The following is a 72089-nucleotide window of genomic DNA, read 5'->3' on the forward strand; positions in this document are numbered from 1 at the left end:
TACGGTGTGCTTGGGGCTGGTTCTCCATTCTTTTTCGCTCTTCTCTCACGCATGGCGAAGAGGGGCCTGTTGGGGTGGTCTTTGACCTCCTCTGGTGACCCTGTGCTTCCCGTATCGCCAGGCCCGGTCCGAAGTAATGTTTCGTCGACCCGTAGGCCTGGGTTAACCCTTTTTGAAAACTGAAACACTTGTACTGCGGTATAGCCGGTGTATACTCGCAGGTGTGTTTTGGAGTTTTTTCTTGAGGGGTTATAGGAACAACCGCCGCATTGGGTAACACCAAGGTGGTTGATTCCCTGGTGTGTTGGAGCAGTGTCAACTCCGGGGTTCACCGGTTTGAGGGTGCCCCTGCACGTTCATGACGTCTGCCAATCGTGTCAGCCTTCTCTGCCTCAACCCCTCTGGGTGGGTTTTTTTTAAATGGAGGCTTGGTCATGCAACAACGCCAGCATACGCCCCTTCCGCCGGGGGGGCTGTGTTCAGCTGTCCCCTCTGGCGCCTGTCTCGTCCGCAGTCTCCAGGCTAGGGTTAACAGCCTGTTGCCTGGTTTTTCCCCGGTGCGCTGCCTGCTTCCGTTGGTTAACCTTTTTTGTGTGCTTACGGCCATGCTGACTGCCTGTTCTGCAGGGTCAGTGTGCCAGGCGGTGTACTATTGGGGGGACAGGGCCCGCTCGGCTGAGGGGCCTTTGTCCGAATACGCTGGCGATGTGGGGGGCGGGGTCACTAAGTGCCCACCTGGTGGGGTCTTGATGCTGGCATCATGGACTTCTCCGGGCCCCCGTTCCAGGGGGTCCAGTCCCTTTGGTGGGTCTGGGTCTTCCTTCGCGCTCCGCTGCTACGGCCTTGCCACGGGGTTGGGTTTGCCCTTGACCCCGTGATTCTGGGGGCAGTAACGAGGTTGTTTCCTCCGTTCGTTCCCGGGTGGCATGCGGGTTGTGCGTCTGTGTAGTCGTGGGGTCAAGCCACGGTCTGCTCACCCTGTGCGTTGAGTTGCTTGAGTGCCTCTTCGCACGGTCGGGTCCGTCGCCCTCCCGTGAAGCCCCAATAGGGGGGGTGCCCTCCATTAGGGTGGGTCGGGGGGGCTCGGCCCTCCCTGTTCTGATGGTTGTGGGGGGCTTTCAGCGGGGTGTATTTGTCGGCCGATGGCTCTCGCTTGGCCTCCCTTGTGCAGAGAGTGACGCAGAGCGAGAGCTAATACGATACAGAACGTTAGGTTATGACTATAACCAAGTTCTGTTAGTATAGCGACGCTCGGCGTCCGACGCCGCTGCAGCCCTTGATCTCGCCTTGTGGTGAAAGCTTGGGAAGGAGGCGAGTGGGTGGCCCCACCCCTGCTTATATGGGTAAGCTGATAGGGGTGTGGTCAGACAAATATTGGGATTAAAGGTACATTGTGGTCTTTATTCAGTGCGTGTGCACGTGTGCGAGGACAGTGCAGAGAGTGACACCGAGCGTCGCTATACTAACAGAACTTGGTTATAGTCATAACCTAACGTTCTTGCCCCACAATGGTGGAACGAACGTCCCACCACAGTTAGGACAGCCGAAACCCGTCCAATCTTTGATGAACATTGTTACTCAGCTGATAGAGTTGTACCCTTCCTGCTGACTTGTTGTACAAAACGTGTAAGTCGCTTTGGATAAAAGCGTCAGCTAAATGACTAAATGTAAAATGTAATGCCTGACATCATGCTGTATGTAATGTACCCTCTGCCTGACATCGTCCTGTATTTGACTGCTTATCTCGGCTTGCTTAGACAGTAGGCTACTATCAACTGTTTTCTTTCCCCCAGCTCTGACTGCAGTTGAAACTGCACTGCATCGAGCATCTTTATAATTCTGACTAGCATACTCTCACACCCTAGCCCACACCAAGGACTATTTACAAATAATTTGGTTAATAGTCCTCGGTTCTGTTAGACTATTGCAGGTTTTATGCTAATATAAGACTATTCATAAAAGTATCTATAATCTACCATACCCATCTATCTATCGTCTATAATTTCATATTGTAAATTACTTTGTAAATTACTAATAATAAATAATAATAATTGAATAATCAACTGTTATTTACTGTGTTGGCCCAGTATTCTGATGTGTGCACACAGGGATTGTCAAATCCATAGGCCTACATTCTTGTCAGGAGATGAGAGCCGTGTTCTTGATTGATTGATTGAACATTTTATTAACAGATTGCAGAATGGGTACGATACAGTATGGGTATCCGTTTGTGAGGAAAGATCTAGTCCCGACTTCAAAATTATGATTGCGCAAAACGGGCAGGATTGTAAATGGATAACTTTTTATTCCACTCTTTCAGTGCCAGCAGGGGGCGCACGATTTAGTGCTTGAATGCCCACCATCCACTTCAATGTTAGCGTTAAACACGCCTAATCTATATTTTAAATTATGGCTATGTGTCTAATCTGCCCGTCGCTTATCAATGACTCGTTTTCCAGTCAACATTGTCGAAGCGGATTGTTTTTTTATTGGTTCATTCTCGTTTTATAGCATCTTGAAAAGCCCTCGTTTTCAAGGAAAATTTTAAGATTCCATAATAAACGGAATATTCTAGAATACACAAAAACTTTCAAATTTTTCGGCCTATTAATGAATCGTTTTCAAATAAACGCTAGATTATCGATAGTATATGTGTACGTATGCACGCTATATAGGCGATCTGATCATATATATTTCCTGATCGCTCGCACAGCCAAACAGCCACATCACACATAGAGGAAAAGCTTATATCTCCGTGAAAACAGGTCTGATTATCCTAAGTAGGGATGCACCGAATGGGAAATTCTTGGCCGAAACCGATACCGAAAATAGGAAACAGTTGGCCGAATGCCGAATGCCGAAAGGCTGAAAATGATTAATATAAATATATATGTATTTTTTTTTAGCTACCTAATTATGACAAAAGACATGATTATGGCAAAACTTAACTTAAATAATATTAATAATCACTATTATGGGTCCATAAAACATTTATTCAGCACTTGTGAATGCATACATTAATTCCAGACTGACTGCTGAAAGATTGTACAATTTAAACATTTTCTCTTTGCATACAACAAAATGTGCATTAAAGTCAAGTGCATTTTCTTTTCTCTGTAGGATAACTACAACAAAGTGCATTCAGAACAAAGCCAAGGTGCTTTAAAACTGCATAAAGATCTGCACACACCAGAGGGAGAATAGCTTATATATAGCAGACTTAACCCATTCTCCGCCAATCACGTGTTAAGGCGGGTTTCTCCGCCATGCGTTGTCTGCCAATCACGCCGTAAGGCGTGTTTGAGATCAATATTTCATATTTTCGTCATGGTATTCATATTTCACCCATGGAGTCTTGGCTGATGCTGTCTGAGCCATCACAACTCTGCAACGCTTCAATACCGCCACCTGGTGGCCGATCGGCGAGTTGCCAAACCGGAAGTGCCCATTGGAGCTCGGTCCGTTCCCTATTTTCGTCCGGCCACTCGTTTATCGTCCCGGGGCTGAATACAGACACCGTGGATATGGATCTTTGCCATAACTCAATAATCAACATGATTTGGACGTGTATTAGTAATATACAAACCGGAAATGGATCGCATCGATCAACATCCCATAATTGGGATCTGTTTGCTCCACTCTCATCGCCCAACGCTACGAGGAGACTGACGTGAGTTTCAGCGTTTTTCTTTATCATTTTCGATACAAACTGCTCTGATCAATATATCACCCATACTACATAAATCATTTAACGTCGGTCATTGAATTATAAACGACCCCCCCCCCCCCCCCCTCCATTCACCCGCAGATGATCAGTCATGACGTTTAGGACCATGTACAGTTGACATTTTTAATATAGCATGGATCGGTATCAAACTGCATTTGATAATCTAATATATGCATTTATGCCTATATCTCACGTTATATGAAATACTGCAGAAAACGATAAAAACATATTTATACTCTAGACGGTATTTTAGTATGAATGTGTGAATGAAAAAGTAAAACGTTCCTACATCCTGAACGATAGATAATTGATGTTGAATGGGCCATAGTAATGTCAATTTAGCAATACAATTTAAAAAGTTATAGCCCTGCAAAGAAGGTGAACATCTCCATAGACAAATAGCGCTGGCAGAGGATGGTTTAGGATGATCAAAGTGGTGGCAGAGAATGGGTTAATGACGTTACTGTAGTGGCTACAGTAAGCATTTTATATAAAAGTACTCTGTATTTTTGTATGACAACTAATAAAGAAACTTGAACTACTGTCATAATTCACGGCGTTCTAGCCTACACGGAAGGACTGTTGTATTTACTACATCTCCTGTGACTCTTAGCGGGTGATGACGTAGCTTAGGAGAGACGAGTGAAAGAGGAAACGGAAGCGTTGTTAGCTAGTTTAACGCTAACGTTAGTACAACAGGTTTTTAACTGCGACGGGCATATACTGTAGTAATGGAGAGGATATAAAGCATGTTAAAGATGCATTTATTGGACGCTATTGCTCGCGGAGTTTACTAAACAGCGCTACTCCCGAGTCCCAAGAGGAGTTATCACAGGCTGCAGAACGCAGGACTGAAGAGCTCACGTTGCCGCGTTTTGATTACGTCATCACAACAACACGTTAGGTAGGTTACGAACGTCCCTGTTCTTTGACATTCTGTCATATATTTTCGGTGCTAAAACCCTTTCGGCCGAAAGCCGAAAGTGACTTTTTAACCATTATCGGCCGATAATTTTCGGTGGCCGAATATTCTGTGCATCCCTAATCCTAAGACTGGTAAAATAGATTCCTTACCTGAGATCAGATGTTATCCAATAAGATTATTCCAATTCCTGATCGCCATTCCAAAAATCGATACATTTTATTGATCCAACACTACATACTGTAAACACATATTCCACGCTGTTCTGATGGTCCACAATGACTGGGATCATCTCCGGTTACATGCGTGAGAAGTAAAATGTGGATTCCGGATTTTTCTTTTCTCATCCATTTTCATTGAGTCCATTCTAAAAGGGTGCATTACCATCTGGGAGACGATAGGGGGCGCTTTTTTCACACCTGAGCTCCTGATGGGGCTGGTTTCCCAACGGTAGACTCGGTTGATGAAATATGAATTCAGATCGCTAATAAAAAAAAGATCACGCTAATTGTCGTGGTGGGCATTCAAAGAGTTAATCTACACCAATATATCTTTCACCAAGAGTGAAAATTGCGTAGTCCGCCGACGTGGGAACGGGATGAAACGATACAGCCTTCACCTTACGGCCTAGAAGGTAGCGACCCTACAACGAAACATGGGGTATATCTCCCGCTGCAAACTACCACCCCAAATAGTCACTTGTATTCCTGCTTCTGAAATATACATGAACTAATATTTGCATTCCTTCGCACTAGTGTCTCTGTGCGTGGACATGTGTGTGTTTGTGTGTGCAGTTGTGTGTTCTGCAGTTCTCATAAGGGCCGACTCATCCCTCCCCTCTCCTGCCCTCCAACTCTCAACCCGACCTACACTCACTCTCACACGCACACAATCGCAGTCGTTAAAACCTCCAACCAGGCCCCACACGAGACCACTTGATTGGATTGAAACAGTGATGTCAGTTTGGGTTTCAGGGGAGGATGTCTTGACTTTGTGGGGGCCAAATTGATCTGGGGTGGAAGGGGGCATGCGGAGGGGGGGGGGTTGTGGAGTGGGAGAGGGAGGGGGAGGGGAGAGTGGTGGGGGCCTGGTGATGCATGCTAAAGTGCCAGTGAGTGGACTGGCATCAATTATTTATCTCCCCCTACCCACCATTAAGCCTGCAATGAGCTGGTTTAATTCACTGGGCAAACAGGCTTACAGCAGTCATGTATCAATAAATGTTAATTATCCCGGCTCCTTGGTGGCCTCTCGGAGCGCTCCGGCACCGCTGCAGTCATAGATATATAGCACTAGATGGCTCAAGGCGGAGTCTCCCGCGTAGTTCACCGGCGGCCATCTTGCTTGAGTGGACTACTGCTTTTACTCTCTGCCATACCCGAGATTTCTCGAGTTATCTCGCCATGCGTTGAACGCCAAAACCAGAGATTTATTTTGGTCCTTTGATATTTTCCTTTGATCCCCGTTCTATACTGTCAGCTGGAGCCATCTAGGTGTCTCTGATTCATATGCCTACGTTGGAATTGCAATGACGATCGAATATCACCAGGTGGCTGTATCGCCTACCTTTGAACTGGAATGGCTTGGTGTGGATACACGTTACACGTTTTCCCTTTTTTTTTTACAAGGGCTCCTCCTCCTGCCTAAACAGAGACACAGCGATCGCCTCGAAATGTTGTTGCCTGAAGCGTATTTCCCATATAAACGTGTATAGACATATACACTGGTAATCACGATGGGAATGCGATCACTTGGAATTATTCTTTTTGGAATATCTTCTGGCTAAGGTAAGGGATATTCTCTGTCTATTTTACAGAAACCTGTTTCTGTAACGATCACAGTTTTGTGTTTTACCGGATGTAAAACATGCTTGACGAACACGATCACAGTTTTGAGTTAAACCCCCCCCCCCCCCATGATTTTGTGAATGCACATATGTACATGGTATATACCTTTGATTTGGGAGTATTTGGAGCTTCAGGTGATCAACCAGAACGATTTGGGCTTATTACATAATGTCATATCTCGCAATCTATGAAAAAAGACTGGATTATTCTGGAAATGGGGCAATGTTTAGTGTGTAGCGTGTAACAAACTACAGTGTGTAGAAATGAACTAATTAGTCAGTAATGGACTATGAACAATGCCTGTCAAATGAGCCATACTATTGTCTTCATAGCTATAATACAGAACACACGATGGGTCTACTAACATCGCTAAAATTGTAAATAACACTGGCGCCATTTAGTAAAGTTGACGAAAGCTTATTGCAGTCAATGAGTTAAGGTGATGATCTGCACAAACAAAAATACTCTTAACTCGCTGAAATCATGACGGATTTGCAAACGGTTTGGTTTATTACAAACGTTATTAACGTGGCTATGATTCTTGCTTGGAAGAATATGAAAGTCCATTATAAGTAGGCAGTATGATCTACATCTCTGACTTTTTTTTAACAAACCAAACGGTTGAATATTTAGCAAGCTATGGTTATTTCAATAGTACATGCACCATAGACATGCATGTTATGAGTGGGGGTGCTCCACCCACGCAAGATGGCCACCATGTGGCAACGTCGGTCTCCGTTGGCCAGCAGTGCGGGTGAGTCATCTAGTGATATATATCTATGGCTGCAGTTCCCAGCCTGATGGCTCTCGGATGGAATCCAATATGGTGGACGTCAATGGTGGAATCAAGTGAGGAATGTGGCGTGTGGTGTTTAGTCAATTAGAGGGGGGGGGTGGGGGGGGGGGGGGGGGGGGCTTCCCTCCCAGGTCTTTGGTGTAGCGTAACCGAGGGAGAGTGTTGGCTGGATTGCCGGGGGCACCGCATGGGCTCATCTCAATTCCCTATCAACAAGGCTATTGATCTGGGGACGAATCGCTGTCAGATCGCTGTCTTATTGCGTTGGATCACGGCCCGGGGGGGCCACATATAATATATATAATAGTCTCCCATACCAATAATCTACCAGGACGAGAAGTGGCCATCGTATGTGAATTATAACGATGATGTTGAAATTAAAGTCGTCTGTGTTACTAAAATGAGAACGTTTATTTGCAGATAAAAATGGTGTCTTCTATCTGAGGATGTGTGGTGGAGGTTGTTTATTCCAAATTCAATCTGCCTACTAAATCCCAGATGAATTATTTTAATGTTTCAACAGTTCAAAGTCTGTTTCCTATGTGTTTTTATGTGGCCATAGATAAATGTCCTCCATGGTGAACCATAAAGGTGTGTGAATTTAATTAAATCCACGTCAGTATGAGGCAGCCGTGGCTGTTAATATGATAGAACACCTATCACAACACGGTGTAGTCGTCAGTTACAGTGGATCCCTCCTATGATGACAGAGGAGTTAAAGGTAGAATCTGTGATGCTGTACAAATGGCAAAAAAGCGTCATTGCACTTTGTTTACATGTTTTGTTTTTGGTCTAACTTGTGGGTGGGTTGGAGTTGAGTTACTGAACTCCAACCCACACATCAGACCAAAACAAAGATTGTAAACAAAGTGCAATACCAAGAGGGTCTCTTTTACGCTGTTACAGATTCCGTCTTTATTCATCCTGAATTCATCCTCTCGTTTCTCAAGTGAAAATCAAGTCACTCAATTAAACATGGCATATTTCCGTTGCTTCAGTTGAGTGAGGGGGAGGAGCGCTATAATAATGTATACCAACGCTAGAGCTCTGAAACAGAGTTTATTCAACACTTGAGACCCAATGAACTCACCTTACGGTAGTTTTGTGAGTTCAAATGAAGGAAAAAAATAAAAACTCAATGAGAAACTCAACTATCTTTTGAGGCGCTTGAGATCTTGGAGGCGCACGCAGAGTGCACCGCTTCAAACTCGCTCGGTTATATGTAATTCGGCTTAAAAAAGAAGAACAAAGTCTTCTGGCATTTTCCATCTCGTCGTCAACAAAGACCAGCAAACAGTCCTTTTTAGAATAAGCACCCTGATACATCTGGGACCTACCTTTCCCTCTTGTCACACAGAATCACCAGGAAAGACTGTAGAAAAAAATAAAAACAATGTTTGGGATTAGGAATACATTTCAGATGGAATAACATTACCAAAAGGCGAGGATATCCTTTTAGACAGTATTGCTAGTGAGCCAGCGGCACTTCTTTTCACTCTCAAATCTCTCTCTCGCCCTCCTCCCTCTCATAAGATTTTCTTAAGATGTGCTTTGGTTCAGCAGATTCTAGTACATTCTTTCCAGTTCACGTACAGTTCAGTCCTCTGATCCCCTCGGGCCTCGGCATCCCCCGGGGTTTGTCCAATGAGAGACGCCTGACATGATTAATGGACAGAGGTGGTGGGCTGACGGGGGCAAAGGAAGGATGAGGCACCTGAATGCCATTAAAGCACCTATAGAAGAAGAAAATATGAATGAGTGTGTGATGTACTGTAAAGGAAGCAGCCGGTACATGAATCTCATGATTATTTTATGTGTATGTAATTGTGACTTTTATTTAACCAGGAAGTCCACTACCTCTTTTTGGCTGTGACTGTCGGTTGGTTGGTTAGAGTAGACCACAAAAATGTCCCCACCCTCTAGCAGCCACAGATTTTCCGATAGGAGGCTGACATTGGGCAATGGGAGTGGCCTATCGCAAAAAAGGTGGCAGCTATTGCGAATTTGCACTTTGCATTGTCCATTCCACCCCGAGTGCAAATATCATTGTTGGCTATACGGACCATAGCTGTCAACGTTGGGATTTGAAAATAAGGGACATTTCCCAGTGCCCCGTCCCACCATGTCTTCACATACCCCTTACATATAGGCAAGGGTACACATAGTGAATCCTAAATCTCCAATAGGCAACCAGTTTTTTTTTTATATATATATCAGTGTAACAAGGATTGGATGAACTAGTTGCTAGATTAAGTGAATCAGATACCTGGTTGAAAGTGAAATGCTGTGAACATCCCTGCATTAAATGAATGGAAACGTAAGACATAAATTCAGAACTTGATGTAGTAGTATTATCATGTACAGTAGCATTAACATGTTCATCTACACACATGGCATACTTTACAAAAAGCATACGTTTTTACCAACGTTGCTCTTCATCAGGTACGGGAACGCCTCCTCCCATTTGGTGAGATATTTGCACAAATGTTTTGCCTTTTTTGCAGGTCCCCAACATCCTCACTTACGTCCATCTTTGATTCTCTTTTTCGCGCTGTCGTCCTTCTTCCAGTCTTCCTGTCAAGTTACAGCTAACGTTCTAATCTACACTGCTGCCACCTGTCTTCACGGCAGGTAATGTAGCCTTTTTTGTAAGAAGGGCAAAATGCAGGAAATAAATGGAAAAATATTTAAAAGGGAGGGCGGTAGGAAAGAAGGGTAAAATACAGGAGAAACCCAGGAAAAATGGGAGGGTTGACAGGTATGCTACGGACACCTGGGTGATAATGGTATCTGCCTAAAGAAAATGCATGAAAACAACCATTTTCAGTGATTCTGAACTAGTAAGACATTTGTATTAACAAACTATAGAAATTAGTGGTCAATATCCATTGTAGTAGGAATGTTGGGCTACCTATCGCTCACTAAAGAGTGAGCTGGTGCCAAAATCTACAGATTGTCATTTCAAGCACATGTCTGTCCGGTTATCTTAAAAGCACGAGGTTGAGATTAGCTTGTGCCATGATCGGGGCTGGACAGGATATGCAGCTAGTTAGCCCAATGCTGTATATCTGCACAGTCCGCCGTACAGCTATCCAGCTATTGTATCTGTTCCCTGGCTTATTCAAGAATATGTTGTTCCTGGTTTGCGGGCCAGTCCAGTATCATATCAACATCAAAAATGTTGATGTGCTATGCTAGCTTGCACCCTGGTCAGATACGTCTGCCTGCCGGACCGGGCCCCCTCTGAACGCCATGGTCGTACACTCCGTCCTGAGGCCTTCCCCGTGCGCGATGCAATTCCCCCAACATTAGCCAAGGCTCCCGTGCGAATCAACCCCACCTCATCCACCACCAGACCAACAGCCGTTTCCATCTCCTCCCTCTCCGGTTGACGAGGCGCCAAAGAGCCTGGCAAACAGGCCTTCCAATGATGCCGTTAGGATTTTTTCAATGGCCGACAAGCTCATTTCACTCAGCTCAATCCCCGCCGCGCCATATGCGGTCCTTGAAGAGCCAGACAGTGTGTTGTCATTCGCCATATCCACAAAAAAAGTTTATAAAGTAATTAACGGTATTTTTAATAAAAACCAAAAATAAAACAAAGACTGTAGGGTAAAGGAATGTTTTAGTAACCTACATGCCATTACTGCTTTTTATTTATTGACTCATTATACTGATTATAGCTACTTTATTATCTTGAAATATATAACACCCACCAGTTACTATCAAATTGTTTATCATTACATACCTATGCCTGTAGCTAAATGCTGAAAAACAGGGAACAAAATTAACTTTTTTGTTTTAGATTAAAAAAAACTACCAGCAAGAGAGATTTTTTTTCTGGTCATCAGGCTCAGCCCCGGGCTGACATTCTGCAGATGGATGCTATTGGTTGCAGCTGGAGTTGACGTCAAAAATGTAACTGATCAAATGCGAGTGAAACACACACTGTCGAGTCCTGGCTTTAGGCAGAATTAAGAACGGTGGTTAAGAGAAGTCATTTATATTTAGAATATGATTCATTCATTCATGGCGCACTAGTTAGATAACATGTTGCGCATGTTGTGAGTTTTCTCCATTTCCACTGCAGAGACACATACAGTAAGCAACGATACGATGCGTCGGCCATGAATATGCAAATAAACAAAATTTCATGGTGGAAGTCTGTTAAAGTTAGAGGTTATATATATGATTGCTAGTAACTGTCTAACTATGCATAACTGTTTCCACTAGAGGGGGCGCTATAGGCGGAGCCGCTAATGCTACCGCCAGGTGGAGGGTATTTAAGGAGATGTCTCCTCCCCCTCTATCTCTTCCCACCTGCCTCTCACGGAGAGGAGAACTCATGTGCTGCTGTGTGCAATTGTAAATAATAAACCACGCCGATTAAAGGCTGAAGGGAGAAACCATGTCTCATGAACATATTATTGTCGCCCCATAGCCAGACTCTGTCAACAGGTTATGGGCCCAGATCACGCAGGGGCGAAATAATAAGGGTAGCAAGCTTAGCTGAAGTATAGGCTAGTTTAGCGCCGGGAGCACCGCGTGGCTAGACGCTAGGCCAACAAGAGCTAAAGCTACGCCCACCATCAAAAGAGCAACATGGAATCCAACACGACGATCCTGCTGTGACCGAATACGTCATCAGAGCTGAGCAGATCATTACGGCATTGAAGAGTGCAGGAGAAGCACCAAGCGATGGGCTAATGAGGGGTGATGAGGGGACTACCGGAGCTGTACAAACCGGTCACACTCCTGGTAACACACGGTTCAGCGGACATGACGCTGGGAAAGTTCAAGGCCAAGTTAAAAAATTTCGAGATATCCACCCAGCCGCCGCGGAGGCGGGAGAAAGGGTGCTGAAGGCCCGAGCGACGCCGAGGGAGAAGACCAGGCCCTCGACGGAGCTGGCGTGTTGGCGATGTGGAGAAAAAGGCCATCGGAAAGGTAACTGCACAAAGACTGTCTGGTGTAGCTTCTGCAAATCCACGGGGCACACAGACAGAGCGTGCATGAAGAAACGCGACCAGAGCGCGCGATACGCGCATGGACAAGATGACGGCCATGGACGAGACGGCGGCTATGGACAAGATGGCGGCTGTGGACAAGATGGCGGCAGCGGACAAGATGGCGGCGACGGTCGACGTGAGACGAATCGAGGCGACGCCCGGAGAGTAGTGGGACAAGAGGGCTTCATCCTCGGGGCGCAGACAGCGTACGTCACCAGGCCAACGCAGCTGCAGCAGGCCCAAAGGAAGGGACTGATCCCACGTCATCAACGACAGGAGTCGGTTCAAGAACCTTGACAACACTTTCCACCCGGAGAAACACAGCATGGAGCTGGCAGACGGGAAGCGCACCTACGGGTTGGCGCAAGAGAGAGGAGACGCACAGGTATGCCTCATAGACAGTGAGGGGCGCCGGTGTACAGTGACGTTAAAGAACGCTCTCTACGTACCCTCGTTCCCACAAGAACTATTCTCTGTAAGATCTGCTACCGCGAACGGTGCCAAAGTGTTCTTCAATGAAGGTAAACATTTTCTTGTAGAGCCCAACGGTACGCGATTTAACATAGAGGTGTACCAGAGAATGTATTATCTACAAACAGAGTGTAATGACAATGACAAGTGTAATAATAATGATATGTGTAACGTGACTGTCAGTCACGATATTCAGACATGGCATGAGATTATGGGTCATTGTAATTACGAGGATTTACTGAAACTACAAGCAGTGACAGAAGGCATGCACATTGAAGGTGAAAAGCGTAGACCTGACAGAGAATGTGTAGTGTGCATAAAGGGGAAGTTTACTCAATCGAGAAACAGAAATCCCACAGAAAAAGTAAAGAAGGTACCACTTGCGCTAGTTAACACAGATCTAGCCGGTCCAGTAAGAAACGAGTCCATAGGAGGCTTTAGATATGTACAGTCTTTTACAGATGTGTGTACAGGGGCAGTGTTTGTTTACTTTCTCAAAGCAAAGAGTGACACACTCCAGGCCACGGAGAAATTCCTGGCAGACGTAGCCCCTTATGGTAACATAAGATGCTTGAGGTCCGACAACGGAACCGAGTTCACAAATAGAGAGTTCCAATCACTGTAGAGAAGGAACAAGATAAGACACGAGATGTCATGTCCATATTCCCCACACCAGAACGGAGTGGCAGAGAGGGAATGGCGCACTCTTTTTGAAATGGCTAGGTGTAAGCTGGTAGACAGTAACTTACCTAAGAGTCTATGGCATTATGCGGTGCAAGAAGCCGCTTACACCAGAAACAGGTGCTTTAATAAGCACACAGGCACCACCCCGTATACAGCACTGACAGGAAATAAGTGTAATCTAGCTAGAATGCACCAATTTGGATCAGTGTGTTATGCTTACCTGCAGGACAGAGGAAAGCTCGAGTCCAGATGTGAAAAAGGACTCTTTGTAGGGCACGACAAAGGAAGCCTCGCTTTCCTAGTTTATTATCCCGGTAAAGGGAGAGTGCAGAAACACAGGCTAGTCAAGTTTGTCACAAAGACAACATGTGAGAACGAGACACAGACAGAGGAGCCAGAGCTGGACTCCAGAGTAAGGTGTGAAGAAACAGAGACACCTCAGCCTAGTGTACATAGCACGGTCGTGCAGACAGACAGTCAGCAACCCCCAGAGGGCGATGACGAGGAGCACCCGAGGGTGACATCACGTGCCCCAAGCAGTGGGAGGTACCCCCCAAGGGAACACAAACCCCCAAAGTATCTGACAGACTATGCCCAGAGAGGAAGTGACAAGGATGACAGTACACTTACCAGCATTGATTACTGTTACAGAGTAGTCAGTGGGGTACCTCAGACCTTTAAAGAGGCCATAGTGTCGCCTGAATCAAGTAAATGGGAGAGAGCAATGGATGAGGAGATAAGGTCCCTAGAGGACAACCACACCTTTACTCTAACCAAGTTACCAGAGGGCAGACAGACAGTGGGAGGGAAATGGGTGAACTCAATCAAGGAGGGTATTGAAGGCCACGACAAGTACAACGCGAGATTTGTAGCTAAAGGTTACAGTCAGAGGGAGGGGATAGACTACGATGAAACATTCTCCCCCACAGCCAAACTGACCAGTGTAAGTGATGCAGAAAGCAGCTGAGGACAATTTGATTTTACATAAGATGGATGTGAAGACAGCCTATCTGCACGCACCCATAGATAGGGAGATATATATGGAACAACTTGAAGGTTACGAAAAGAAAGGAGAGAAGCTAGTGTGTAAGCTAGAAAAATCCATTTACGGCCTGAAACAGTCTGGGCGAAATTGGAACGAGATGCTTCATACATGTCTCATTGAAGATCACTTCCTACAGAACCCAGTAGACCCCTGTGTTTACTCAAGGGAGTCAAAAGAGTCAGGAAAAGTGATAATCGTCATTTGGGTGGATGATTTGATCATCGCAGCAGAACACACTAGAAACCTAGAACAAGTGAAAGGTATGCTCTCCATCAGATTCTAAATGAAAGACCTTGGAAGGTTAAAACATTTTCTAGACATGGACTTTGAACAGTCTGCCAATTGTGTAAAGATATCCCAAAAGAGATATGTGGAAAAGATCCTGAAACGTTTTGACATGCAAGAATGTAGATCAATGGAAACACCATGTGATCAAAAACTGGACTACCAGGAGGATGCTCAGAAACTGACAGATGTAAAAATGTACAGAGAAGCTGTGGGTAGCCTCATTTATTTGACAACATGTACTCGCCCTGACCTATGTTTTGTAGTGAGTCACAGCATTTTGCTGACCCCACAGAGGAGCACTGGATTACAGCAAAACATGTTTTTCGTTATCTCAAAGGTACAGCAGATAAACAGCTGTGTTTCAGAAAGAGCAGCGAGGGCTTAGGGCTTAAAGCTTACAGTGATGCAGACTGGGCAGCTGACACCACAGATAGAAGAAGTACCACAGGATATTGTGTGAGTTTGAACTCAAACAGCTCACTGGTTTCATGGAAAACAAAGAAGCAGCCCACAGTGGCACTATCAACTTGTGAAGCCGAATATATGGCTCTAGCTATGACAATACAGGAATGTATTTATCTAGAACAACTGCTCGAAGGAATGGATACCTATGTATATAAGAAGACTGTTGTTTATAAGGACAACCAGGGAACCATTGCGATTGCTAGAAACCCTGTGTGCCGACAGAGATGTAAACATGTCGATATAAAATATGATTTAATCAGATCTGTCATCAGAGAAGAAAGAATGACACTGATTTATTGTCCAACAGACGACATGGTAGCAGACGCTATGACGAAACCTGCTTCCAAACTAAAATTGAAAAGATTAGCAGAGGTCATGTTTGGTGTGTAAATATTGCCTGTTATGTAGTATTGACTGCCATATTCTTTTTGATGATTCTGACTATGCATAACTGTTTCCACTAGAGGGCTCTATAGGCGGAGCCGCTAATGCTACCGCCAGGTGGAGGGTATTTAAGGAGATGTCTCCTCCCCTTCTATCTCTTCCCACCTGCCTCTCACGGAGAGGAGAACTCATGTGCTGCTGTGTGCAATTGTAAATAATAAACCACGCCGATTAAAGGCTGAAGGGAGAAACCATGTCTCATGAACATATTATTGTCGCCCCATAGCCAGACTCTGTCAACAAAGTCATCAATGACGTTGACTCATCGTTGCAGCCCTAATCGCCATGGTGCCACTTTTGCACAAAAATAATACCATGGTATAATCCAATTGAAATCACGATACCAATGGTAATATCATGGTATTTCCAATTTATGCCACTTTACCTTTCTTGGTTTCATTGGAGAGATGAGACAGGGTGAGGAAAAAATAGAGGGGATTTTGAGGGGGATAACGGAAATCCACACAGGTATGTATCACAGGTATATCTGAATAGTGGATTTGGTGGATTGGTCCGGCCCGGCTGCATAAGAGGAACCGCAGGAAATAGAGAGTGGGTCGGCCCGGGGTATAGGGGGACAGAGACGTGGTGTGGGGGCGTCCTCCTCTAATTCATATAATACTTCAATTGAACCCTTGCGCTGAAGAAGTTGAACCATATAAGTCTTGAAATAATTTGGACAGCCCATGTATTTGCTGTTTTAAAATCAATCCAAATCACTTGGAGTGTGACTTATATATCACTAGAAAGCCTCAACTGTCTAACTATGAATGAACACAATACTCATATATCATCTTTAAGTTTGAAAACATTGTTCCTCTGAAAACGCCAAACAGAGTTATATGGTCCGTCGTCCGACATACTCAGTTATTGCTCACTACCATCAGGGTAGTAGATTCAAGATTTGTATTTGTCATATGCAAACTGACAGTTACACTGTACAATGAAAATCTTTGCTAGTCCCCCCTTCACACAGGATCACAAAATATAGACTTAATTAGCACTGAAAGTGATTCTTCTTTTTTGCGTTAGCAACTTCAGAATGTTACCTTTCAAAAGAGACCAGCATGTGTTATAAGTATAAAGCTAAGCTTTGCAAAGAAAACAAAAACGGCCCAGTTTTGGGGGTGATGCTTAAGAAAAAGTGTAATGCTAAAATAAAGAATCTTAAAAAAAAAAAAAAAAAGTAAAAAATAAGGCACGAGTGACATAGTAACAATATTGCACATTCACTGTAGTGGTAGAAAGATTATAAAGTGCACTATGCCTTGTTGCAAATATTGCACATAATGATACAGTATTGGAGGTGACCGTGAAGTCACAGCAGCAGTCAGAGTATCTGTGTAGTGTTTTTTGTAAGGGCGGTTCTACAAACACAGGTACGACAGATCTCATCATGCTTGTTATTCTACTCTGTAGCTCATGGTACACTGGTCTAATGCACAACAACACACTCACATGTGCGTCTTGCTGCCCCGGTCATGTGAGATGAGATGAAACAAAGCTTTATTAATCTATGAAGGTGAATTTCACAACAAATAATGCACGCACTCATACACATGGAAGCACAGTCACTATTTCCTAGAAATAACACATCAACAGAAACCAAGGACCCCAATGGAATTGTTTAAAGGTCCCATGCATTATAAATTGCCTTTTCCAGTGTTTAGCATTGTTTCCTAGCAATGGGGGATTATATCAATGTGGTCTGTGTCTCTAATTATCATATTGACTCATCAGTCTAGTCTCGAGTTCACGAGATCTTCCCTCACTCAACTAAGCCATTCTGATTTGACTGTTTTGCTGACATGAATAAGGCACTGATTGAGCTGATTGTGATCTGATTGGCTCTGTGGTTGTAGTCACCGCCCACAATTCGCTCAACAGAGCGAGCGTAATTACTTCCTCAAACAGGGTGCCGAGTCCGACAGACAGCAGAGAACGAGCTAGCGAGAGAGGGAGAGAGAGCGATAGAGAGGGAGAGAGAGAGAGATAGAGAGAGGGACCGCGCGCAGGAGTGTGTGTAAAAATGTGTGTGCGCCGCAGGGATGGGTCTTCTCTCACACATGTCAAGTTAGACCGCGCTCTCAAAATCCGACACTGGGTGCTGAAATCCCGTAAAGTGATATATAAAAAGAAGCAGGGAAGCTGGACTAGCACTCTCAGGTTCAAGTATTTAATAGCAGCCTGAAGTGGAAACAAACATGTTTCGGAATTCTTATTCCTTCGTCAGTGTTTGTTTCCACTTCAGGCTGCTATTAAATACTTGAACCTGAGAGTGCTGGTCCAGCTTCCCTGCTTCTTTTTATATATCTTCTCTCACACACACACGGAGCATTTACACACATGCGTGTGTGAGAGAAGCTCCTGCCCCGCGCGCACGGTCGGGAGGTTGTGTGTAAATGCTCTGTGTGTGTCTCTCTCTCTCTCTCTAGCTCTCTCTCTCCCTCTCTATCTCTCTCTCTCTCTCCCTCGCAGTCGGGAGCACTCGCATATCACTGTAAAAATATCTTTGCGCATGCTCACACGCGCACGCCCGTATTCCGATCCGTGCAATAATATTCACAGAGGTATATATTGTCATTTGAAACAAGTTACCAATGCATTGTCCCGTGGGATTAATTAGTATCCCCCTCAATCTCTCTATATCTCTCTCTATCTGCCAGTCGCAGACTGTGTGGGTGACTGTCACTCAAAGCGCTTATGGGCGGAGCCCATCCAATAACAGCCTGAAATCCTGAGGTAGAAAAATTATGCTTTTGAGTACTTGATTAGAAATATAAAACAATGATTTTTTAGAAAAAAACCTTACAGATGTGTTCCATAGACTCACAGGAATTGTGTAAAGTTGCCCAAATAGTGCAAGGAATAGCAATGCATGTCCGCTTTAAGAAATAAAAATGCAGATTAATTTAAAGTGTGTTTATTTGTGTATGTCCAGTATGTAGTCAAATCACATACTCCTGTTGTCATTGTACTATGTTTGTCATAGTAGTATGGCATTCTGTACGTTGTCGATATATTGTCTCCAATACGAATTCCCATACATTATGTTCATTGTATTCTGTGAATACTGTGTTTCTGATTCAACATCCGGCAACATGTACGATTAAGTGTACTAATTAATGACCGTATTCATAAAAACACGGCATAACATAAGCATGGATACACCTGAAGCTGATTTCTGTGCCTACCTGTGGGTGTTGGGCCGCTCCTCAAACCCACTGACTTGTCACCGTTGCGTTTTGTATGTGTGTGGGCTTTGACAGAGAGAAAAAGAAAGAGAGGGAGAGAGAGAGGAAGGGGGAGAGCCCTCTGGCTTGTGTAATTATCTGCCAATTTTCTCTCCGTCACTAGGCTTTATCGTCCCCCTCAGATCTCACCTAGGGGTCGGACACTGTCAGTCGGTGGCACCTCCATCTGTCGACCCGTGCCGGATGAAATGTAGAAGGCCTCACGTTGACCTCTGCCAGCCAGACACCTCCCTCCCCTGCCTTCCACCCCACCCCTTTGTTTCCTGGTAACAGGAGACAGGGAGAGATAAGAGTAATTATCAATCAGCCATCTCAGCAGCTATTTATAAATGCTATCGAAGAAGAAGAGGAATTAGACGGGTGTCACTTACTGATGCTGCCTAAAGATGCCTTTTTTCTTACATGCAACATACATTGCCTTGTGCATGAGTGTGGGATAAAAACCTGTGGGCCTAAGCCCAATTCTTTATATTCAAATACTCTTGTTTGGATCAAAAATACCCCAAAGTACCAATAATGATGTATATTAAAAATACTCAGACAAAAGTATTGAGAGTCCAATATGGTTTTAAGAAAAATTCTAAAGATCCAATACAGATCCCGAGCTGGTCCAGACCAAAAATGACAAAGAACATGTGAACATACAATCATATTTATACATTTGAACAAGCTGCTCCTCTTTCTATGCGGTGTAACTGTACAGGGGACACGCTTTATCTTACTCTTTTTATTATTGTCTATTTAAAACTGAATCAAACCATAAACAATGTGGCCTGTTGGGATCCTAATGTGAAAAACTGTGATTTTATATGTCTGCACTTTATGTGCTCATTTTATGCGTGTTTTTTTCTGTTGTGAAGCACTTTGAGCTGCAGTTTCTGTATGAAAGGTGCTATACAAATCAAGTTTATTATTATTATTATTATTATTATTATTATTATTATTATTATTATTATTATTATTATTATTATTATTATTATTATTATTATTATTATTATTACAGCGACTGAAATGCCACGTTGGCCCTTGGGCTTTACCATCTGCTACCTTCTCAAGGCACACTATCTTATTTGCTGAAACTTAAAAATATAGACCTGTCTAGACATTTTATGTACACAAACTTTGAAACTGTAGTACCTATGTCTGCAGTACATATGTAGTACCTATGTCCTTTAACCATTAACATAATGTTGGCCTTTAAAATGCTGACTCTATTGAATGGTTGTATTGATGATACCTGAACATGTGCTAATGAATTTGTTTACATTTATAGTGTAGCGACCCTGATTGGGACCAACTGTTCATGTGTGGGTAGGTACTGAGAGGGGTGTTTAGCTGTCAATCATTTATGGCCCACTAAGGTTGGGGCTCCTTGTGTGTTTGATGAAGGTGCCCTGGGGTTGGTGGGTTCATGGGTGAGGGGCGGGGGGGGGCTAAGGGTATAAGAGGGTGGTACAGTGAGAGCACGGCCTCTTGGTGTATGGGAAGCAAGACGTCTCTTGGCGGGAATGGCGTCTCTTGGTGTCGAACAACGAACTGATCAGCATGTACCTGTCAGACTCATGAGTAGCTTAGCATAGCTAACTCTTGGTGTCAAACTGTATAGCGTGGGCGTGGGCTATAGCCAAACAATAGCCTGTGAATAAACCTGACTGTTTCCCCGTGAATACCGTGTGGACAATTCTCACTCCATTCGCTACAATATGTATACTAGTTCAAAAATATATACCACAAGAGCATGCAAAGTTTTGGTAGCTAATAAATCTGTCATTAAAAACACATCCATCTCTTCTGTTTGTTTTCTCTTTTCTCTTGAATAGCCTAGAGCATTGGCGATGACGTATTGGTGTTCAGACACTTGGGTTTGGTTCTGAGTGTTATCAATGACCTTATGCTCACCCAGCACGCAGCTCTTTCACCCCAAACACGCACAAAAACTAATCCCCCAACTGATGTGACATTTGGACAACCCAAAAACCACACAAGGCAGGAATTAAAGAGCCTCATTAGGTCGCTGCTTGGGAAACAATGTTCGTCACACCGGGTGGCTTCGGGTCAAACGGGGAAGCAATCCCACAAGCTTCCCCCTCATTTCAAAATGTCACAACTTTATTGCTCACGTAGCATTTCTGTCAGCCAAAGGGGACACGCTATAATTAGAAAATGTGTTCGAGCTCAGGAAAAACACGACTGAGTTGACATACCTCTCAAGTTTTTCAAACTCACTTGTTTATGAAAACACATTGAAGGGACATTCAATTTTTTGGCCCGGACCCGGAGGGTGCTGTCCTGTACAAGGCAACGTCACTGACTGACTGACTGAGTGGCGTGGCCGGGTCGGGCTTATATAGGCTCGCCTATTCTTGTTTAAACATCTGTTACTTTTGGGAGCATAGTGACGCAGTGGCGGTTCATTGTCGCATTTAGCCATTTCTCTGTGCAAATCCATGGTAACGTTTTCAATCCCAGAGGCTAGGTGAGATAACCAGCGTTTGGTACAGTAAGAGACGTCGGTCGGCATGCCATTCAGATCAGCTCACTCCACGCTCAGCCAACCGGATTCCAACCGTCCCTGTTAGAAAACAGATTTAGTACTACAGAAAAGAAGAAACGATAAACCACTTCACTTTTTATTTTCAGATCTCAAAAGGGGACTTCTCTGTGTCAAACATCAGATCAACTCTATTTTACATGTGAAAGTGTGTTACATCTAACTACTAACTACTACTGTTATTGTAACTATGTACCGTATGTTCTAACACTTAAGCTGTAATATGTTTTGTAAATTTGTAGCCTATAGGCTAATTGATTTAAACCTTGACCTGGTTCATCCCCTAATATGTATATATACCCCACCCCTTTTCACATGTTGGTGACACTTGAAAAAGGCCACAGGCCGAAACGTTGTGTTAAATTATATTAAACTTGGGAACACTGCAGACTTTTTTTCACAACTTTACATATCTATTTGAGTCAAGCACCTGTGACTATACTTTGGATGTGCGTGAGTCTTTTCTACTAACTAAACATCAGATCAACGCCATGGATATTTCCCACATATTAATCCAGAGGTTGGCGTTGTTATGTCCTGTTATGCTACGTATAGGTTGTGACATACTAGCAGTTACACTGTAGGCTACTGTGCCTTTAATAGACGGGCGTGGTTAGCGCTCGAGGTAGGGCTGGTGTTGTAACGTAACGGTCAGTCGAATAAAGTAATGAAACCACACGGTCGTGTGTTCATTGTCTCAACATAATAATTGGCGAACGAGGATGGCTGATTTCGTTTTACCACCGCCACCACCGTTTCTACCTATTCCCGGTGACCCAGTGGTTCCATGGGTTAGATGGCTAACGTCATTGGAGGACTATTTATTGGCGTTGGGACTGGAGGATCTGGAAGAAGCTAGGAAGTGCGCACTTCTGCGACACTGCCTCGGACCGGAGGGGCAACGGATTTATGCTACGCTTACATTAGCCGACGATCAGTACTCTACTGCTACCGAGGCTCTGAAGTCGCATTTTATCTCGGGAAGAAGCCGTCGGATGTATCGGTTTGAGTTCCGCCAGAGAGCACAGAGGTCTGGTGAGTGATAGATTAGTTCATTCTCTCTCTCCCGCTCTCCCCCCTCCCTCTAAATCTCTCTCTCCTCTCTTGATGTTGATTATCCCGTCTGGTATTGGATGTGATGCATGTGATGAGGTGACAATCGACGGATACAGATCAATGAACTGTTGTGTTGACGTTTTAATTTAACGTCAAAAGGGGGAATTGATAGATTAGTTCATTGATGCCTGGTAATATCTTATATCTGTGCTTAGGCTGTAGGCTGCACCCTGCTCTCTCTGTCTCTCCCTTTGTGCATGTGGCGTGACCTGATGACCTCTGGCTCGAGGCTCCTTCTACACAGGGCCCCTGTACATCACATGCACACACATGCACACGCACACACACTCACGTGCACACACACTCACATGCACACGCACACACACGCACAAGCTGTCACGCCTTTGATTGATGGAGATGTTGTTCCGAGAAGGGGTCTTCTACATCTGGAACCAATTAGCCCCCCTTCTTCTGACCAAGCACACACACAGCCTAGCGAGCACACAACACACAAACACCCATGTTACACACACAGAGACATACACACCCACCCCCCTCCCCTTTCTCTCCCCATCCAAGAGTGTATAAAATGACATGTAATATGGATATTCTGCCTCCTTTCTTCCTCTACTGGTGCTGTGAGATGATGTGCCCGTGCGGGGTAACTGTCCTTCTTCTCTGATGAATAAAAGCTCCGTTTGAGAAATACTCTGTCTCCGCCCGTCTTTCGGCCGACTGGTCCACAACTATATCAATTAAGAATTCACGAGGGATAGGAAATCCCTAACAAATGGAGGTTCCAAAGTGAGAATTGATGTGTTCCAGCCGCAACCGAGGACGGAGGAATGGAGACACGGAGGAGGAGAAGACGATGCAGAAGATCCAGACATTCACTACCAGCTGTCTGCAGCGCGTCTGAACCAGGGGTGAGATACCAGCAGCCCCTCAGACGTCCGTGACCAGACCACCAGACGACCGGATGACAGGCAGGAGGAGACGAAGGACAGACGGGCCAGGATGAGAGGCGGACCGGAGGAGATGGCAGCTGTGCGAGAGGCCGGAGATGACCACCGCAGCACCGGAGATCAGCGACAGCAGCCAGGCACCATAGGCACCGCAGATCATAGGCACCGCTGATCGTCGTCTACGACACGCAGTTCATCCACGACGAGAACGGGGGAAACGACAGCGGGAGTGACACTGAGCTGAGTTGGAGTGACGGTGGGCCGGCCGGCGAGAGGTGGAGGGGACAGTCTGAGACACTGGGAAGGCAGCGGACCGGAGGAGGCACGTTTGCCTAGGGGACCGCACCCTGGAACGGGAACCAGCTCAGGAGGAGACCCACATCCCCTAGAAGACGGGACCAGGGGTGCACTGTAAATAGAGGGGGGGTTCCTCTGGGTTAGGTGAATGAGTAAGGGGGGTCCGACGGGGTTACGTGCTATCTTCTGTTAAGTTGCCAGAATCTGTGCTTCTCTCTCTTTCTCTCTCTCTCTCTCCCGCTCTCCCCCCTCCCTCTAAATCTCTCTCTCCTCTCTTGATGTTGATTATCCCGTCTGGTATTGGATGTGATGCATGTGATGAGGTGAGAATCGACGGATACAGATCAATGAACTGTTGTGTTGACGTTTTAATTTAACGTCAAAAGGGGGAATTGATAGATTAGTTCATTGATGCCTGGTAATATCTTATATCTGTGCTTAGGCTGTAGGCTGCACCCTGCTCTCTCTGTCTCTCCCTTTGTGCATGTGGCGTGACCTGATGACCTCTGGCTCGAGGCTCCTTCTACACAGGGCCCCTGTACATCACACGCACACACATGCACACGCACACTCACGTGCACACGCACACACACTCACGTACACACGCGCACAAGCTGTCACGCCTTTGATTGATGGAGATGTTGTTCCGAGAAGGGGTATTCTACATCTGGAACCAATTAGCCCCCCTTCTTCTGACCAAGCACACACACAGCCTAGCGAGCACACAACACACAAACACCCATGTTACACACACAGAGACATACACACACACCCCCCTCCCCTTTCTCTCCCCATCCAAGAGTGTATAAAATGACATGTAATATGGATATTCTGCCTCCTTTCTTCCTCTACTGGTGCTGTGAGATGATGTGCCCGCGCGGGGTAACTGTCCTTCTTCTCTGATGAATAAAAGCTCCGTTTGAGAAATACTCTGTCTCCGCCCGTCTTTCGGCCGACTGGTCCACAACTATATCAATTAAGAATTCACGAGGGATAGGAAATCCCTAACATGAGACTGTTTTGCAATATGTGTCTGCCTTGCGGGAGCTAGCCAGGCATTGTGATTTTAGGAACTTGGAGGATGGACTCATAGTCAACCAGCTGATTGAAAGAACATTGTGTGCTCAACTGAGGGAGAGACTGTTATTAGAGCCGGACGCCATGACACTAGCTGATGCAGTAGTGATTGGAAAACAGTTGGAGACAGCTATCTCTGAGGCGCACAAGTTTTCCCGCGCGGTGCATGAGCCTGTGACGTCACCTCCACCCGGAGTTCAGAACGTGGCCCAGGAGGCAGCTGGCGCAGACTGTGACAGCTTCGATGTGCAGAGAGTGGCAGACAGGGCGCCGAGGGAGAGGGAGAATGGACAAAGGCGTTGTGGTAACTGTGTCTCCCCTAAGCATGCAACCAGGGACCTGTCCTGCCCTGCTCTAGGCAAGCGCTGCCGTAACTGCAACAGGGTTAACCATTTTGCGCGCTGGTGTCGCTCTCCTCCTGATCACGCACAGTCTGGGGCTGTTCCCATCAATACAGTACAAAGCCCACAGGCCTCATTCAGTCATTGCACATGTCGTGTGGGTGGGGCCTCCATACCACTCCTCGTGGACACAGGGGCTAAAGTGTCGCTCCTGAATAAGTCCACTTATGACCGGCTCTTCAGTCACGTGCCGTTGACTACAGCAGCAAGCGACCTGTCGGGGTATGGCCACGCCCCGATCACCACTTTAGGGGTAGCCTGCCTACCTGTGTACAAAAAGAGACACATCCCTGACACCGAGTTCTACATCACACGGAGAGGGGCTAACATCATGGGGCTAGACCTGTTTCATGCTCTGGACTTCACATTGACCGATGCTGGGGGTCTACGCGTCCTGCAGGTCACCGCGTCCTGGCCTGACCATCACCCGACACTGTTTGAAGGCCTGGGCTGTATGACTGGATTTGTGCACCAGCCCTCGGTGGACACGTCTGTCCGACCTGTCATTCAGCCACTGCGGCGCATTCCCTTGGCCCTCCGTGATGCGGTGGAGGAGGAGATTCATCATCTGGTGAAGGAGGACGTCATAGAACCGATCAACGCCTCTCCCTGGGTGTCCAACCTGGTGATAGCCAAGAAACGGGGGGGGCGCGGACTGCGTCTATGCGTCGATCTGACAGACGTAAACAAAGCCATCATCCCTGACAAGTATCCCCTCCCCACAGCGGAGGAGCTGACTAGCCATTTCCATGGCTCCACGATTTTCAGTAAAATGGATTTACGTCACGGCTACCTGCAGGTTCCCCTGGCACCGGGCAGTATGGACCTCACAGCGTTTGTCACACATGTGGGGGTTTTCAGGTACAAGCGCATGGCTTTTGGCCTGTCATCAGCCCCAAGCTGTTTTCAGAAAATAATGTCGCTCATTTTGGCTGGCATCCAGGGGGTCAGCATCTACTTGGATGATGTGGTGGTGCATGCGCCCAACGCTGCACTCCACGACGCTCGCCTGGAGCAGGTCTTCCAGCGCTTCAAGCAACACGGGGTCACACTCAACGCGGAGAAGTGTACATTTGGAGCTACTGAGGTCGAGTTCCTGGGGTTCAGGCTCTCCAGGGAGGGTATCACCCCGATCATGTCCCACACCGAAGCAATCCTGTCCCTGCCGAACCCGCAGTGGCCGTCCAAGCTGTCTTCTTTTCTGGGCATGGCTGCCTACTACCTCCGGTTCATGCCACACTATTCTGACTTGACGGCCCCTCTGCGCCAGCTGTTACGCAAGGATGCGGTATGGGACTGGACCCCGGCCTGCCGGGAGGCTGTTCGCGTCATCAAACGGCAGCTCACGTCCCCGCCAACACTGGCGCATTTCAGCCTGACCGCGCCCACCTTGGTCACCTGTGACGCCTCTGGGGTGGCGCTCGGCGCCGTGCTATCCCAGGTTCATGGAGGGGTAGAGCGTCCAGTGGCTTTTGCCTCTCGGGCCCTCACACCAGCCGAGCAGAAATACTCGGTGGGGGAAAGGGAGGCCCTCGCCTGTCTGTGGGCCTGCGAACGCTGGCATGTCTACCTGTATGGCAGGGCGTTCACCATTCGCACAGATCATCAGTCTCTGACAGCGCTGCTGGCGACCCGAGGGGCGGGGCACAAGCCTATGAAGCTACTGAGGTGGGCTGATAGGCTGAATCAGTACAACTTCGGACTCGAGTTTATGCCGGGGCGCTCTAACACGGTAGCTGACCTTCTTTCGAGAGCCGTCTCTACGACAAAAGAGGCGGGTGAGGCGAGTCCTGAACAGGAGGACGACGTGGACTGGGTCCACATGCTGCATGGACCGCTCAGCGCAGTAGTCACGCTGGCTGAGCTGCAGCAGGCTGCGGCTGAAGATGAGACATTTACAAATCTCCGTGCCTATATCCAGGACGGCTGGCCAGCCACGGTGGAGGACAGACTGCTCCCCTACCGCCGAGTCCGCGACGAGCTCTCCTGCTGGGGGAGGTGTGCCTCGCCCGCGGTCACCGCGCTATTATACCAGAGGCGCTGAGGGCCAGGGTATTGCACATGGCGCACGACGGCCACCTGGGGGTGGTTAAGTTGAAACAACGCTGCAGAGACACAGTGTGGTGGCCTCACATAGACGGCGACGTAGAGGAGCTGGTGCGCAACTGTACCTGCTGCCTGCTGAGGGGGAAAACGGGCCAGCCGGCTACAGCACCCCTCACCCTGACCCCGTGGCCATCCGCGCCGTGGGAGCACATTCAGGTTGACCTATGCGGAGAGCTTCATGGGGCCCCGGTACATGCCCGCTACCTGATGGTCGTGCACGACCTACACTCAAAGTGGCCAGAAGCCATCGAACTCAGCTCCATCACCACACAGAGCATCACCGACAACCTCGTCAAGCTGTTTGGGCGCTGGGGCCTGCCCAGTGTCGTCACCACAGACAATGGGCCTCAATTCATTTCGGCAGAGTTCTCGGAGTTCCTGTCACTAAGGTCCATCAGGCACATCAGGACGTCGGTCTACCATCCTGAAAGTAACGGCGGCGTTGAACGCCTAAACAAATCGCTGAAGAATGGAATCCGAGCCTGCCTGGAGGAGGGGAAAACCTTCAGCGCTGCACTCACCCAAACTCTCCTGACCATCCGGGCATCCAAGCACTCCACCACAGGGGTCTCTCCAGCTCTGCTCATGATTGGGCGAGAAATGAAACAACCACTAGACTGCTTGAGAGCTGAACCGGCCCCTGCATGCGAGAGCCCTGGGCTCGAGAAGGCCAGAGGTCAGGTCCAAAGCTCACAGGCTCAGATGAAACGGAGGTATGATGCCTCTCACAGAGTACAGACCCCCGCTATGTCAGCAGGGGATTGGGTCAGGATTAAACACGCCAACCGCAAGAACAAGCTGAGCTCATACTGGTCAGCACCCCTCCGAGTGACCCGTCAACTGGGTCCGGCCACCTACAGACTAGATGATGGTTCTCGCTGGCACTCAAACCGCCTGCATAAGGTCGGTGCCCCGACACTGCCCGCATCATCCCCGAGCCAAGCTGCAACCCGCAGTTGGCAGCCCCGCTTGGAAGCAACCAGGGTGGGAGGTAACCCACCACAACCACCAGACCCTGCTCCCCAGCCTGCTCGTCCTCAGAGGGTGAGGGTTCCACCCGCTTGGCATGGGGACTATGTTACTGGGTAAATGCCACGGGTTGTGGACTGAAGTGTTCAGTTTCTGTTCATGGACTGGAATGTTCTATTACTGTTGCAAAAGGGAAGGGGGGGGGAAATGTTATGTCCTGTTATGCTACGTATAGGTTGTGACATACTAGCAGTTACACTGTAGGCTACTGTGCCTTTAATAGACGGGCGTGGTTAGCGCTCGAGGTAGGGCTGGTATTGTAACGTAACGGTCAGTCGAATAAAGTAATGAAACCACACGGTCATGTGTTCATTGTCTCAACATAATAGGCGTGAGTATGAAAATTTGATAAGTAAAATCCTGCCAAACCAACGGGTTTGTGCAAATGTGTCAGCGTGAATTCTTCAACCCCCATGGCTTTCTCGTGTCGCTAACCTATCAACTGGCCTGGATGACCTAACATTTCTAATGCTTGAATAGACAGGTTTCATCGGAGGCGCCTATTAGAGCCCGGGTGGCCTTTTGGGTGGAAATGGCCATCTTGACATTGATTGTGGGTGCAATGACTCATAGGGTTTTGACAAGTAGGATTACTGTGGGTGGGTGTAGTCAGTAGAGAGAAGTGGTATTAACGTCATAGTCTGAGTGTGTCCAACTACTGGGTGTCAAACCAGACTGACACAACACTCTCTCGGAAGCCACAAGGACATGGTTTAATTAAAGCTACAACAAAAAAATATATCCTTTTTTTCTCTTTTCTTTTCATACCCAATTCTGGGTGTAATGTTTAAAGGGTAGGACTGAAATGGAAAATAATTTATTTGGAACTTTCACATTCCATAACTCGACGGACATGTCAGCTAGGCAATGTTTGAAAATGTTTCAAAGGTAAATTAACCGTTTTAAGTGTGTAAATAACATCAACACTTTTAGTCTTATCAAGAGCTCAGCCAACTTACTTAAAGGGTCTGAGGGAGGATGAAGAGGATATATAAGTTCAAAATGTTACTCGTATTACAGCAATGTCTGAAGGTATAATCTCTGTGGTGTCTTGGCTTTTGGCCTTTTTCTAATGATATATAAAATGAAATATAAGTTCAAAAGGTCACTCATATTACAGTAATGTCTGAACTGAAGGTATAGTCGCTGTTGTGTCTTGGCTTTTGGCCTTTTTCTAATGCTCTGTTTTTTATTTATTTTTTTTGGTCTCTTTTCTTTTTTTTTATTTCCCAGCAAAACTCTAGCTTATTTAACTATCCTGTTTATATGTATGTATGGACCCGCCAAAAGAAAGAGAATGTTTTATTCTTACTTTGAATATTTTTTGTTATATGCCGCTGGACAATTGTTTTTGAACAAGAAAAAAAATAAGATTGCATGTGTGCATCAATATGGAATGTAACTAAAGTAATGTGCAATAAAAATACTTATAAAAAAAAAAAAAAAAGCTCAGCCAATCCATAAAAAAAAAAAAATATAAAAAAAGACGATCCTGGAGCCACAATGGGACAATATATTCCAATGTCAGGGCCATTAACTACAAAAGCAAGACACCTCTCAAAAGCCAGTGCAGTGAAACTGTCACGAGCCACAATGATAGCTTCTAACATGTACGCTGTAACCTACAGCCGCAAAGACCCCGAATGTCTCCACGTTTGGCAGTAGAATGTGTATCTGCCACCTCAGTGTCATCGCCATCTGTTTCTGCATCTGGAAGCGTATTTCCCCATAGAAATAGTGTTGAGCATCATCTCATCTATATTTAGCGGGGGTAATATGAACTGGTGTTGACAATCCCTACACTCATTACACTGTTATCGCAACCTTGCAACCTTTGAATTAATTAGCTGCCGCAAGACAATTAGCCTCGTCTGCAATCGCTCTATAGCTGCCAAAACACTGAACCTCTGAGCTCTTAATAAGAACATCACCAAAGGAAACCGGCGAGAATAGAGACCCAGTGTGGGGTTTTGATCTTGAAGAAGTTTGTTTTGAACTCATAAATGTTTTGATCACCGGTGTATCGGAAGCCCGAATTAGATCTGAGGAGAAAAGGTGCAGAGGGACGCGCACACGAGGTAAAACGACACAAAGCTAGAGAATCAATCACTGTTTAAATTTTTTTAAGATATCAAGGAGACTCTCATCGGGTTGGCGTACGAAAACGTAGAATCCTAAATTCTTCAGATCAGCTCCTCTTTTTTTTGGATCTTTTTCCCCCTCCTTTTTCCTTCATTTTTTTCTCCCATCCCAATGTTAGTCGTTATGCCAATTCCCAATCCCCTTCCTGGTCGCTGCGCACCTACCCCCTACAGTCGGTCTGGGAGAGTGGAGGCTATCACATGCTTCCTCCGACACATGTGTAGCCAATCAACCGCTTCTTTTCACCTGGCAGCGCGGACTCTCACTGAGAGGGTGTAAACGTGTGGAAGGATCACACTACCCCCCTTAGATCCTTTCCTCGCTGAGCAGGCGCCCCGACCGAACTGTAGGAGTCGCTGTTTACAACGACCAGGACCCACCCACCAGCTTTCCCACCCCTAACACTGCCAATTGTGTTAGTATGAACGACCAGCCAAGCTGGTAGCAACGCCGAGAGCTGGGCTCGAACCCAGCGTATCCTGCGTTGGTGGTGAGTGCCTTGCCCACTACACCACCTAGCCGCCAGATCAGCTACTCTTTTAATAATAAAGTGCAGAATAAAGCACGGGAATGTCATATTCAACAAGCATACCGTACGGTAATTCATACAGTACAGATGGGAGGCTCTCACTGTATTTTGGTATGCACATGCAGGCTTCGAGGAATCTGCCGCTGTGAACTGCATATCATTGTGCAGCTCTCCTGCAGTGAACCCTCACTCAGGGAATTCCATCAGAGATGTCCAGCTGTGTCCTTAGGCACCCATAATAAAGAGTGTGCACTGCAATTACCCCGAATGCTCTACCGCTGATGAAATATTCAATCCAAAGAGGCATCTTCTCCAAGATCTCGGTGCCACGTCTTTTTCCTCATACGATTTACAGCATCCAGCTAAAAGAAAAACATGTTGAAACGGTTTCCAGTGAGAGCGAGAGACTCCATTATTTTATAAATAGAAACCGTGTCAAGGACGTGTTTGTCTTTGTGGATGACTTTTTTTTTTCACAACATGTTTTTCATACCATATATGCATGTAATAAAAACCATCTAATTGGGTCGATTGTGGTGAAAGGCGGGACTTATGAGGTGACCTTTGCACACCTCGGTTGTACCCGATGGACAACATGAACCTGTTACTAATTAGTCGTAAATCAATTATCTTGGTGTGGTTTAAAATAAAAACAGGTTATCTCACGTGTAGGAAAAATATTATCCTGCGGTGAATTGGGAAAAGGTGGGGGAAGGTGGTGCTGGGGACACAACAGAATTACTGAGAGATGACGAGAAACAATACAGACCAAGGAAACCAAGGACGTTTGTTGCAGCTTATTTTCTTAGGGGCAGTGGATAGCTGTTTTGGGTTTCAGGTCATGGTTGCTAGTGGATTTTCTTCCTGGCTGTTACAGTCTCTGAGAACACGCCTCAACTGCCAAAAGCTGGATGAGAAATGGAGCTGTTAGACCTACAAGAGCATAAAACAACTATTTATATCACCACTGGTTTCATGGCTGGATTTATGGTTCTTTTAACCTGTCTTTCCAAAAATAGTGCTGTCTGAGGCCAGACATTATAAAAAATTATGAAAATACACTCTTAAGTCATACAGTGGCTTTATTTTTTTTTTGTTGATATTTTTTATTCGATTTCGAACTATATAATCATCATTTAATGACTTGATTATGCTCACTGTGTGATGTTAATAATATCTTGTTCAGGATTTCAAGGTCTCAACGACAACCTTGGCAGGTGATAACACCATATTGTCACCCCATTATTTCTTTAGACGAGGTGGTTGAAAATGTCATGGATGTTTTTTTTTGGTACTTTTTGTGTTTCCTTGAACAGATTTCAGTGGATATTAGCCCTTTTCACTTCCACCTGCGTTTGTAATTCTGATAGTAATAAATTATAAGTGATTATAAGTGAGTATTTTATTTTATTTTAGTATCTTGGTTTTTATAGCCAGGTTTTTACATCTTCTCATTCGTATAATTATATAGTAGCACTATGGCGTTTGCAACAAGCATTTCACTGCACATTGTACTTGGAGTACAATGGAGTATGTGACAAATCTAATTTGATTTGATTTGATTTGAATTCCCCTGACACATTGTCTGCTGGAGCATTGGGGAAGGGTTTCACTGCCGCCAATGCAAGAGAGTAGGGGGGGCGGGGGGCGGCGGCTAACACAGACACCAACTCTTCTTCTAGATGAGGCAGACTCTGTCTAACCGGTTCTCGGAAGCATTGAACCCAGGAGACCTTCATGCACCGAGAGAGACACAAGCCGGTGCTCTGGACCTGGGCTGGAACAGCATCGATGTTGAGTTTCACAACGTCTGAGAAGGCTGCTGCAATGAAGGCTTCTGCTGGTGAGGGGCGACTGCGCAAGCTCGAGTGGGTTGACTCTCACCGGTAGAAGGAGGGGAGGAATCTCAATGTTGAATTTCGCCGCCCGTCTGACGACAGCATCAATATCGAATACCCACTCGCCCCATTCAACACGTGGTCCAGACCGAGACAGACAATGCAGCAGCTGTGACTGTCGGGCAGACCCAGCAGGCTGTCCTGGCATCTGGGGCAGGCTTGCATCTTCACTTGTTGTAGTGTAGACATCGTTCCAGGTTTGCTGAACAAAGACAAATCACAGGTGGTAGGGATACGTGATAATAATAACCCTACTTAAAAAGGGTTATTAAGGGACAGGCTATTGATCGGTGGCAGTCCCCTTACCAGAGGTTCAATCAAAACTAAAAAGGCACTCATACAGATGCCTACACCCACACAAGTGGGTGGGTAACGTCAGCTACATACACTTACTATGAAAATGTGTTATTAGGCTATATTTCATTCCTGCCATGCATGAATTGCACAATACTCTTCACTAGAATTTACCTCCACTCCTCAGCTTGCATGTCCTTCAAGCTCTTCTGGCGGGGGTGCATCAAGAGAGCCGCTTCGTGACAACGAGAGGAAATACACCGCGTTCGGCAGGGAACTGCTGGCCCTTTTCCTCGCCACTCGTCATTTTAGGTTCCTGTTGGAGGGCCGGGTGTTCACCTCTTTCGTGGACTACAAGCCTCTGACCTTTGCCATGGCCAAGACCACGGAACCATGGTCGGCACGGCAGCAGCGCCAACTGTCCGCCATTTCTGAATTTACCACGGACCTTCAGCATGTGGCGGGCAAGGACAACCTGGTGGCTGACTGCCTCTCCCGAGTACGGGTCAACACTGTGCACCTGGGTGTGGACTACGCAGCCATGGCAGCTGACCAGTACACGGACATGGACATCCAGGCATTCAGGACGGCCACGACAGGACTGAGACTGGAGGATGTGGCGTTCCAGGATGGTAAGGCCACGCTCCTCTGCGATGTCTCCACCGGCCGACCTCGCCCGATGGTCCCCACTGGCTGGCGCCGCCGCGTTTATGATACTATTCATGCCTTGTTGCACCCGGGGGTGAAGGCGTCGGTTAAGCTGGTGGGGGCCAAGTTCGTCTGGCCGGGCCTCAGGAAGGACGACAAGGGGTGGGCAGCCTCTTGTGTAGTGTGCCAGTGCGCCAAGGTGCATCGGCACACTAAGGCCCCGCTGGAGCCATTTCTCATTCTGGAGAGGCGTTTTGACCACGTTAATGTGAACCTGGTGGGTCCGCTGCCCCCCTCCCAGGGGTTCACTCACCTACTTACCATGGTGGACAGGACCACCAGGTGGCCGAAGGCCGTGCCCCTGTCATCCACTACATCGGCTGACGTGGCTCAGGCATTCATCTCTACCTGGGTTGCCCATTTTGGTACACCCTCGGACCTGACTTCGGACAGAGGCCCCCAGTTCACGTCAGAGCTGTGGAGCGCCGTGGCGGAGAATTTGGGGGTAAAACTCCACCGCACCATGGCATACAACCTGCAGGCAAATGGGCTGTGTGAGCGTTTCCACTGCACCATGAAGGCTGCTCTCCCGGCGGCTCTTACAGACATGTAATTGGGTCGACCGTTTGCCATGGGTCATGCTAGGCCTGCGCTCGGCCCCAAAGGAGGATCTGCAGTCATCTTCTGCTGAGCTCGTATTGGGTCAGCCACTAAGAGTCCCTGGGGAGTTCCTCCCAGGTGCCACGGCCCCCTGGTCAGCTGCGACTCATAGTTTAGCCATCCGCAACGCCGCCAGCACTTTCGCTCCCGTGCCTGCACATCACTGCATTCCCCAGTCCTACATCCCGAAGGACTTGATGTCGGCCGGGTACGTGTTCATCCGCCGCAATCCTCACCGTTCTCCACTCCAGGCTCCATACGATGGGCCCTTCCATGTCCTGGAAGCGGGACCCAAGAGCTTCATGGTGGACAAAGGGGGGATTCAGGAGCGGATATCGGTGGACCGTTTGAAACCTGCTCATGTGGCCCTGGACGGGCCGGTGGAGCTGGCTCAGCCCCGACGGCGCGGCCGGCCTCCGCTCCGTTTCTACCTCTACCCCGGCTGCAGCCCCTGCCTCTCCCCCAGTCCAGCCTCGCCGCTGGCGCGGACGGCCACCGACTCGTGCCCCTCCCCCTTCCCCTGTGACTGTTAAGCTCAGTCGTTATGGTCGTGTGGTCAGACCTCCTACGAGGGACCGAGTACTTTGGGGGTTTTGTACGATTTGGGGTTTACAGGGTATGTCTACTCTGGGTGTTCGGGGGGGGGGCTGTGTAGTGTCACTTTAAGGGAGTCTCTCACTCCAGAGTTGAAGGGTCACAGGGGAGGAGATATAGGGGTAGTAGTAAGTGTGTCTAGCTGGTGGTTTGTTATTGAATAAAGTTGGAAGTAAGCTGAAGGAAACCGTTCACGCTGATTCTTGCATTGCCTCTTCCTTCGACTTCCACATATATATATATTTTTTTGTTTATTATTATTATTCTTATATACTTTTTACAATAAATTGCATATAGACTGTGAATGGGTCTGACATTGAGTTTGTTTCAAGTTCAAGTTTCTTTATTAGTTGTCATACAAAAATACAGAATACTTTTATATGAAATGCTTCTTTCTGTTTTGCTCCTGAGAGTTTGCTAGATAAAAATAGATACGTATAAAATAAGTATAAAATAGAAAGTCAAGTACGTAAACAAGTGTAAACAAAAGGGTTCAATATACATATATACAATATACAATGCAGAGTAGAGAAAAAGTTATTGAGTTACAATACAATATACAGTACAGTGGAGAAATGGGATGAGTTACAACTTAGGGTAAGGTGTAATGAGGTATGAGTTGTAGTGCAAATCTCTTTACCAATAAATATAAAGTGTGTTAAAGTGGGTGCTACAGTGAGTTGTTTATTTAAAGTGAGTGTGTACGTGTGGATGTGTGTGCTGTGAGTGTATTTGATGGTTTGTTACATAGTGTTATTGTCATTGAGCATCCTGATGGCCTGGGGATAGAAGCTCCTTCTGAGTCTCTCTGTGCTTGCCATGAGACTCCGGTATCGCTTGCCTGACTGCAGCAGTTCAAAGAAGCAGTTGTTTGGGTGGCTAGAGTCTTTGATTATTCTCTCAGCCTTACCCCTGCAATGCTTGTTGTAAATGTCTTGGAGAGTGAGAAGCCCACCTCCAATTGTGCGTTCGGCTGAACGGGCCACTCTCTGTAGTCTGCTACGGTCTTGTGCGGTGCTATTCCCAAACCAGGAGGTGATATTGCCAGCCAGGGTGCTCTCTATTGTGCATGAGTAGAAGTTCTTAAGGATCTTCTGACTGTGTGTGGTCCATGTCAAGTCCTTGGATATGTGGACTCCGAGGTACTTAAAACTGTTCACTCTCGCGACCGGTACCCCATCGATGCTGAGGGGGCTGTAGTCCCTGACCCCGACATCCTAAAGTCCACAATTATCTCTAAATATTATCTAAATATTTGTTTTGCTGAGGTTCAGGGAGAGGCAGTTCTCCTGACACCACCATGCCAGAACCTCTACCTCTTCCAGGTAGGCCCTCTCATCGTTTGCAGAGATCAGGCCCACCACTACTGTGTCGTCAGCAAATTTGATGATTGTGTTGTTGTTCCGCTGTGCCCCTATGTTGAGGGTGATGGATGAGGAGGTGCAGTTGCCTGCTCTCACCACCTGGGGTCTGCCCGTCCAAGACCCACTGGCAGAGGTCATAGTTCAAGCCTAGGTCCCTGAGCTTGGCTATGAGTTTGGAGGGGACTATGGTATTGAATGCTGAGCTGTAGTCGATGAATAGCATTCTCACATAGTTCCCCTGCCTCTTGTCCAGGTGTGATGCTTCTGTGTGCAGCACATGGGCTATGGCATCCTCCGTGGACCTGTTGGGGCGATATGCAAATTGCAGGGGGTCCAGGTTGATGGGGAGGGAGGAACAGATGTAGCCCTTCACAAGCTTCTCAAAGCACTTCATGGCTATGGAGGTGAGAGCTACAGGGCGGTAGTCGTTGAGGCAAGCGGGCGTGGATTTCTTGGGTACAGGGATAATGGTGGACTTCTTCAGACAGGTGGGGATGACAGCCTGTTCTAAGGACAGGTTAAATATGTCAGTGAATACCGGGGCCAATTAGTCGGCACAGACTTTTAGGATGCGGCCGAGGATACCGTCCGGTCCTGCTGCCTTCCTGATATTCACTTTCTTAAAGGTCCTCCTCACCTCATGTTCTTGTTTATTAGTTTGTTGTTATTTGCACTTACAAACATACATAATAAGTAAAAGAAGAACAGTTAAAATGTGCAGGAAAGGTACAAAAAAACCCAAGGGCTTATAAGCGACCTCCCCTCTTAAACCTATATAGGATAACTAAAAAAAAAAAAAAAAAAAAAAAAAAAAAAACATTATGCACAAACACACATGCGCATATCCCTCTCTCATACACACAGATACACACAATACAGCATTATACAACAATTATAATGGTGGGGGGGAAAAAATACTTCACACAAATACACATGGATACTACAGACTACAGGATCTGTAGTTCTTTTTTAAGCTTACTTTTAAATATATTTAAAGTGGAACATGTTTCTGTTAGATTTTATCATTCCACATCACTGCACCTTGATAAACAAATGAGAATTTGGCAACAGAGGTCCTACAGAAAGGAATGCGTAAGTCTTTATTTCTTCTTGTGAGATGTGCATGATAATGAGAATTAAACTCAAAATAACGTTGAAGAAAATTAGGCAAAGATAAAGGAAGACCAATCACTTTGTACATAAGAACCCCAGTTTGGTACTTGTTGACCTCATAAATTGTGAGTAGTTGCAGTTGTTTAAATAATGGTTTGGTTGGGGCTAAATAAGAAGAGTTGGTTGCAATTCTTACAAAGGATTTCTGAGCTGGACAAAGGGGGGATTCAGGAGCGGATATCGGTGGACCGTTTGAAACCTGCTCATGTGGCCCTGGACGGGCCGGTGGAGCTGGCTCAGCCCCGACGGCGCGGCCGGCCTCCGCTCCGTTTCTACCTCTACCCCGGCTGCAGCCCCTGCCTCTCCCCCAGTCCAGCCTCGCCGCTGGCGCGGACGGCCACCGACTCGTGCCCCTCCCCCTTCCCCTGTGACTGTTAAGCTCAGTCGTTATGGTCGTGTGGTCAGACCTCCTACGAGGGACCGAGTACTTTGGGGGTTTTGTACGATACCTCTTCCAGGTAGGCCCTCTCATCGTTTGCAGAGATCAGGCCCACCACTACTGTGTCGTCAGCAAATTTGATGATTGTGTTGTTGTTCCGCTGTGCCCCTATGTTGAGGGTGATGGATGAGGAGGTGCAGTTGCCTGCTCTCACCACCTGGGGTCTGCCCGTCCAAGACCCACTGGCAGAGGTCATAGTTCAAGCCTAGGTCCCTGAGCTTGGCTATGAGTTTGGAGGGGACTATGGTATTGAATGCTGAGCTGTAGTCGATGAATAGCATTCTCACATAGTTCCCCTGCCTCTTGTCCAGGTGTGATGCTTCTGTGTGCAGCACATGGGCTATGGCATCCTCCGTGGACCTGTTGGGGCGATATGCAAATTGCAGGGGGTCCAGGTTGATGGGGAGGGAGGAACAGATGTAGCCCTTCACAAGCTTCTCAAAGCACTTCATGGCTATGGAGGTGAGAGCTACAGGGCGGTAGTCGTTGAGGCAAGCGGGCGTGGATTTCTTGGGTACAGGGATAATGGTGGACTTCTTCAGACAGGTGGGGATGACAGCCTGTTCTAAGGACAGGTTAAATATGTCAGTGAATACCGGGGCCAATTAGTCGGCACAGACTTTTAGGATGCGGCCGAGGATACCGTCCGGTCCTGCTGCCTTCCTGATATTCACTTTCTTAAAGGTCCTCCTCACCTCATGTTCTTGTTTATTTGTTTGTTGTTATTTGCACTTACAAACATACATAATAAGTAAAAGAAGAACAGTTAAAATGTGCAGGAAAGGTACAAAAAAACCCAAGGGCTTATAAGCGACCTCCCCTCTTAAACCTATATAGGATAACTAAAAAAAAAAAAAAAAAAAAAAAAAACATTATGCACAAACACACATGCGCATATCCCTCTCTCATACACACAGATACACACAATACAGCATTATACAACAATTATAATGGTGGGGGGGGAAAAATACTTCACACAAATACACATGGATACTACAGACTACAGGATCTGTAGTTCTTTTTTAAGCTTACTTTTAAATATATTTAAAGTGGAACATGTTTCTGTTAGATTTTGTATATCATTCCACATCACTGCACCTTGATAAAGAAATTAGAATTTGGCAACAGAGGTCCTACAGAAAGGAATGCGCAAGTCTTTATTTCTTCTTGTGAGATGTGCATGATAATGAGAATTAAACTCAAAATAACGTTGAAGAAAAATAAGATAAAGGAAGACCAATCACTTTGTACATAAGAACCCCAGTTTGGTACTTGTTGACCTCATAAATTGTGAGTAGTTGCAGTTGTTTAAATAATGGTTTGGTTGGGGCTAAATAAGAAGAGTTGGTTGCAATTCTTACAAAGGATTTCTGAGCTCTATGGATTGTTTGTAAGTAAGATTGGTAAGTGCTGGCCCAAATTATATTGCAGTAAGAGATGTGAGGATAAATTAAACTGTAATACAAAGTTAGTAATGTGCTCTTTTTTAATTGGTTTTTAACCCTTTTTATAATGCCCAACGATTTTGAAACCTTCTTGCAAACAATTTCACAATGATTCTTAAAGCAGAGTTTCTCATCGATATTGACAGCTAAGAACTTCACTGATGAAACTTGTGCAAGTTCATTGTTATTGATACAAATCTTGGTTCTGTCTGTTCTTATTTAAAAAAATAATGAAGTTAGATTTTTTGACATTGAGTGATAACTTGTTTAACTGAAACCAATAGGAAAAATTAATGAGTCGAGAATTTCCTTTATTAATAAGGGAATCAAAATTCTTGTCAGTGACGAAGAGATTTGTGTCATCAGCGAATAATATAGGTGACAATAAACTGGATGCATTTGAAAGATCATTCACATAAATCAAAAACAACAAGGGTCCTAGAATGGACCCTTGTCGAACACCACATTTTAGTACAGCCAGCTGTGATCGATTACCATTGAAAACTACAAATTGCTCTCTGTTGTTTAAGTAATTCTCAACCCATTGTATAACCTGTTTTTTAAGACCATAACATGACATTTTTGATAATAAAATGTCATGATTCACTGTGTCGAAAGCCTTTGATAAATCTAAGAAAATGCCTAAGGTATATTAATTTTTCTCCAGTGCAGCTGTAATTTTTTCTCTAAGGTGCAAAAGAGCCATATAGAGTATTTTTTTCTAAAGCCATGATGTTCAAACAAGATATTGTTGTCATCTAGATGTTTCATGATTCTACTATATACAAGCTTTTCAAGATTTTTTTTAAAACAAGGTAGTATCGATATAGGATGATAGTTTGAGAATACAGAGGGGTCATCAGCTTTAAACAGCGGTATAACCTTGGCAACTTTGAAGGCTTGAGGGATAGTGCCTGATTCAAGGGACATGGAAAAAATGAATGATAAAGGATCAATGGGTCTCATTCCCCAATATTTTCCAAAGATTTCTCTTGGAAGACTTATCTTGGAACCGACTGAGACAGAATCAATGACAAGTTCACTCTGAGTCCTCAACGCGCTGGGAACATGTTTTATGACTCAAACTTGTCTCAGCTGAGCTGCCGCGGTGAGGAATTTCACCGCTCTGAAACATGACGCATTCCCGTCCGAAGCTCCTTATAAGGCAGCCAATACGGAAGTGTGCAGATGAAATCACAAAAAGTCAATAGTTGACCTGTCCAGCTCATTAGAATGCAACTGACGATGCAGCCGTGTGAAAATGGTTGCCGATAGGAAGCGCTTTGCAACCGATCAAAATGAGATTAGATTAATTGTATTGTCATCATATAGTAGAGCTTGTGGTGCGCGTGCGCACACACACACATGCGCGCGCAGTACTACGTAATGAATGAACACAGTATAGGCTTATATTATTCTAATCATGACTTGTTTTATTAGGAGAGCAGCAAATATACTGCACTGCCCGCCCCGTAGTAGTATAGTCCACCATGCAGTCCGCTGGTACGCACGACTCTGGCGGCCTTATGTGTATACTGTACTTACTGTACGTAGGTAGGGCAGAGCATATAGTATTGACTAAATCCTAATGAAACAAGTAATTAGAATAATATAAGCCTATATACTGTTCATTCATTAGACACGTATAGGCTATACTGGCGCACACAAGACTTATGGAATATTAATGCAGTCTATTTCCATGCGATTAGCTTTAGTTCTTATTTATTTATTTATTTATCCACTGTCCTTTCAGTGTTGGTGTATAGGCTATATAGTGTATTTCAATATAAGTTTAATTGGTTAATGATATATTCGAAGGAATGCAGGTTTATAGCTATATCAAACAAAGCTCTGTCCCATTGTATACCAATCAATGGGATATATTGCATGTTGACCTGCATTCTTTCAAATGTATAATTAATCATTAAAACAGATATGTAACAAATAAGAAATACAAATTCCACAGAAGGCATTAAATAATTATTATTTTCAATCATTTCACAGTAATTGCATAATTGTGTTTGAATATCTGAGTAATTAAAGTAATTATACATTTGTCCAAAATAGCTGGTTCAGATATGGTTAATCCAGCTGCCCTGTGATCAGATGAATCCATATTATTTATTTTTCCGACAACAAATGCATATTTTCTTATCGTACAAATATTGTCATATTTATTTTAATTATGATTAAGTAATTAATTCCAAGGAGGCCTGTAGCGTTGACATGAAGGAATCACTATGAGAACACAGTCTGTCAAGTTAATAAAATGTTCAATTAGTCAATCAATCATAAGTGTGCTCCTCAGCCACGGTCAAATCCGATCTCAGGAAAATGTGGGGAGTCGCGCTACTAGCGCTAATATGTCTTAAATGGGCAGAAATCTGCCTAAGAGAAAAAAAAATTGTCGTAAATCCGTTCGGGAATGAGACCCAATAATTGAAGATGCAACCTTTTTGATCAAAGAGGCTGGAATTTCATCATGGCCAGGAGAAGAGTTTTTTAGGCTCATAATAATATCAAGTACTTCTGAGGTCTTTACAGGCTCAAAAGCATTTAGAGAAGCATACTCTTTACTTATAAAATCAGTTGGAGAACCAAGAGCATTGCCTATATGTTTTGCAAGACATGTTAGTCTGTTATCCTGAACACGGAGTCTCCATCGGCAGTGCCCCCCCCCCCCCCCTCCATTGCAGTGGTTTGTAGGCTGGTGTTGTTATTCACAGCCTCAAACCTCGCATAGAAGGTATTGAGATCATTTGCCAAGGAGATGTCACTGTTCAGCTTGAGGGAGGCGCCTTTGTGCTTTTGTTACAGAATACAAATATCCTGGCATCTGGCTTGATGAGAAATTTACATTTAGAAGAACAACATTTTACAGGGGCGTGACCAGGTAATTTCTCCCCCACTCGCAATAGTGCCACCCAGGTCAAATATCGTATGAACACGTACCCCCCCCCCCCCCCCCCCACCCCCCCCCAAAAAAAAAGGCTGCATATGCGACCATTGTACTTGCGGTCTAAAGCCCTGAATTAAGGTCCTGAATAGTTTAGAGCCCTGCTCAAAATGTAGCAAATTATAATGTTGACTAAATAGGAGGGAGACAACATATCTAAAATATCTTACTTATTTAAACAACAGGATGCAAATCAATGTGGATTGAAGAATAATTCAGTTGAGACGATTGAAGATATATTTTTCCAGTGTCCCTCTTCTCCTTTCTCAATGCACAATATAATTCACCTTCTCTCTCCTTCATCCCTCTGTCTCTTTCCCTTCATCTCCAAACCACCACCCCAGGTAGAGTTTAGTCAGGCAGACAGACTGTTTGGTTTGTCCCTGGTTATTGGATTTGCAGGTGGCCAAGATAATGATGACTTATGAATATAATTCATTCATTATTTTTGGAACTGGAGCTAAACTGGTTGAAGGGAAATATTCCCAGCTGTATTTTCTTTAGGGGTAAACTAGAAAGTGCAAGATATCTCAATAAAGTAGCTTAAATAAAGGTTTGAATCAAGCAGTGTATTTAGAATGTTTCTCCCACTGTTTTTAGTTTAAATCAATCATTCTAATTAAAACAATATGGTTGTTATGGAGATTGATGATTTAGGAATAATTGACCTAGGTAAGATGGCTGCATCTTTATCCCATTCCATCAACAGCAATAGTTATATCTCTATGGACCCAATTCGCTCTGCCTTTTGGCCACACTGGAGACGCATTCAGTTATGCATGTAATTATTATGCAAGTAATTTGCTGTCAATATCTATTGTGTTTCTGTGTCATGAATGATATTTGTATATTTGCTGGCTTCCTTAGTGCTGAGTAAGGCTGGATTATCCTACTTACTCCTGGAAACCTTATTTACCTAAACATGTAAACGATTAAACCTCTACACTCTCTATTCTCTGCATTTATTGCACCTTTAAACCTATTTGTTTACTAAATTAATCTTAATATAGACTTTGCTGTGAGGACCTTTATTTTGAAAATGTTTGACCGGAAGTCCATTCTGCTCTGCTCCTGATTGCTGTGGGGAAAAGTGTCTGGCTTTTTCTCAAGATCACCTACTGATTAGTCTAAATTGTCCTCCTCTTCGTCGCAATTTTGGGACTAAATAGTGTCTTTGGGGCTAACTTTGGGACTAAAGAATGTCACTCCTCTCCGACAATAAAGCTGATTCTGTTTCTGAAATAGGAATGAAGATCCAGCAATTGCATATTTCTCACCCAAACCCTTGTCAGAAACATAGTGAACCGTTTAAATGAAGTGACTTTAGGTAGAAAAAGAGAACATTTATGAGCGAGCCGCCATCTTGAAAAACACACAGAAGTCAAAGACCAGCCATATGTAATGTGTAACATAGTGACGTAGAGCAGTAATGGAATACTGGAGTCATGGCCGTAGCCAGCTATGAGGTCACCGAGGTCCGGACCTCGGTAACTATTTGTAACTATTAAAAAAAAAAAAAAAAATTACCCCCTGAGGACCCGTAAGCCCACATCAAGGGGTGCGGGGAGCCCTGTCACCCCATCCTCCCTAACGAAGGGGGGGCGCAGTCAACTCCACCTGAATGCGAACAAGAGGGAACTAGAACCCCTTGAACACACCGTACAGGCGGAACCACATGTGACTCAACACACTGTGGCCCATACCCATACACTCCTGCTACCCGACCAAAGGACGGGAAGCAGGAAAGGCCACAGACCCCAGAACCGCCTGGGAGACAGAACCCCCGGTCATGTCCATGAGGTAAAACCTTACAAAGGGGCCCGGTGAGGACCATGAAGCTGCAGCACAGATGTCCTCCACCGAGGCCCCACCCAGGAGAGCGGCAGAGGCAGCCACCCCACGAGTGGAGTGCGCCCTGACGCCCCCAGGGGGATCCTGCCCAGCCAACGTGTAGCAGAGGGCAATACCCTCGCACAACCAATGGGACAGGCGCTGCTTCGACAGTGCCTTACCAGCACGAGCCCCACCGTAACAGACAAAAAGCTGGTCGGTAACCCTGAAGTCCTGAGTACGGCCGAGGTAAATCCCCAAAGCACGGACTGGACATGACAGGTGAAGGCCCGCATCTAACTCACTAGTGTGAGGAGGAGGACGAAAAGCCTGAACCACAATATCCCGGGAGCGGAAGGAACTCCGGATATTCTTAGGCACGAAAGCAGGATTAGGTCGCAGAGTGGCACCGCAATCGGTCCGAAAAGACAGGCACTCTGGACATACCGAGAAAGCACAGAGCTCACCCACGCGTTTAGCGGAAGTGACAGCCAGTAGGAACGCGGTCTTGAAAGACAGCCGTCCCAACGGCGCCTGCTCGAGCGGCTCAAACGGGGCCAAGGATAAACGGCCGAGGACCAATTGAAGATCCCAAGTCGGAGCCAATGAGCGTTGCACCGGCTTAACGCGTAGAGCGCCAAGCAGGAAACGCTTCACAAGAGGGTGGCTGAACAAAACAGTCCCCTCAAAACCCTCATGATAGGAGGATATAGCTGCCGCATATACCCTCACTGTCGAAGCCGACAGCCTACCAAGAAGAGACTGGAGATAACCCAGAACAGCATCCAGGGGGCAGGAGACTGGGTCCCAGCCCCCCCCCCTTACACCACTCTTGGAACGCACGCCACCTGCCTGTGTAAACCGCGACAGTGGAGGGAGCATGCGCACACCGGATGGTATCAACCACCGCGGGATCCATCCTCTCCAGACTCACCCTCCCACCAGCCACACCACCAGGCGTTGACCCAACACCGGAGGCTGGAAAAGCACTCCGTTGTGCTGCGAGAGAGCCGTCGCTGACCATGGAATGACCCAAGGAGGAGCGACCAGAAGCTGGATTAAGACCGGGAACCACACTGACGTGCCCCGGTCCGGCGCGACCAGGATCACCGTCCTGCGCTCCCTCCGTATCCGCTCCAACAGCTGACTCAACAGCTGTACAGGAGGGAAGGCGTACAGAAGACCGGGCGGCCACGGAAAGGTCGAGAAGGCATCCACCCCCAAGGGGGGATGATCCGCTCGACTGAGCGAGAACCACAAGGGGCACTTGTGAGAACGTCGGCACGCAAACAGATCTACCGAGGCCTCCCCGAACCGATCCCAGATCTGTCTGACTATGTCGGGGCGGAGTTCCCACTCGTCGCGACGAGGACCGCCCCGAGACATTATATCCGCCGCCACATTTTCCGTACCAGGAACGTGGAGCGCCCGCAGACTGCGCAGCCTGCGGGATGCCCATAGCAACAGTTCGCGCGCCACCCGGAGCAGGCGGGCGGAACGAGTCCCACCCTGCCTGTTGATATACGCCGCCGCCGTCACATTGTCCGTCCTGACCAAAACGTGTTTGCCTACCACCAGGTGGCCGAGCCGTTTGAGGACCAGGAGGACCGCCTTCAACTCCAACACATTGATATGCAGGACAGCTGGGTCGGCATGACCCGTCCAGCCGCCCCCCACTGTATGGGTCCGAAACGCCCCTCCCCAACCCGTGAGAGAGGCGTCGGTGAAAACCGTGACGTGGGAGCCACTGCTGCCCATGGGGACCCCAGCGGAGAGGATACCCAGCCTCCCCCAGTGGGCGAGATCCCCCCATATCGACAAAGGAACCGTCAACCGTCTCCCTTTGCCCCACACCGGATCTATTCTCAAAGAGAGAAACCACCTCTGTATCCGCCTCATAAAGAGGAGGCCAAGAGGGACCACCGTGTGGGCCGCCGACATAAGGCCCAGCAGACGCATCACCTGCAGCGCCGTAACCGTCCCTCCCAGACGGAAACCCCCGAGCGCGTGACGGAGATCCCCCCGACGCTGCTCCGAGAGGGTCGCAAGCATGGGCTTCGACCTCAATGTCAAGCCCAAGTACTCCACCTGTTGACTGGGAAGAGGGGTACTCTTCTTCCAATTCACAGCAAAACCCAGGCTGGTGAGGAATTCCACCACCAGTCGAGTATGAGACCTGGCAACCTCCTCTGAACGGCTGAGGAGCAGAATGTCGTCGAGATAGAACAGGACTCGTATCCCCGACGACGTAAAGGCCCCAGAGCAGCCGCCACGCACTTGGTGAATGTGCGGGGAGCCAGAGAATAACCGAACGGCATTCTGTGGTACTCGTACGATACGCCCGGAAACAGGAACCGTAGGAACTTCCTGTGAGGAGGGAAAAATGGGTATGTGAAAATACGCATCCTTCAGGTCTATGGAGGTGAACCAGTCCCCCCTCCTGACAGCAAGCAGAAGGAGTCGGACGGTCAACATCGTGAACGGTCTCACTACAATCAACCGATTGAACATGGACAGATTCAGTATAGGTCTGACCCCCCCAGTTTTCTTGGGCACCAGAAAATAACGGGAGTAGACGCCTGACATTGCGTCCTCTCTCGGGACCACAACGACGGCCTGCTTCGCCAACAGAGATTGGATCTCGTCGGCCAGGGCTGTCACTGCGCCCGACCCTAACAATAGGGTCGGCACCAAACCTGAGAACGGAGGATGGGGCCGCGCAAACTGCAAAACCAGCCCCGCCTCTAACGTTCTCCTCATCCACCGATTCAAAGGACATTCCCGTCGCCATATGTGAATATAATCCCACAGCGCCCCCGCCGTCAACTGACGCTGGGCCGCAAGGAACAGCAGATAATTGGCCCGGTCCCCCCCGTCGTGCAAAGCACCCAAGGGGGGACCCCGACAGAAAGGGCCGGTTTGATACGGGAGGAGCGGTCATCAAACTTGTGGACACACACTCACCCCCTGAACACCCCTCCAGCACACGCTGAGGAGTCGTTCCACAGCCAGACACGCAAGGCCTGAGGACCCCATGGGCTCCTACACGCCGAAGCCCTGCAGTGATATTGCTACCACTCAAATCACGCCTGCCTCTCCTTTGCAGACCACTGCCGGTTTGACGGGAGTGGGAGGCAACAGCGCGATACCCCGCCTGGCGAGGGCGAAGCCGGGGTAACCCCTGCTGAGCATTCAACAGAAGAGGCACCGAGTCCCCCTGCTGACCACTGGAGCTAGTGGCAGCTGTAACACCAGGTTCCACCCACCCACAACCTGCGGTGTAGGAACCACGCGACGACGGAACATTCTCACGGACAGACCCAGGCTCAGCCATCAACTGGGTGTCAGCCCCTGTCTCCATGAGAAGTGAAGAATGGGGCCGCATACGCTTCAATGAAGGTTCGCGGCCCGCAGCCAAAGGAAAACACTCAGAGCCCCGCTTCTGGGGATACCAGAGAGAGGACTGAACGGGGAGCGGGCTGCCCGCGGCAAAATGACGACGGGTTGGTTTACCAAACCCGAAATCACCCAAAATAGCCGATCCCTCGGCCGCCAAGACTGTCGGCCTTGCGATACCCTGTTGATTCTCCAACCAGGGCACCACTGGCGGGGGAAACATGGCCGCCTGTCGAGGATCTCGCCACAGTCGTTGACGAGACCGTGCTCCCACCTCTGGCTGCACAGCGTGAGGCGGTGTAGGACCCCGATCAATAACCGCCTGCGCCTCCACAGAACGCCCAAAAAGACTATCTGTGGAAAAAGGAGTCATGAGGAGAGAAAACCTATCCTCTTCCCCAAGAGGAGACTGCTCCAACCAAACATGCCTAACAACCAAAGTCGATAGCATCCGAATCCTCCCCGCAGTTATAGCTTGCGACTGAGTCAAGATCTCTATAACACCACAAACATGAATCACGTTCATAGTGTCGGTTGGACCCAAAGACCTACAACCCGACGCCATCTTGGATAGGAAAGTAGCCAGCTGAGCCAAAACACTGGCCGCCGCTAAATGCCATCCTGCAGCAGTATACCACTCATTCGTCCATACTGCCACCCTCCGAGCCGACATGCTATCAAGCAACGGCCGGGCGGAACGTCGTTCATCCCCGCCTGGGCACAAAAAAGAAGCTACCTGGCTACTTAGCCAAGGTACCCCCGGGCTGCACCCCGTCGTCAGCCCCTTTACCCGCAAAAAAGGTAAATAGAGCTCAGCGAACCCCCCCACACCCACCACCGACTGACCTTCATCAATGAAGCTGGCAAGAGGAGGGAAAAGCGGTATCCCGCGGCGGGGATTATTAGACATTCCAGCGTCAACATCAGCGTTAGCAGAAGAAGCAGTAGTAGCATTAGCATTAGCATTAGCATTAGCATTAGCGTTAACAGCATGTTCCAGGATCGCCAGGACATCGCCCACTACAGTGGAACGATCGCCAAGCCGCCCCGGCCCTGGTGCCGAAACATACTCCACAGCACGACCAACACCGACATTGATGCCTACTGACACAGACCTCACCTTTGTACAAGCCGACCCGTTAGCCAAACCTTGTACGCTGCCCCTGTCGCCGTCAGCCGAGGAACCACCAGCACAGGTCTCATGTGTCGCCGAAACAAGCTCCGGAGAATCCAGGGAAAAACAACTCTCCGGTAAGCCCTCAACATTACGAATCTTCCTTAATCTTTTCATTCCGCTAGTCTCGTATGGTGCACGCATCCATTACGCTGGGACGAAAATAGAGGAAGGGTGTTTCATGACCAGAGTCATGGTTATATGGGCTGTGCCACCATAAGGGGCGGGGCCCCATACAGGTGGGGTGCATGTAAGTTGTTCGTGGGGAGATACATTAGGTATCCCAGGAGATGGGAGGTATCTCGTAAGGCGCAGAGCGGGACGCGATGCAAATACGATATATAACACTTATTTCCAAGGTGGTCCTCGATGGAAGACATAAAAACACAGCACATTATAGCCTACTCAACTGCAAATTTTTCCTCAACTGCAAAAATGTATGCCTACTTATGTATTAGCCTACAGGGAAAAACACATTCACACCAGGCAGCAAAGTTTGTTTTCAGCCAAGTATGGTAATAAGGTAACTATTAGGATATATATGGTATGGATTACTTACTCTTAATAACTTATTACTATCTGTGGTAGCTCTAGTCTCCACCTACACAAATTGTTTTTGTGCTGTCCATTGATCATGCACCTTCACGTGGTAGGCACATAGGTCAAACTCCCCAAACAAAACACACCATTGATTTAATTGCCATATAAGATGAATATAAAACAAGAAGGTGATCTATTAACTGTGTAAACCTTATGCAATATTCATCATTGATATTTGAATACTTGAAATCTGTATGAACTGAGTAGTTAGTATCAAATGAAATAAGATGGAACTGCTCCATGCATTCATTGAATAAACAACTATTTTCTCATTACCAGTATGGTATTGTTTAAATTGTACAGCTTTTTGCACATCTTTGTCAGGGGATTCCAACAATTCTGGACCTGAATGTACCAGTTAATTGTAATCATCTCTCTCCTTATGTCTAGTCAAGCCAGGTTGTGGAGGAGAGAGACAGGGATGAACAGGCTATAGACTACGTTGCCCATCCTGAGCCTGCTATGATGCCGGTGTTTTTACATCACCACCCAAAACAAGATTCAGCCAAGAGCGAGTGAGTACACTGGTCCACTTGTCCATGGCACTTACTACCCAGCTTTGTAATGGGTTGGGGGGGGGGAATAGTACAGTAGGTATTTAAGGGGACCGTAAGGATGGTGTACTGGTGGGTGGTGTCCGACCGATTATAGTGGGCCGGTCTGGGCCAAAAAAATAAATGGACCTCCCTAATTTCTAAACCCTGGCTACGGCCCTGACTGGAGTACAAACTACTATGCATCACTGTGCCTCACTGTATCACTGAGCACAGGGTGACAGTACTATCTTCCTGGACTTTTACTTTTAAACTGACATTGTAAAATTTGACACTTTTACTGTACACTTACTGTATATTTCTGTATATTTTATATTAGAATGTATATACATAACATAGGAAATGTATATCCCAGACCATATTTTATTCTTAGTCTGGTCTTATTCTTATTCGTGACTTTTGTTTTTGTCTACCTAAATGTTTACTGTTTACTGTGAGCGATTTGTAGTGCCAAATTTCCCTCAGGATGAATAAAGTATTTCTATTCTATTCTATTTCTACTACTGCAATGGAAAGAATGCTTTGTAACTGCAGGTGTTTCACATGCACCTCCAGCTATATATAACGCACTAAAAGGAAAGGGAAAACCCCAGTATAACACGTCCCCTTTAAATAAGAAAGTGCAAATGATACCGTGTCTCTACACCCGGTTGGTAGATAGACATTATCTTACCTCACTTCCTCAATGCAGATTGGCTGTGGAAACGAAAACCAGGTCCGTAATTAGTTTTGCAGGTCAAGTTCGGCGGCAGTGTGTTTTCAGCGAGTTCCGCCCATTTGTGGACCCCACCTCCGCAGCTGTCTGCTATCTGATGATATTTCACAGTTAGCTGCACCTTAGTTTGATACGGCGGAGAATGACCCAGGGTTAATTAGCTTTGGGTATTACCAGTTTGTTTTCACTGCCACATAGCATCGCCGGTGACACGTTCATACCGGGATGCATACACTGTAAGATGTTTCCCCGTAAAGTCACAATAAATTACTGGCAATATTTTGCATGACTTTTACAGTAAGGTTCACAACAATTTACTGTGAATGGCTTCACAGCAATGTATTGTAATTTCACATCAATGGTCAGGGCCGGACTGGGGAAATTATTCATACCAGGAGATATAGCGTGAAATATAGCCCCAGTCAGGCCACTTTTTAAGCAGGGGTCTGGGGGTCCCCCACCAGGAAATTTGTACTTACAAAGACTTAATTTCCTGCATTCTGGTGAATTTTTGTGCATATGAATCACAAACTAATGAGCCAACAATTGCTTAGTACAATGTACTGTTATGAACCTCAAATAAAACTGGTGTGGCACTAGCAATGCTACTCTCTCCACCTTCAAAAAGAAAAAAGCAGGAGCACAACATGTTTTTTTATTTACTATTATAATATAGTTAACCATTCTCTCCACCTATTCAAACAGAGCAAGAGCACAATACCATATTCACTTTACTGATGCACTACCCATCAACAGTTAAAATAGCCCTTTACACAAACATTAAATAACAGACCTTTCATTAACAATACTATAATAACAGTAGCCACTGCCAGAATAGTGACACATGTATCGCGTGTGGTGAGCACACGCATGCATGCACAACGAAGACAGAAGATTGCGTTGTCTTAATCATTTTAACTATAAAATGAGCTCAAAGTATGAGCTCACTGACTGAAATTTCCAACAAAAAGTATCAATTGTCAAATAATATTGATCATATTAACTAGACTAGATGTTTTTGAGGAAATTAGAAAGGGAACAACAACTTAACCCTTGTGTCTGATCAGATTCTTATTTTTTTGATACCTTTGCAGTGATTATGTTTGTAGCCAATATATGTGGCAAAGGTGTGTAATCTTTGAATTATCTTGGAATTTGTTTGACTTTCTCTTTCATAAATTGTTTATTCAACTTCAGCCCCGATCATAATCACCACATATTGTTTTTTGTAATGTCAGATTTAACAACTCCTTTCAGAAAAGTGGGAGTATTTCATTTTTAATCTGAAGTTGAATAAAATATTTATGGAAAAGAAAGTGGGAAATTATTTCAACATATAATCTTTTTATGGCGTTTTTCAATTTAGTCCCCTAATATGGTAAGAGTGTATAACACTTTAGTTTTCAGACACAAGGGTTAAATTATTTATTTGTTTCTTGGCAGATTTAACATTGGGCTTTTGACAGGGGAGATGATGCATTGCATGGTAACGTTAGCTATCTAACATCCACATGTTTATTTATATCACTGACTAACCTGCTGGTTCCTTGACCTTGGTGCAAGAAAACATTTGATAAATGTTGCCGGATTTAGCGGCATCTCCTGTAAGGGCCTTTCTTTTTCTTTGTTTTATCCCTCTCTCCTCCACCCTTTCTCTTTCTTCCACCGTCCATCTTGACATCAACGTTAATTGACTTTCGCTCTACTGTATCTCTCCCGAGTCCCTCACTACCTGGCTCACTGCCTGGCTGTTATTCTGCATCTGAGTGCCATCTGCCATTCCATTCACCGCCTCCGCTGTCAATCAGTTGTATCGCCTGGTCCCGCCTCCACCAATCACAAGCGGCAGCACGGCTTCATTTGTGTGTGTGTGATCCGCGAGAGGGAGAGAGTCAAGAGAGATAGTTCTCCAACTCTGTCGAAGACAGTGAAATCCTGGTTGTTCCCCACCCACCTAGGTTATCTAACTATCGCGTCGCCACAACTAGAAACAATGGCCTGAAAAAACTCCCGGTGCTCCCGATGGCCAGTCCGGGCCTGTCAATGGTAGTACAATACATTGTTGTAATTTCACAACTTCAAATTGAAGTTGAAATTACTGTGATATTACATCATTTTGTTTAAGTTTCTTTATTAGTTGTCATACAGAAGTACAGAATACTTTTATATAAAATGCTTCTTTCAGTTTTGCTCCAGAGATTGTGCTAGATAAAAATAGATAAGTATAAAAAGTATAGTAAGTATAGAATAGAAGTCAAGTACGTTTTATTTTATTTATATACATATATACAATGTACAATGCAGAGTAGAAAAGTAACTGAGTTACAATACAATATACTATATACTATACCGTACAATGCAGAAATGGGATGAGGTACAATTTAGGTACAATTTACAGTAAGGTGTAATGAGGTATGGGTTGTAGTGCAAATTCTTTGCCAATAATTATAAAGTGTGTTTAGGTGTTCTAAAGTGGGTAAAGTGGGTGCTGCAGTGAGTTGTTTGTTTAAAGTGAGTGTGTGCGTGTGGATGTGTGTGCTGTGAGTGCATTTGATGGTTGTTACGATTGTTCATTGTTCAATCATTGTTCATTGATCATTGAGCATCCTGATGGCCTGGGGATAGAAGCTCCTTCTGAGTCTCTCTGTGCTTGCCATGAGACTCCGGTATCACTTGCCTGACCGCAGCAGTTCAAAGAGGCAGTTGTTTGGGTGGCTGGAGTCTTTGATTATGCCCATGCACCGCTTGTTGTAAATGCCTTGGAGAGTGGGAAGCCCCCCTCCAATTGTGCGTTCGGCTGAACGGGCCACTCTCTGTAGTCTGCTGCGGTCTTGTGCAGTGCTATTCCCAAACCAGGAGGTGATATTGCCAGTCAGGATGCTCTCTATTGTGCATGAGTAGAAGTTCTTGAGGATCTTCTGACTCACGTTGAACTTCCTTAAGCACCTAAGGAAGTAGAGGCGTTGTCGTGCCTTCTTGATAACACTGTCAATGTGTGTGGTCCATGTTAAATCCTCGGATATGTGGACTCTGAGGCACTTAAAACTGTTCACTCTCTCAACCGGTGCCCCATCGATGCTGAGGGGGCTGTAGTCCCTGACCCCCGACCTCCTAAAGTCCACAATCATCTCCTTTGTTTTGCTGACGTTCAGGGAGAGGCAGTTCTCTTGACACCATCCCCCTAGAACCTTAACCTCCTCCAGGTAGGCGCTCTCGGCGTTTGCAGAGATCAGGCCCACCACCACTACTGTGTCGTCAGCAAATTTGATGATTGTGTTGTTGTTCCTCTGTGCCACGCAGTCATGTGTGTACAGGGAGTAGAGGAGGGGACTCAGGACACAGCCCTGGGGGGCCCCTATGTTGAGAGTGATGGATGAGGAGGTGCAGTTGCCTGCTCTCACAACCTGGGGTCTGCCCGTCAGGAAGTCCAAGACCCACTGGCAGAGGTCATAGTTCAAGCCCAGGTCCCTGAGCTTGGCTATGAGTTTGGAGGGGACTATGGTATTGAATGCTGAGCTGTAGTCGATGAATAGCATTCTCACATAGTTCCCCTGCCTCTTGTCCAGGTGTGATGCTGCTGTGTGCAGCACATGGGCTATGGCGTCCTCCGTGGACCTGTTGGGGCGGTATGCAAATTGCAGGGGGTCCAGGTTGATGGGGAGAGAGGAGCAGATGTAGCCCTTCACTAGCTTCTCAAAGCACTTCATGGCTATGGAGGTGAGAGCTACAGGGCGGTAGTCTTTGAGGCAAGCAGGCTTGGATTTTTTGGGTACAGGGATAATGGTGGACTTCTTCAGACAGGTGGGGATAACCTGTTCTAAGGACAGGTTAAATATGTCAGTGAATACCGGGGCCAGTTGGTCGGCACAGACTTTTAGGACGCGGCCGGGGATGCCGTCCGGTCCTGCTGCCTTCCTGATATTCACTTTCTTAAAGGTCCTCCTCACCTCATGTTCTGTTATCCTGAACACTGAGTCTCCATCAGCAGCGCCCCCCCCCCCCCCCCCCTCTATTGCAGTGGTTTGTAGGCTGGTGCTGTTATTCCCAGCCTCAAACCTTGCATAGAAGGTATTGAGATAATTTGCTAAGGAGATATCACTGTTCAGCTTGAGGGAGGTGCCTTTGTAATCTGTCATCGTTCTGAGGCCCTGCCACATAGCTCTAGAGTCAGCCTGTTCATTATATGTATTACAACAATTTACTGTGAATTTACATAATTTCACAACTTCAAATTGTAAGAAATTACTGTGATATTACATAATTTTGTTGTATATGCATTACAACAATTTACTGTGAATTTACATTACAATATGTACTGTGAAAAGTAATACAAAAGACTTGCCAACAATTTACTGTGTATGTACAATAGCCTACGTGCATTTTTTTAGTCCAGCTCCAGTATACTTCCTGGCAGAAGCTCACACTTTGGTTTCCTGTCGTGATTAATCACGTCATCCAATAGTATTTGACAGGAAACTATTGTATGAGCTTCCTCCAGAAGTATACTGGAGCTGGGGACTATTCAGTTATGCATGTCTATCATTGTAAATTGACCGTTATTTTGCCAAACTATTTATAATTATATAATATAATAAGTAAGGGATAATGTATAGCTACGAGGTCATTGTCGCAAAATAATTGACCGACACAGAGTTTAAAATACCGAGCCGCCTCGGCGAGGTGTTTTAAACGTCAGTGAAGGTCAATTATTTTGCGACAATGATCGAGTATAGCTATACATTATCCCGCTTATTACATGGCTAACTTACTAACAATATACCTAATTAATTTTACATCGACTCACAACACTGGTTCTGGCTGCGTTCTGGCTCCGCCCCCTGTCATCGCCGGCAGCAGAACACCGGCAGTGATTGCACTGAAACAGTGTGTGTCAGTGGGCTTGATTGCGAACAGCTGCGCACAGCGGTCATTATTGTCTGATAATGACCGCTGTCGGGGGACTATTGACCAATCACAAGCAAGCATTTCGGCGAATGTGAAAACGCCATGTAATAATTATTATTATTCACTTATTTTGTTGGCAAGTCTTTTGCATTACTTTTCACAGTATGTACAGTATGAAATAGTTGCATTACTATTTCAAAGCTTCGCTTCTTTGCCCTGGAGCCTTTCTCCGGGTTGATGCCCAAGAAGCACCTGTTAATAAGCAAAGATACATTTCAGTTTTAAATAGACTCAGCATTTATCAAGGTGCTCACCTGTGTCTTTTCCCACACCACACCCTGATGAAGATTGCTACTAGTTCTAACTTGTTGGATCATCCACACAATACAATTATTTTTTTAGCTTAGCAGAGTGCCTCATGGTACCTCTAACATAAGGTTTACTTATCCGAATTTGAAGCCATACTATAATGTGAATTAAACCATTATGTCAATTTCTTAACAAGATAGCACAGCAACATCAAGTGATGGTGTGGTCCCAATTCACATAGTTGGTTCCAGGCTTCATACTCAAAGTATTTATTCTACTTTATGGCCTCTGTAGAAAGGCATGGACTTAATAGCCAGATAGTCTTTGCATGATAAGTCTTACTGATGACATTGATCATGTGTTTGAGTGTTAAAATACCTTTGGATGAACTCCAGTGTGGATGATCCAACGCAAGGATACTCCAGGTTGAAGACATAGTAGCTGGTGAATAAAGCAGCTACCCCATGCAAAAATAATGGGTGTGGGCCCATCACAACTTGTCCCTCGATGGATAGCATCCATCCAGAAGGCTTCATTGTGTCACCTGAAATTAACAGATACCCTGTCATGCGTTATTGTGGTTAGGTACATTCCTGCAAGGACATGACACAGCACCCTCAAGTTCAGGTGGACAGCACTTTTCTACTCCACCATCAGATGGGTATAGGCTATACTTATCAGCCTGAAAAGCTTCAGAGTCCCTGTGCAGATAGGAAAATCCGGCTAAAGGACAAAGCAACTCCTAGCCCTCCGGTTACAAGCGCAGATGGAATGGAGACATGCCAGCTCAGGATATTATTTATAAGCGTCATATGTGTGCTGTATCACAAACTGGACTTGATGGGAGTGCGAGAGATGCAATGCCTTCTGTCAGATTTTCCCCCTTGATGCAAAGGAATACATAAGCTCTTTTTCAGTATCCTATACCTCATTGATAGTGGACTGTCACGATCCTAGGCCCGGTCCTGGCTGGACTGGGCAGGATGGTAACATTGGGCAGTGCCCTCCACCTAACAGGTGGGCAATGCCCTCCACCCAACATTGGCTCTCCACTCAACATTGGTCTACCACCCTCTAGTGGTCACAAACAATCGATACACGCTGTAATGATAAATATCCTTAACAGTATGCTGTCATTACATTGTTTGTTGATATTACAATTGTTAGCTGTTTAGGTTGTTCTCTGTGTTTGTATCTCTGATTCTGTGTGTTATATAGCCTAGTTCTAGTTCTTTTGTGTTGATTGTTGTATTAGTTCTTATGCCTTCTCCCCCCAGCTGTCGTCCATTACTAATTAACGTTAATTAGGAGCTGTATTTATTGCCTGTGGTTGCTGAGATGTTTGTGGCGACATTCCTCCTGTCTCCTTCCCCGTTTCCTGTCCACGCCGTATTGTTCCTCCTGTCTCCTTCCCCGTTTCCTGTCCACGCCGTATTGTGCTGTCATCCTATAGTAAGTGTTAGTGTTTGTTGTTTTGTTGAGTAGGTTGTTAAGTAGTTTCTGTATGTTCTTTGTATTGCACTGGATTCTACAGTAAACTCCCTCTCCAAGCTTCAATCCTCGTCTCTGCCTCCTCCATACCTTTCCCTTTCTGCAAAACTGTATTCTACCTACCTCCACCGTAACAGAATGTCGCCACCAACATCTCAGCAACCACAGGCAATAAATACAGCTCCTAATTAACGTTAATTAGTAATGGACGACAGCTGGGGGGAGAAGGCATAAGAACTAATACAACAATCAACACAAAGGAACTAGAACTAGGCTATATAACACACAGAATCAGAGATACAAACACAGAGAACAACCTAAACAGCTAACAATTGTAATATCAACAAACAATGTAATGACAGCATACTGTTAAGGATATTTATCATTACAGCATGTATCGATTGTTTGTGACCACTAGAGGGTGGTAGACCAATGTTGGGTGGAGAGCCAATGTTGGGTGGAGGGCATTGCCCACTGTTAGGTGGAGGGCACTGCCCAATGTTACCATCCTGCCCAGTCCAGCCAGGACCGGGCCTAGGATCGTGACAGTGGAGCAGAGTCTATAGCAGAGTATATAGCCAACCAGGTCAGAAAAGCAGGAAATCCTGTATAAACAGGAAAAATCAATTGCAGATAGGAAAATCCGGCTAAAGGACAAAGCAACTCCTAGCCCTCCGGTTACAAGCGCAGATGGAATGGAGACATGTCAGCTCATAAGCGTCATATGTGTGCCGTATCACTAACTGGATTTGATGGGAGTGCGAGAGATGCAATGCCTTCTGTCAGATTTTCCCCCTCGATGCAAAGGAACACATAAGCTCATCCCTGAACATTACATTACCTTGAATTATCAAGCAGGGGGTGCTTGGGAGTGCTGCAGTATTCACATCAGCAGCAGTGGCACAGGTCTGCAACAAAGTAACACACAATAGCATAGATTTAACATTATGAAAGGATGAAGATAAGCTAATCGACGCACTACAGCTCACCACACATCAGCTCGGCCCATTTGGAGCAACTTGGGGGTTAAGTGTCTTGCTCAAGGACACTTCCGATATGCGGACAACTGAGCTTCAGTCGCCCCAAATGTAATCACTCATTTAGCATTTCAAATATTTTAATATTTAAATAAATAAAACTTACATCAACTTTGAGCAGCAGTTTCTCCGTAGGCTCCTTGAAGTACACCATAAAGAGCAGGAGGATGCAGGCAGCCTTCTCCGAAGCCTCTGGATCATATCTGGCCAGAACTTCCCTGATCTTCGGGTTGTCCAGTTTCTGGCAGAACTGCAGGATGGTCCGTCCTCTCTGACTCAGGGCATCTTGGATCTTTTGAAGGGCATCGGTGTCTGTCAGGAGGCCAAAGTGGGAGAAAAGCCCCATCTGAGAGAAGAGAAAAGGCCATTCCTCTTTGACCTCCACCATCGTTGGTGCAGGCATTTTGTTCAAGTACCACCGCAGGATGACGTAGGTCCTCTCCATCAGAAGTTCTGCTCTCTCTGCCCCACCCATCCCTTCCTCTGTGTACAGACATACAAATACATGTATTGAGTACCCAAGTAACAAGAATTAGATTTGATGTGGCCACCTCTGGGAAATTGAGTGGAAAACCTTTAATTTCATGCTCTCTCATCATTACTCATTCTGAATATTAAGGTGGCCTTTTTGCTTAATGTGGGATGTTTATTCAGGTGTCAATTCACCAAAAGTAAAGTAGATTGCATGCCTGAGTAGATGTTCCGCAGATCCCTTTTCAAAGCCCCCAAGGCTTCCTCTGTCTCCCCGTCCGGTAAGTCTGCTGGGCCCCACCTCACACACCTAGGGATAGGAAGGAATCATAGGTTAACTCAATATTATTGGGGGAAATTATATTTAAAAAAATCTATATGTGACCGGTGTACTCTGTGACGGCGTTGTGTTTAAAGATGACAGACATGGAATGACTGTTGGTCGTGTTTATTTTCACCTGTTAGGTTACAAGGCAACAAAATGCACCAGCATTAGGAATACAGTCATGGAATCTGCAGCGCAAGCTCTCTGTGTCCCGGAGAGACTCTCTCATAAGAATTACACATTTTAATTACATTGGAAAAATAAACAATTGAATACAAAACGGACCAAAGACATGGGAGCTACTGTACACATACCTGTTAGGTTACAGGGCAACAAAATGCACCAGCATTAGGAATACAGTCATGGAATCTGCAGCGCAAGCTACAATTGAGAGAAGACGTGACTCCATTAACATGTCACCAGCGCACGTGTGTGTGCAAACTTCCTACATGCTAGGCTACTAATGTGCATTTATAAAGGTCCCTAACCCAGTCAAACCTCCCACAAATCTGCACAGGTACATATTATCAACAGGAGTTACATTACAAACTCGTTTTACAGTTTAGGAATGTAACATACAATATTTAACTACTTTTAGACCGAAGTCTATCATTAAACATAAGAATTAGACCTCACCTCTCTGTGTCCCGGAGAGACTGACGTATAACCAGGAAGCAGACAATATGTGTGCTCCGGAAGGGACGGTGTCGATTTCAAAATAAAAGCCTTAACTCCCAAAAGTGTAATAAAATAAAACGAAAGCAATGAAATCAAATCAAATCAATAAAATAAAACGTTAAGGATTATTAGTGGAATGTATTAAAGTGTATTTTGTGATGGGGTGTAATTATCCATACAAGGCAACAAGGCACTTGTTACATTCACCCCCCAGAATTACACCTACATGGAAAAAAAAACTGTGCCTACCTCGTGTCACACTAGTCACAAGCTTACTATGAGAACCACACACTGCGGAACAATCCAACGATACATGTCACCTAATAAAAGGCCAGGAGGGCACTAGGAGTGGCCAACTCCCACCATACCTCCAGGGATAACAACGGTACCTTATACACCATCCAGCTACACTTGACTATACCATGATGAGGGCACATACACACAAATAAAAATGTTACTCCTTATCACCACAAAGGACACTGTATCAGGCTGTAAGTGCCATACACAACACTGTAGCTGACCTCACACATGTTTGATAGAGGCTTGTGGCTCGAAGCCCATCATACTCTCAAGCTGGACCATTGTCTCTATCAGCCGAAAGACTGGCTTGATGACCCTACCGAACCTGGATGTGTAGTGTTCAGTGGTCTGTGGACCCTGGCTCTGACCAGGCACACTGACACCCATTAGCTCAGGAGTACGCCCCAAGTTGTGTGGACACAACACTGTCCTCATGCTGGACTACAGCAGGGGGGGAACTCGGTGGAGCAAGCAACAGTGGGGGACTGGCAGCACTTGCCACTGGAAGCTCACTCAGAGCAGGGGACATCCCCTGGGGGGAATACGGACGTAGCCCGTCATCCTCACTCTCCACTGAAGACTGCTCTTGCACCCATGATGCGGTGCGATCCCCATCAGGTCCATCTCCCATGGAAGGTCCATCTCCCATGGAAGGCTCTGCTGCCACACTGTCCGCGTCTGAGGCGCTAGCTTCAGGCATGACTGAGAGGGAGGCTTCACCAGGCGCACAGGTGTCGCTGTCCGCGGCTAGACCCTCATCATCAAATGACCCGTCCAAGGGGAGGAAGTTGACCTGAAGCAGGAGGTTCCTGTGGACTGTCTTCTCCCATCCAGTCCGGTCTCTGATTCGATATATGTGGCACTGTGGTCTGGAAGCGATGACTGTGTAGACGTCCGGCTCCCATTTGTCTGCCAGCTTCCGCTTCCCTCTGGCGCCCTTGTTCGCCACCAGGACCCGATCACCCACCGAGAGGGGCAAGCCCTTCATCTTTTTGTTGTACTGGTCAGCCTGATGCCCCTGTTCCACTGAGGTGTGCCTCTGGGCCAACAGCATAGCAGACTGGAGATCGGCCGCCAGGGACTTCACATAGGCATCATAGTCACAGACCACCTTGTCCTGGAGCACATTCTTAAACAGCAGATCAACTGGCAGACGTGGGACCCTCCCGAACATCAGGTAAAAGGGGGCAAAGCCAGTCGTCTCATGCTGTGTACAATTGTAGGCGAAGGTCAGGCTCTGGACCATCTGGGGCCATCTGTGCTTAGACTCCGATGGCAGGGAGCGCAGCATTCCACCCAGGGTCCGATTGAATCTCTCAGTGCCACCATTCCCCATAGGGTGATACGGAGTGGTCCGGGACTGCGTGACCCCTGCTAACTCCAGCAGTTCTGCCATCAACTCACTCTGGAAGTTCGCTCCCTGGTCCGAATGCAGGCGCTGCGGGAAGCCATACACACAGAAGAAGTTGTCCCACAGCTTTTTAGCAACCTTCTTCGCGGTTTGGTCTTTGCAGGGGAAGGCGTGGGCCAGCTTTGTAAAGTGGTCAGTTATGACCAGAACATCCACAGACTTGTTGTTATTATCTTCAGCTGACCAGAAGTCGATGCACACCAGCTCCAGTGGTGCAGAGGTTGTTATGCTCTCCACAGGGGCTCTGGCCGCCGGCTCTGGAGTCTTGCTGAGTACGCATCTGGGACAGTTCCTCACATGGCCCCGCACATCCTTCTCCATGTCATACCAGTAGAAACGCTGACGTACGAGTAACAGTGTTCTAGGTTGACCTTGGTGACCAGCCAAGTCATGCACTCCAGACAGCGCCTCCGACTTCAAGGACTCAGGTAGAACATACTGGAACCTCTTGTTCAAGAATTAAAAATAAAAATGCTTTAGAGGGCTATAAACAAAAGAAAATTATGTGTGAATGTGTTAAATGGCAGCTTGTTACTGCTCAGACTTTGAACACTAGACTACACACGAATACATGTAGGCTACTGTATGGCTATCCATTCACAATTTACCAGAACAGATGGAAAAAAAATATATATATATATATCAGTACCAGCCAACCATATAAACAAATCAGTTCCTAATTATATTTATATCTATACAGTGGTCATGTGTTAGCAACACTTGTTACTGCTCAGACTTTGAACATTAGACCATAGGCTATCTATTCACAATATATCATAACAGATGAAAGAAAAAGAAAAAAATTATACAACTAGTGTCGTATCCAATTACTGTATAATTACAATAATATTTACAATTACAATCTATTGCATATACAAAAACAACCAATATCTCATGTACGCTTATTCTATGCGCACACGTAATCATTCGACGTTGTACTCAGCACAGCCAGTTGGATGAAGAAGCGGCGTGCAGATGGCATCCCCCGGGGGACAGACGAGCGTTGTGTGACCGGTGTACTCTGTGATGGCGTTGTGTTTAAAGATGACAGACATGGAATGACTGTTGGTCGTGTTTATTTTCACCTGTTAGGTTACAAGGCAACAAAATGCACCAGCATTAGGAATACAGTCATGGAATCTGCAGCGCGAGCTCTCTGTGTCCCGGAGAGACTCTCTCATAAGAATTACACATTTTAATTACATTGGAAAAATAAACAATTGAATACAAAATGGACCAAAAACATGGGAGCTACTGTACACATACCTGTTAGGTTACAAGGCAACAAAATGCACCAGCATTAGGAATACAGTCATGGAATCTGCAGCGTGAGCTACAATTGAGAGAAGACGTGACTCCATTAACATGTCACCAGCGCACGTGTGTGTGCAAACTTCCTACATGCTAGGCTACTAATGTGCATTTATAAAGTTCCCTAACCCAGTCAAACCTCCCACAAATCTGCACAGGTACATATTATCAACAGGAGTTACATTACAAACTCGTTTTACAGTTTAGGAATGTAACATACAATATTTAACTACTTTTAGACCGAAGTCTATCATTAAACATAAGAATTAGACCTCACCTCTCTGTGTCCCGGAGAGACTGACGTATAACCAGGAAGCAGACAATATGTGTGCTCCGGAAGGGACGGTGTCGATTTCAAAATAAAAGCCTTAATTCCCAAAAGTGTATAATAATAATAATGCGGTGTAATTATCCATACAAGGCAACAAGGCACTTGTTACATAATACATAATTTAAACATTCAATCCAAATAACATAAGTTAGTCTAGCATGGCAGTGCCCCTTTAACCCCTAATTGCTCCCAATGGAGTGTGAATGGAGAGGACACTGGCGCTGTTTGTTTTGCCACCCCTACACATACCCGTATTGGTTGACAGGACCTCTAGTCAGCATGGACTCTCCTGCCACTCCAGTGTGTCGTCTTCCCTCTCTGCGGCATCTAGCCTTCTTTAAATACAAGGAGACTAACACTAAACAGCAAAAAAAAAAATTATGATGCTGTTAAATGATAAGTTCACAATTTGACTGTAGACCCCTCTACCATGAACCTGAAACACAGAAACAATAATTTCACTCATCACTGCAGTGTTGAGCTTACTTCTGTTCATCACCTATGGGACATAAGATCTCTCCCTGTGCAAGCTGTGTAAGGATGATGAACCTTCAACCTATTAAAGAAAAGAAGAAAAAAAATTAGAACCAGTGAAGCAAATGTGACCACTGTGTTTCTGTCCTGTGTGAATAACGGACACGGGAGTCGAGATGGATGGAGCACTTCTCTTTTACTGAGCTGTGAATGGGACACACAACCAGCAGGTTAAATACTGCAAGACAGTCGGCAGCTCTGTCCTGCTTGCATCAAGCTACAGAACAGAAAAGAAAAATTCACATTAGCAACTAGCAACATGTTACACCGTTACACAAAGATACAAGAATAGACATTAACTTTGAAGTACTTTCTAGGGCTGAGCCGAATGCTTTGCAGCTCGGAAGACAGTTCATGGGGGATGGGGATTCTAATCCTAAATTCAGATTCAAACAGTCCTAGAATTTGTAATACAGCACGATGTTTTACACAATGACAAGCCATTTAAGGAGTTTGTTTGAAGTGAGGTAGCTAGCTAGCACCAAAAAACAAACCTTTCAAATATATCCTGGGAGAGCGGTTGGATAGCCAAATTGTACAGCTATCACAAATACCGTCCTCGGTGACTTAATTTAGCTAGCTAGTAGTTAGACAATAACACAGTGAGCTAGCTAGCTAGCTAAGTAACGTTAGGGCCCAGTCACACATTCGCGAAATTATCGCGGTGAAAAATGCGCCTCCCATAAAAATGTTCGCCTAACGTTAGCTAACTTTAGCTACCCAGCTGCAGTACATTAGCTAGCTTCCACTAACTAGCTAGCTTGTCTATTGTAGCTAACGCGAGCTGTCCACACATTTTATGTGTGCAGCTAGCCAGTGGCTAACCCAATGCTTGTCTGATAGACGGAATTGTAAAATCATTACATATAATTTCCACAAGTAACTGCACCCAGGCAAAATTAACCTCAAACTAGCTAACGTTAGTAACTTAGCCCCGTTCGGGACTAATGTTAGCCAAATTAGCATTGACAAGTTAAGACACAGAGACTTTTGGAATTGTTAAGTTACATACTGTACGAAAACACTCACAACAGCAATATAACATTAGAGGAAATGTCGCCCAATTGAACACCAACATAAATCAATTTGATGAACTTACTTAAAAAAAATTGTTGCTGATTTCTTCCCTCATTCTCAATGAGTCCGCCGTTCGAATGCTATTTCCGGTTGGTGACTCAGCTCAACTGATCTCAGAATTCAACCAACGCGAGAGTTTGATTGATTGATTGATTGAAAATTGTATTAACAGATTGCAGAATGGGTACAGTACAGTACAGCTCAATACAAACAATTGTTAAGGGGATGCAGACCAGAGAAAGACTTTCGTCTGGTTTACATCAGGGTCCCCCATTTTCAATTCATCATAACATATATGACATACATGACATACAGAAGAGAGTATATACATTTGACGAAGAAACTGTACATTGGAGGAGGTTGGGGGGGGGGGTGGGTAGGGGGGTGGGAAACTGTGCTTTGGAGGTGTTTGGGTGGGGGGGGGGGGGGGTAGAGAAACCAGTAAATTCAACATTCTCCATAAACAACGGAAGTTTACTTGAAACATGATCACAACAGGATTATAAATGAATTTGTTGCATATACTAACTGTATTGATGTAAATTCAAAGACCTGCTCTTTCCCATTTTTTCAGTGTAGTAGCAGTGACGCGCATATATATATATATATATATATATATATATATATATATATATATATATATATATATATATATATATATATCGTGACGCAGACTACACAGGTGCTGTAATATGACACTCTTAAATGCTGTGAAATATTGCTATGCTATTGTGAGATTACAAAATATGATGTGATATTACAGAGGATTTTGATTGCAGTATTTTATTGTGAAATAATAATTAAATGCTGTGAAATATTGCTATGCTATTGTGAGATTACAAAATCTGATGTGATATTACAGAGGATTTTGATTGCAGTATTTTATTGTGAAATAATAATTAAATGATGTGAAATCAAAGGATATGAATGACCTTTATTTATATAGCACCCTTCACAGCACGAATGCACAGGGTGCTTTACACTACAGCTTAATATAAAAACACAATAAAAACAAAATCAGAAATAAATGACAACAACAACAAACAGCAGTTAAAAACAGTGAAACCAGATAGAAAAAGTAGAATAAAAGAATTTGGATAAAATCATGAGTCACTAATTTAAAACAAAAACTATGGAACAGTGAGGACAAGAAAAAAGTGCCTATGCATGACCAAAAGCCTGTCTGAACAAATGTGTTTTTAATTGTTTTTTAAAAGAGTTCTCGGAGGGGGCAATTCGCAGGTCCAGGGGGAGAGCATTCCAGAGCCTTGGTGCTGTCACCTGGAAGGCTCGATCACCCCTTGTTTTAAGCCTGGACCTGGGGACCACCAGGAGGTGCTGATCGGCAGATCTGAGTGAGCGGGTGTTGGTGTAGGGATGGATGAGTTCAGTGATGTAGATGGGGGCCTGACCGTGAAGTGCTCTGAAAGTGAAAGTGAGGACTTTGAAGTGAATTCTATAGTGTACCGGGAGCCAGTGCAGGGATACCAGAATGGGAGTGATGTGGCATGATTTTTTTGACCTTGTGAGTAGCCTGGCTGCTGCATTTTGGACCATTTGTAATTTATCTGTGGATTACTGTCTTTTTTACATGTATTTGTTGGGATATTACAGGGGGCCTTGATTACAATATGTCACTGTAAGATAATACTGTTAAATGTTGTGAAATGCTGGTAAATTTTTACAGTGATTTCCGTTTGTGACAACCGGATTCTCCAATGCTGACATGCTGAAGAAACGCTGAAATTTGTCTGACAAGAAAATCAGGCCAGTTGTACCACATGGTTTGAACTGAAGGATTTATCGGTCGGGGATCTCACCAGCCTCTTACCTGAGCGCGCCCACACACTCTCCCACGGAGATATGGTCGAAGATGACGTTGATTGAGATCTAACTACTCATCCGCATTCATCTTCAGGTGGTAAATGTGAAATTACTGCAAGTTTTTCCTCTCCACAAAAAAATTAGCCCTGCATGGGCCTAGGAGAATTGATGTCTAATGATTAGGTAGATAAATCAATCAAACCATGGTTTAAGCAGATGCGCATCTCCATCTGGCTCACGTTGTGTCTTAAAGATGAGCTCAACAGTGTCTGCCACCACCCTGAGGACACGAAAAACACTGACCCAAATGCCCAGGGAAGCTGCCATGCATTATCATTATTAACCTCGCTTTCTACCCCCGAGGCGATCACGTCTCCTCTGGGGCTATTGCGTTTCCAGCCGCTGCCGAAGCTCCCTGCTTGTAACAGAATCTTTGAAATGATGAGCTGTGAAATCCAGTACCTCTGAATCCTTGGCCATGAAAAATTAATTGGCGAGTGGACTGACCTCAGTAGCATCTGCATTGGGATCATAAAGAACTCATACACACCCACCCCCCCCCCCCACAGGTCTATTTATATAAAAGTATAGAGAAATATCTGCAACTTGTCGACCTTCTGACCAGTTTTTATCCGGGCAGTCTCAAGATGATTTGATGATCTTGAGAAGGTACAAGGCTATGTATGTTATGTACATGTACAAGTAAAAGTACATGATTATAAGTTAAAACACTGTTTTGCCCAATTTTCTTTTGGCGTTTTGCAAGATAAGATGAAAATCTGCCCTCTTGTGAATAAAAACAAAGCTGGTGGGAAGAGAAGAGAAAACTGAGGAAAATGTGCTCTGCGTGTGGCTTTGAATCAAAGTTGTTTCAGGTCATTTAGATGTTTTCCCCCCCAGAGAAGCAAGGTCAGAATTGCTGCCAGAGATTTTTGTCTCCTCTATTTATGCGTTAGCATTTTCGTCAGGTCTTTGAGAGCGGATGACTAACGACACGGAAGGATCGACAAGCAGCAGCCTCAAGCTGTGAGAACGATATGATTTATCCCCGTTATTAACCTGTGCCATTTCCCTCCACACTTATTCACATTCACGATTAAATCCATCTCTTTTCCTGTGTCATTTCTTCTCTTTTTTGTCAGCATGCTTTTGCTTTTTTTTTCTCTCTCCTGTTTTGATCTATCTTTCAGGATAAGGATTTGATGTTTATACAATGGAACCATTCAGATGGCACCCAGTAGTGTGTGTGTGCGTGTTGCGAGGAAATGGGTCTGAATCGTAAATTACTAAGACCTGCATAGGGTGAGGTCTAGTGCAATATCTATTCTTCAATAATGTACATGCGCATGCATACAAGGGTGTAACTTGTTTGTGACAGGAATATTTTTTAAACCATGCAACCATTTCATTTTGTGGTAAATAAAAAGCACTATACTTCAAATGCCACACAACATTGTAATGTGGATTTCCTTGTGGGATTTCAAGTTATTTCTGCCATTTTGTAGATGTAGCGCATCCCGACAGAGAGGCGAACAGTCATTTCTTTTGACAGCTGGGCGGCAGGTAAAGATTTATGGTAGCTTTTACTGGACAGTGCTTCTAATATCTCAACCTGTCTTCTGGCCTCACCACTGCCAGTGCTATATTTTGTCTGATTTCAAGTGATAAACTGTCTACAGTATACACACTGTGGTGCACGATGCGATGTGCACGATCTGTATGGCCCCTGCTGTACCGTCTCTCATTAATCAGAATCAATCAAGCTTTTAAAAAAGCTTTTTTTCAGATATGATATGAATTGGCATGTTATTATCATTAGCACTTTGCTTCTCTCCAGTGCATGCCATCACTTTTAGCAGCATTCAAATGTATCGATTCCTTTTTCAGATGGAAATAAGATCCTTCTGTACCACAGACACTAGTTAGTCCCAAAATTGTGACGAAAAGGAGGACAATTTAGACGAATCAGTAGGTTATATTGAGAAAAAGCCAGACAATTTGCCCCACAGCAATCAGGAGCAGAGCAGAATGGACTTCCGGTCAAACATTTTCAAAATAAAGGTCCTCACAGCAAAGTCGATATTAACCCTTTGGTTGCCGAAAACGGAGATCTACATTTCTGTGGCCCAGCGCTTGAGTGCCGGAGACGTAGACCTACGTCTGAGATCGCAGATGGTCAATACCGCGCCTACCGCCTTGCAGACGCTATTGCACTCCATTTGAAACAATGTAGTTTCTTTTCTCTACCGAGCTGCGGCATGGGTGCGGGTCCTAAACACTCCGGTAAAACAAGCGCTTGTAGGGATGGCTTGGACAACTGACCCCGCCCGCCCGTTCGTGTGCAATGCCTGATAACGTCCGAGACAGGATCGCTGTGGATATCTGGAATGGCGATCAGATAATTGGATTATTCTTTTTGCAGTACACCAGGTAAGGACTCTATATTACAAATATTGCGTGTTGATTCGATATTTGTTTACCCGCGATTGCTCTGTGTCTGTGTGTGTGCTGTGTCCCGTTGGCAGTGATCACAGCATGGAGGTGCGCCCCGCTCCAACCCCCCTTTCATGTATGCACGAGGAAACATAATACCAATAATCTAGCGTTGATTTCAGGATGATCAGATAATCAGGCGAAAAATGGCAACGTGATAAGTGGATTTGACTAAAGGGCTGTTTTGACGGAGTTCCCTCGAATTACACAGGATTACTCTACCACTATACTCATATTCACCACGGTATAAAACGGAAATGTATAGATGAAATAATTATCTGTTTTTTGCACGTTTTAATATTTCAGAATTCTGTATTTTGCTTTGTACGCTCATTTTACCATCAGAAATAGTGTCTAATAAGTGGGAATGAATAAATGTCCACAATTTAATAAGATATAACAGTCCATTTAATAGGGCTGTCTTAAATACTTCGAAGCTTCGTTCGATGGGCATGGGATTCGAATATGAAAATAAAATTTGATTATTAAAAAATATAAAAATATAAATGATATATTTTTTTGCAAAATCAACTCTGCCTCTCTTTGTTAACTACAACAAGCAATGCTGTTTGTTATTTAAGATGAGGTCGGACTCGGCACTGACAGATTTGTGTTCATTGTGCTGCTTTTATAAAGCCTCAAATGATGGCTTACAATATTTCATGAAAGCAAAGTGTTTTGTTTGTCTAAGATTTAAAAAGGTTTGAACTTTACAGCACTGACAAAGTTGAACAAAGTGCTGTACAAGTCCCACAACATATAAAAAAAATAAAAAAAAATTATAATTATTTTTTTATTTATTTTTTTAAATTTACAGTTGATTCCATTTTTATTGCTCAATTCCGCGATTCCGTCCGCGATTCCGTGATCGCGGATTTCATATGGCTCTACCAAAAGGCAGAGCGAATTGGGTCCATAGAGATGGATGCTGTTGATGGAATGGGATAAAGATGCAGCCATCTTACCTACAGTAGGTCAATTATTCCTAAATCATCAATCTCCATAACAACCATATTGTTTTAATTAGAATGATTGATTTAAACTAAACTTAAAATAATGTCACTCTTCTCCGACAATAAAGCTGATTCTGTTTTCGGAAATAGGAATGAAGATCCAGCAATTGCATATTTCTCACCTAAAACCTTGTCAGAAACATAGTGAACCATTTAAGTGAAGTGACTTTAGGTGGAAAAAGAGAACGTTTACTCTGTTTATTTCAGAAACAGAATCAGCTTTATTGTTGGAGAGGAGTGACATTCTTTGTTCTTGGCTCCTCGGGCTGCGTATACCTTCCACAACGGAATTCAGTTTCCGGGTTCCTCTGATTGGCCGCGACCGCCACGTGACCCGCCCCCCCCCTATCCAGCAGCGGCAGCGCGAGCGGCAGCGCGAGCGGCAGCGCGAGCGGCAGCGCGAGCGGCAGCGCGAGCGGCAGCGCGAGCGGCAGCGCGAGCGGCAGCGCGAGCGGCAGCGCGAGCGGCAGCGCGAGCGGCAGCGCGAGCGGCCGTGGACTCGCTCGCTTCCTCAATTTATACGCATGGAAGTATTGACTGAATGAATGAATGAAAACTTTATTTAACAGATTGCAGAATGGGTACAATACAGTACGGCTTAATTGTTAAGGGGATGCAGACCTGAGAAAGACGTTTGTCTTGTTTACATCAGGGTCCCCCATTTTCAATTCATATAGAACGACTACGCCGCAACAAATCATTAAAAAAATATACCGTTAACTGGAATATGTTGTGCCTTTACACATATGTTGGATTATGTAATTGGTTTGTCATGACAAACAAATTAAAAAATCGCGATTTACCCCCTGGCTACAACAACACTCAGTGACTGCATGTAGTCAGAGCCAGAGCTCAGCGATGCCGCTTGCGGCAGCACATTCTCGCCGCGGGCTGAGCTCTGGTGTCCGCTGGAGCAAGCCAGAGACAGCCGGCAGCGCGATATTTTATTTGTTTGTCATGACAAACCAATTACATAATCCAACATATGTGTAAAGGCACAACATATTCCAGTTAACGGTATCTTTTTTTCAGGGGTGTAAAGTACTTGAGTAATTGTACTTCGTTACAATACTTAAGTACTGTTTTGGGGGATTTGTACTTTACTCAAGTATTATTAGGTTTGTATACTTTGTACTTTTACTCCATTACATTTCAGAGAAAGAAAACATACTTTTTACTCCTTACATTTAAAATGCAGACCTACAAAGTACAAAGTACAAATCTCACAGGTCCAACCATTTAATTAGTATATTTTAATTGTTTATCTGGCCGAACTAACGTTAACGTTATTAATCCTGCGACCGCAGGTAAACAGCCAATCAAATCCCCATCAATGGAAAATGAACCCGCCCATACCCATGCTGATTGGTCCTTGTGCAACACTAGAAAGCGGGGATCTTTGATTAAACACCTGCTATCAGAAGAATAGACAGTCAGATCCGCATTAGGCTGTGGTTAATATTGTGATATTATTCAGGGTACTCCAGTATTCTGTCTTTAATATTGTGATATTATTCAGGGTACTCCAGTATTCTGTCTTTACTATTGTGATATTATTCAGGGTACTCCAGTATTCTGCCTTTAATATTGTGATATTATTCAGGATAATCCAGTATGCTGTGGTTAATATTGTGATATTATTCAGGATACACCATTCTGTTTTTAATATTGTGATATTATTCATGCTGTGATGTGAATGCCGTCCATGTTAGTTTACCTTCAATGGAGAAGTGC

Source organism: Notolepis coatsorum, assembly GCF_963971535.1.
Source record: "Notolepis coatsorum genome assembly, chromosome: 17".
Taxonomy (NCBI): Eukaryota; Metazoa; Chordata; class Actinopteri; order Aulopiformes; family Paralepididae; genus Notolepis; species Notolepis coatsorum.